The 65,736-nt window shown below is 43.4% G+C and overlaps 1 protein-coding gene across 7 annotated transcripts; it reads right to left on the bottom strand.

The window, feature by feature from the left end:
- Positions 1-5,651: 5,651 nt before the first annotated feature.
- On the bottom strand, positions 5,652-35,350 carry FBXO25 (F-box protein 25). Of its 7 annotated transcripts, XR_014786572.1 has the most exons (12): positions 35,256-35,350; positions 31,609-31,751; positions 25,201-25,295; positions 23,109-23,158; positions 22,330-22,422; positions 20,603-20,696; positions 18,504-18,688; positions 14,456-14,638; positions 13,745-13,888; positions 11,642-12,338; positions 11,253-11,279; positions 6,587-6,622 (listed from the first exon to the last, which is right to left on the bottom strand). XR_014786572.1 is itself a non-coding variant. In XM_084826750.1 (11 exons), exons 2-11 carry the CDS (start codon positions 31,743-31,745, stop codon positions 6,533-6,535), a joined length of 1,098 nt encoding a protein of 365 aa, XP_084682876.1. In that variant the 5' UTR covers positions 31,746-31,751; positions 35,256-35,350; the 3' UTR covers positions 5,652-6,532. The 7 variants fall into 7 exon arrangements, 5 of the variants coding, with proteins under 5 accessions (XP_084682876.1, XP_084682878.1, XP_084682877.1 ...); XM_084826750.1 differs by lacking the exon at positions 11,642-12,338 and having other exon boundaries at positions 5,652-6,622; XM_084826752.1 differs by lacking the exon at positions 11,642-12,338 and having other exon boundaries at positions 5,652-6,622; positions 35,310-35,328.
- Between the last annotated feature and the right edge of the window lie 30,386 nt (positions 35,351-65,736).

Genomic DNA, 65,736 nt, shown 5'->3' with positions numbered 1-65,736 from the left:
GTGGGAGAAGTAAGAGGTAGGTCTAGGATTTAAAGTCTGTTAGGTGCTGAATCCTTTTCAAGTCCCCTCCTACTCTCCAAACTGTGATTTTAAAAGTAATTTTTCTCTTAGACAGAATTAACCTCTGTGGGGAGAAAAGGGGCTTTTAAAGAAAATAAGTTTCAGGTGGCGGAGCTCAAGGCAGGGGAAAGTTTGAGCATCCCTCTTATGCCCACTGAAGGCAGATGCCTCTGAAAATTATGGGATACCAACCTGAAAGGTTCGTGGCCTGAGCAAACACAACAGTTCAAACTCAGTTTGTAGGTGTTCATCGTTAGCACATGCATCCCACCATCACTAGTTATTAAAAGACAGTTCTAAGAACTGTTTTTGTTTTGCTCTTTCCAAAACTCATGGTAGGTAAGTGCTCACATTGCAAGCACTTTGGCACATTTGCTGGAAGTCATGTATCCACAAGTCCTCTGACCCTATTTATTCATCTCTGCATTCCTCCAGCTCCAGGGGGCATCCCTCAGCTACCTTAACTGCAGAAAGGCTTTCTTTGTTACAGTATTATTTTTTAACCCACCACCTTCCCTTTCCTATAGGGATGGAGCTTTCAGTGGCTAGCTTCGCGGGCTGGATAAACTGACACCAGCCCCAGCACTATTGGAAGGCCCATCACTCAGTAGGAGAAAGCCTTACGTTCAGTCCCCACCTTCTCCAGTTAAAAGAACTCAAAGGAGGGCTTGGAAAGGCTTATGTATGAGATGTTTGTCTTTATGGTTTTAAAGATTAACTGTACAGAGAACATCAGTTATTGGGCAGTATACACACAGGCCCGTTTCCAATATCACAACCACCTTATGGTTTTTTAAACCCTAGGCTGTTGTGAGACAAGCAGGAGTGAGCAAGTGTGCTACTTTTGCAGTCCAATCACTCCACCTGGCTGCAGCGGGAGCCCTGTCCCAGCGTTACTTAGCATGAACTTTGGGTTGCTGGACGAGAGACAACCCAGAGTTGTAACCCAAGAACAAAATATGGGTTACAACTTGGGGTTGTCTTCCCCAACAACCCAGAGTTCCGTGTTCCTTGACTTGGGTTGTTTAGTTCAGCAGAAGTGATTGGGTGGCCAGGAACAGTACACTCACTTGCTCCTGCTTGTTCATGACTACTAGGGTTTATAAAAACCCTGGGTAGTCGTGACATCCAAACCAGGTCATAGTGTTAATATTCTGACTTGGCACAAGGTAGGTCTGTATAGGTTCAGAAGACACCTCAAATCAAAGAAAAGGTGCAATGCAGAAGTCATTATGCAAGCTCCCATTCCCACACCTTAGATGTCCCACAAAGAGATGGGAATGAGTCCAAATGAGCCAAAAATAAACAAGTATGGGGCGGGGGGGGGGGGCGTTTGCAAATAGTCAAGGAAGCATTGTGCAGGGCTGCACCAAGACATGAAAACAAGCCAAAACTTTGTCCCAGTGTCTTTACAAGAGAGTAGCCCTTTCTAGGCTATTAATGCAGTTTCTCCAGTGTCAGTACCAAAAGCCTTAGAAACCATTGGTCCCTAGAGCCATGATTATACACAACCTTTTAACTTGGTTTATTGAAAATCCATTGCCCAGCATGATGCCAAACCCACACACAGAACTTTGATGTATTTAAGATGATAAAAGCTTGCTTCTTCACTTGAATACTCCCTAAAACTGATCTCGCTGCTTTACTCCTCCCTTTGCTGCCCTTCCATTGTGTCTAGGCTTCCTTATTTGTCTTTTACTTGATGTAAAAAAACCCCTAGTTTCTATAGGCAATTAAGCACAGGAGGCATTGTGCAAATGGAAAAACGTCTACATTTCCGATTAGGCTCCAACATATGCACTTCCTGTAAGGGAAAGCCAATTCCATGCAGGGAGGAATTGGGCAGGCAATTTCTGTCATAATTTGTGTGTCACATCAGGAACTGACGCTATGCTCTGTTCCTTTTTTATTTCCTCTGCTTCAACAGTGCATCACACTTTCTGGATGTTGACTGTTATGCGCATGCACCCGAGCAGCGAAAAATTTCAGGGGTTCCAGGACTTACTCAAGGTTCAGTTTCCTCAGAAGGTCGCTGGAGACTTGCGGCATTTCTGTGATACAAGATTTATTTACACATATATACAGACTGAGTGTAAGATGGGTGTTCACAGCATTAACACTCTTAAGAGATTCCTGTTCCCCATCAGCCTTCTAAGGGAACCCATGGTGTCAAAGGATTTCCTGCAGAGAGCAAACTTCCCCCCGCCCCGCCTCCCTTTCAGATCCAATTCTAGCACAGATTGACCAAAGTACAAACAGAGCTTGCTTCACAGTCCTCTGAATTAGCACATTCTTTTGGGAGTGGAGAAAGGTAACCCCCACCCTTCCAGAACAGGCTATCTTAATCTCCAAGAATAGCCACCACCCAGCTAATTTCCATAAAATAAGGGAACTTCTGGCTAAACTTGCCTAACTGGTTTGACCCATTCTAACACTCTTTCTCACAAAGACTCACAGGGTGGGGTGGGGGATTCTTGAGAGGTCATTTAGTCTAACCCCCCAGCTTACAACAGTACAGTAGATGTGACCATAATACAATTCTGCTACCAAAGAGGACCGCCAGGGATGAGAAAGCCACTACTACAGAGAATATGACTTCCAGAGAGATGAGCCATAACACTTTTTAGGCACGATGGAAGGTTGTGATTTGTACTTTCAGCTGCTCCCCAGCTTTGTTATTCCTTCCCTTCCAAGGGCAAAAAGAGTTTGAATCCAGCTAACTTGCAGAAGCAATAAAAGACCTTTTAAATCAGGTAAGCACTGATAGTTGGGGATAAGCAACTGACTCAGTAGATGATGCAGTTCCTCTTTTTCCCTCCTGCTCTTTAAGCATTACTTGGTTATGTAACTTAACCCATACCTTTAGGCAAGATGTGTTGGATCCAGACTTGCACTGGTGCAGGAAGGGGTTGGAGTAGCAATTTTCTCCAATTTCCTCTCCCCTTGAAGTCTTCAGTGCCATCTCCCATGCTGTTCCAGAAGATTCGGGGATCATCCAGAATAGCGTGGGAGGTGACATTGGGCACTACTGGAGACATCTAAGAAAGTCATCACCCCATCTCCTTTTCCAACAGGAAGCCTTCTCTGGATCCCAGTTCCCTCTGTGAATGGAAGAAGCCCTTCCACTTGGGGAGGAACAAGTCTGGCTCTAGCCCATATTATTCACATATGTTTCCCCATCTTATCTCACACCTGTGCAGCCTGGTTCCCAAATATGATAGCTACCAGAAAGCTGGAATGAACAAGGTAGAGGGAAGCAATGGGCATTCACCCTCCACCTTTATCCTTTGGGTTGTATTGACAGTTCATCACATCAGGAACCATAATTACATATTATCATTAGTGTGGAACATCAATTAGGCTCTGGTATAGCAGGCAATTTCAGTTAAGGTCACTACTGTTGCTTTAAATTTAGATAGATCTCTCAAATCCAGATACCAAAGGAGTTTGGAGGCAGTCTGACTTTGCCAGGAAGGCTTACAATTGGATTTATTTATGGCATTTTTATTAGGGCTGTGCACAGATTCCTCGATTTGCTTTGGATGCCAATTCAGACCTTCTGGATCAGCCCCGCTTCAGTCCGATTTGGACCTGAGCCTATTCACTTCAGAGTTGAGGTGAGATTCAGATATTCAAATTATTCGGATTCTATGTTTTCCCATTGACTTGCATTGGAAAACAGAAATGACCATAATGTTTTCAGTTTTTATGATAAATACATGAACTTTGGGACCCTGGCACTCCCCATGGAGGTGATTCCACCAACCAAATTTCAGACAGTTTGGCCTAGTCGTTTTTGTGCTAGGTGCGGTAAAATTTGCTGTTTTCAACAAAAACTCTCAAAGCAAAGAGCTATATGTTTTCACTGGTTCCACAGAAGTGCATGAAATGTGGGCAACTGGCAGCCCTAATGCAGGTTATTTATTTATTTATTTTTTAAATGAAGAATCTAGTAGAAAAGAAAGGGAGGACTAATAGGAATAGTTGAATTGAGAAGGGCTGGGTGGGAAGGAAGAAGAACGACAAGTGAAGCCGCAGTAAAACACACGTTTATTAATGTTTATTATCTACTCCAGCCTTCCCCAACCTGGTACTCTCTAGGTGTGTTGAACTACAACTCCCACCATGCCTAACCGCCTTTGTCTGTCAAGAGCCACATTCCTTGGGGATCATTTGTTAATCTACGTATGCCAGCAATGGGTGAGACCCAAGCCAAAAGCAGATGGGTTTTGCACAACTGCAGAATTATGTAACTCTGTGCACCACTCCATCTCTGGCTGCAGGAAACTAGTCAGAGGACCATATATAGCTGCAGGTTTCTCCCCACTGCATTTAAGGGAAGGATGTTTTGGATCCAGTCCTATCAGTTTCCATGATATAATGTCCCTTGTCATACAAGACTGTTGCTTAAGCAACAGTTTCATGAGCCATGATCATGTGTCACTCTGTAAATGAGGGTGGGACACCGCTGGATTTAGTCTTGTCATTCTCCCCTGGCAAAGCAGTTAATGTCTTGTTAAACTTGAGGTATTCATGCTATTATAGTATGATTAGTTAGAAAAGTATTACTTTTAATTTTGTAATTGCCCTCACGAGAAAATGTGTTTTATTTAGGTTCTTAGACAAGCCACTTTTGCTCAACCTCAGTATATGAAGATAATAATGGTCTATCTCATAAGGCTGTTGTGATAAGTTAGTGTGAAGTGCTATGAACACTCTAAAGAACTCTATCAATGCGAAGTATTACAGGTCTGCAAAGTCAACTCAGTGGCCTTCCTGTACAACCAATAGTCACAATTACAGAGCAATCCTATGCTCTCAAACAGAGCACTCTGCTCTATCCTAAGAAGAAAGCAAGGAACATGCTCCAGAGCTGGTCTACATATTCCCTTGTTTCTGTTGAGTGGTTGAGAGTTGGGTGGGCTGTGGATCCACAGCCACTCCATCGCTGCCCGCCAGCACATCCCAACACGCTCTCTTCTCCCTGCCAAGGTTTGAGATCCAAGTTCAGGAAGGAAGCCATTGCAGAGGTGTCTTCAGTGGTTGAGAAGAGTATCCATAATCGGGTTTTACTGTCTGAGGGTGGATCTCCTATCATGCTTGGAGAAAATATGCCATATCCTATGTCCCCCTGAGACTCCCTCCATGGGACCACAGGATTGCTCTGTAAGCCAATGTAACTGGAGATCCAGTCCTAAGCATGCATGCTTTAAGCATGCAACATTGAAACCAATAGGATTTCCTTCAAATATCAGGTACATAAGGTGCCAATACGAAAAAAAACCTTCAGCAATTAAAAGGCAAGAACATGATTTATTTGTGTACAAAACTAGATTCAAAACACAACATGGTATATAATGTAAGGCCTGTATTCATCTGTACACTACATTATATTGAAATGGTTGTTTAAGACTTCCAGAACACACTGCAAGTCATTTTAAGTTTGCCCCTACATTGATTCCCCACCCCCATCCTCTTTCATATCTGCAGAGCAAGAGAGTAGCTTCCAACATAATTCTAGCCACTTCCGCCTATCTTAATTTTCTCCAGAGTAGTGGACTTTCCACTTCAGAACCTCAACTGGTACCATGTAGTACTGTTGTAGCAGTACTAGAAGCATACTTTTGTTTCTCTGTAAGATCTTTTTTTTTTTTAGATGCCAGATGGCAGTTGAGACTAACAACAGATCAAATAAAGGATTAAAACCACACACCCCACACAAGCCAATGTGACCAACTGCCCCCAAACTCCATCTTGTTTCAGAAACCAGCAGCTCACATTATCTAGGACACAGTTGGATAGGTTTGATGTTAATTAATAAAATATATTTTAAGAAAATAAATATTCTGCATAATGTATTTACAAAATGGAGTTGGCTTCTTTCATAAGAGGATGCACAACAGGTATGCACAACTACATTTTACTGACGTGCAACACTCAGTCAGCATGATATGTACAAAGAAGCTCAAAGAGTCTCCTCTTTGAATATTTATAGGATATAAATATTCATATATTTATAGGATATAAATATTCATATATTTATAGGATGTGCCAACTGCGTACATTTGGAATAGGAAGTGAAAAAGTAAGGATTAAATAAGCAAATTGTTTTTGGTCACCTCACCTCCATAAAACTGCCTGCTTGTTCCCACTCAGAATCTATCATAACCCTAACAAAATGTTAAATTACTGATGGATAAAAATTCCCAAACTTGATAAACGCCAATGATAGCTTTTGTAGAAACCACCCTCTTCATGGTATATTTTCCCTTGCAAAGTGACTTCCCTTCAGTTTTCTTTCTATAAACATAACATTTTATGAGATGCTCTGGTCAATATTCTCTCCTTTTGACTCTACTACATCCCTTTTTAATGCAACCCACATTCAGAGAAATATTGCACAAAAAGCATTACATATATAACTGCATGACTATGCTAAAAAAGTGAAGAAAAGGCAAAAAATGGATTGCACTTAAAATTTGAAGAGGTCTATGAAGTGCTGAGGAGACACTGGCATGAAGCAGCTGTTGGGATCATTGGCTGTGCAAGGATGTCCTGTATCCTAAAGAGGAAAAAAGAAGGAAGGACACCATTATTCTCCTTATGTACAGAAAAGCTGATAACTGGTCACAGTACCTAAAGCCAGAGGTTTATATATAGTAACAGTATTGAGATGAAAGTGCATCTTGTTCAAGGTCTCCTGCTTCTATTTTTAAATCAAGTCCGAGGCAGGGCCAAAAGCTTCTTGGAGCATTAATAGGTATCCAGCAACCAACACTATAGTTGCTTATAAACAACATTTTAAGCCAGCCTTCCCCAACCTGGTGCCATCTAGATGTTCTGGACTCCAATCAGCCCCAGTCAGCACAGCGAATGGTCAGTAATCATGAGAGTTGCCGTTCAAAACATCTGGAGGTTGGGGAAGGCTGCTCTAGTTTGTAGGAGCACTGGAAGCTGCCTTATTGTCTTCACCGTCTGGCAGCAGTTCTCCAGGTTTTACACAGCAGTCTATCCCAACCCTACCTGGAGATGCTAGGATTGAACACAGGACCTTCTACACGCAAAGCATGTTCTCTACTGCAGAGCTACAGCCCTTCCCCAAAATGTACTTGCACATTTTAGGGCCCATATTTTCCTTCAAATAGGTGGAGTAAAGAGTTATGCATCCTTGCCTACAGATACTCTATGACCTACTGGCCACTGTAGTTACTGCTTACTACTGCTGCTGTAGTCTGAAAATCTTCAAAATCGGGCTTAAAACCCTCCATGTGGCACATCCCCATAAACATATCCACAAAGTAGCAACATCTGTCCAGCAGAACCTGGCTAACAGGTGCTGCTTTGAAAACAGGTCTGTTTCTATGAAACAGCTGAGACTGGGATTGTTAGCTGCTTAAGGATCACTTTTTCCTCCTGCAATCAGCATTTCACTCACTAAGAACATCACATAAGGAGAGCTGGTCTGTATCAGATGAAAGGCCTATCAAGTCCAGCATTCTGTTCCCATAATGGCCAATCAAATGCCTATGGGTAATGCACAAGCAACGCATGAAAGCAACAGCACCCTCCCGCTCATGTTCCCTAGCAACTGGTATTTAGAAGCACACTGCCTCTGATACTGGAGGTAATATACAGCCATTGTGACTCTAGCCATTGATAGCCCTATTCTCTTTCACAACCATGTCCACAATCATGTCACCCTGCCAGAAGAATGCTAAATTCTAACACATTATGCAGCTTGGCAGGTAGAGTGAAACAAACAGAGGAAATATGCACAGTATTCTGGTTACAGAATGAAGGTTTTGTTTTTTGACATTTTGGGTCTAGAATTTAAAGGGCCATGCCTATATAACATTAAAGCAAGGTGCTCTTTTTTCAGCAGTCACAGTGACAGAACTGTCTTCTCAATTTCCAGCCAAGTAGCACCTCTCCCCTATCTGTGTTAACAGACTTCGCTCCTCACTGTAAGAATGATGGTTCCACAATCCAGGTGACATTCACACAAAACACATTAACTTGCTTTGTTTTCCTGTGGCTCTTTCTTAAAGCAGAGATTGAGGTTTTGTACCCCTCCCCTCTTCCATTTCATTATGGCACCTCTAGCCTTGGTCAGCTCTCTATTTTATTTTTTGTAAACTCATGTCTACAGCTCTCTTTAGCTAAGCAGTTTGGAGAAACACAACAAAATCCCTTAGCCAAGTTAAAAAAAAACACCTCTTTTCCTAGCCAAGATGACAATAGTGACACATAGCTGAAAGGCTATGTATGCACCTTGGTATCACAGTAGAGAACAATGTATCTGTTCTTCTATTTGGCCTTTTTAAAAAATACCAGTCCCTGCCTCACATGAGTAATTTAGCACATTTTTAAAAAACCTGTTTAAATACACATACAAGCTGACAGAAAGCTTGCACTACCTACACTATGCGCTGTCATGTAACAAGTGCAGTCATTTTCTTGCTCAACCTCAATATAATTCTGAAATATACTATTCCCATGACAACTGATCACCTAACACATGTCAACAGGAGGTATTTCATGGAGAAGCATTACAGCCTTCATCTTTTCCCTCCCCTCCCCATGCTTCTTCATGAACCACTGCTGTGAAGCATGATTTGACAGCCTAGCAAAGTAAAGTATTCCTTGCTCAGTTAGCTCCCAATACAGCAAGCCTCTGCTTTGCATTACACACGACTGCAACCACACAGAACTCCCCTGGCAAACGGCTTCCTGAACAATGAAGTAATGGCTGCATCTCTCCCCTGACCCTCTCAAGTGGTCTTCCACACACTTGGTTTTCCACACTGCTTGTAGTCTGTCCTACATTCTAATGCCATCCAGACCTCCACACTTGGCTTCCAGCTCACTTTGGGAATCCTGGCTACTTTGTCAGGGCTCCAGTCCTCTTAGGAGTTTACTACAGTTCTGAACACTCCACGGAACAAGGAGCTAAATGCATGCTGTACAGTATGCACTACAGCAGCACTCATTCTTGCACACTCGTTAGGTATATCTCAAACGTTTTAGCCACCTTTTCATACCTCAAGGGAGCTTATTATATAAAAACAAAGATACAATTAAAAATAGAATAGCAATCCAGAAAGGGAGGGAACACACCCAAACTAGCTAGCCAAATTTAAAGCAAAGTGAAACAGATGTCTTTTACCACCCCTCTTAAAAGCTAGTAACGGGGAGGAGATTGTTGCACTGCGTGGGAGCCTAATTCTACTGCTTTGATTGTGTTTTTGCCATTTTCAATATCTCATTGGTTTTTATTATGTGTTCTATTGCTAGAACGCTGTCTTGGGACAGCTCCTGCCCTGAAAGGTGGCTGAGAAATATTTTACATAAGAGAAAAATAAATACTGCAACAGGTCTTACTTCACATGACACAGGAATGCAAAGCAGCACTTTAGAGGAGTACAGCTGGCATGGAGGATGGGACAAGAAGAGATAGTATCTGAGACATGGAGGGCAGAGACTGAAGGGCTTGTCACCACTGATCTAACTGATCCTTGTATTTGGGCTGGGAATGTGCTTCCCTCCCAGATTAGATTCGGGTGATCTCCCATTCTGTTTGCAATGGTATTCTGCTCTCTTGCATGAATTCTCTGAAGCAAGAGCATTAGAGTGGTGAGTGTCAGATTAGAACTGGGGAGACCCAAGTTCATATCCTCTCCTGGCCATTTAGTTCACTAGGTATCTTTGGACCAGTCACTATCTCTCAGCCTAACCTCCCTAATATTATTATTATTACATTTCTATACCACCCCATAGCTGAAGCTCTCTGGGCAGTTTACAAAGGTTAAAACATTAAAATACGATATACAAAGTTTAAAAACCATTCACATAAAAACATGCGGACGATATATACAAACATATAGCTAAAAACAACTTTAAACTAAAAACATTTTTCTAAAAAATCCAACAATAAAACACAGCTTAAAACAACATTGCTTAAGGCAGTATACAAAGGTCAGCAAACGGAACGAGAGTTCTAAAAAGGGAAGGCCTGCTGGAATAAGAGTCTTTTAAATTCCCGCTTAAAAACCTTCAACGAGGTCAGCAGGCGCGTTTCAACCAGCAGGTCATTCCACAACTGAGGGGCGGCAAAGGAAAAGGTTTTCTTGCGTGTGGCTGCCAATCTCACATTAGGCAGCCGCAGCAGAGAGCCCTCAGAGGATCTTCGGTGGCGGACTGGGACGTAGGGGAGAAGGCGCTCCCTAAGGTACCTTGGACCTGGACCATGTAAGGCCTTAAAGGTAAGAACCAGCACTTTATATTTTGCTTGGAAGAAAATTCGCAGCCAGTGTAAAGATTTCAAAACCGGTGTAATATGGTTCCCACGGGATGTCCCAGATGCCAACCTGGCTGCCGTATTTTGTACCAGCTGAAGTTTCCAAACTAAATATAAAGTCAGCCCCAAGTACAGCGCATTGCAGAAATCAAGCCTAGAGGTTACCAGTGTGCGCACTACCGTTACCAGGTTCATTACCTAATAGGGCTGTTGCAAAAAAAAAAGTGAGGGGGGGAGAGAGCCACCCTGAGATCCTTGGAGGAAGAATGGGATAGAAACAGAGTGAATGCAGGTACTCTGCAGGTGGTTGTCTGTGGCACTTCCTCTTCCCCATTAGTTACACGCTGTGGCTGAAACGGTATAGACTGGGATAAGGGAGACCTGGAGTGGTGGTAGTCACCATTAGCCCTGCTGTGCCGCACAGTGTTAGCCTTTTCTTGCCGTGCCTCCAATTCTATAAACTATTCATTAAGAGATAACTAGAGAGCAACAAATAATTAAAGGCATTCCTGCTCATTAACATCTAGGCAGAAGCAACCTCACAAAACCAGTCTTTAAGATAAAAATACTACTTCTCAGGAGATTAAGCTTTCTTACAAGAGGTACTCTATTGCAGCTTTATTCCTACTGAACAGCTTTTCCCTATGTTTAAAATAGAAGTTAGCTGGAAGCTGCCTTTGTTTACACCAAAAAGTGAAGAGGATCCTTTTTTGTTTTGTTTAAAAGACTTGAAAAGCAGCACCCTAGAGTCAAGAGACAAATTCTATAATGTCACCAGCTGTGAGCACAACATGTTCAGTGCTGTGACATTCCATTTACAAGGAAACATCTCATTTACTTTAGCTACACAGCATGGTCACAGAAGAAAGTCGGGATGAAAAGCACATGAAAATACCTTGAGTAACAAAGCAAGGTGGTAGTCCTTTTGAGGTCATGAAGGAAGAAACAGGAAGGAGGGCAGTGAAGCAAAAGAGAGGAAGATTTTTTTTATTGGACAGAGTGACAACAAGTAGCTAAGTTCAATACACAGTTACAGTAGCTTTCTACAGAGCATTCCTATCTGCACAGTTTTATTGGCTGGGAAATTATCCCCCTTTAAAGCAATTAAAAGTAAAAAAGATTAGCAATTAGTATCCCAGCTATGAAAGTGAGTTTGTTGCACTGAACTCCTGCGATGTAGTGTAAGTCCTCAATTTTGAAATGTATGAAGTAACATTACTTGCTTTGCCTCTCTGAATCCAACAAATTATATTATTTAGTTATAGAACTTAGTCATCTTCATACCTCATAAACATGATGCATCTCATGAGACATTGGTAGGGAGACACAGGCCTTGTTCACACACAGCAGCAAATCATGGTTTAATTAATTTGCCAGGTTGCCTGCTGCATGTGAACCCCTTCGGCTTTGCAAATCATCCTCCTATCAGCCCAGTCGTAGGTTGGTGCATGATGTACAAGTCCGAACACTATGACCTGGTTCACACATAACAGTAGCAAATTGTAGGTTAAACAACCCAAAGCTAGCCTACAATTAGTAGTTAGGTTAACTGTGGGTTGTTTAAGCTATGATTAACCTATAGTGTCAGGGGTCTGGACATCACATAACAATCTCTGATCAGAGGTTGGATATTCAAAAATGCTCCAGAATGCACACGGTACACACTGTGGTAAACCGTGGATTAATTAACCCACAATTTGCTGTCATTATTTTGCGAACAGGCTCATAGGGTTGTTTGTGGTTTAAACAACCCACCGTTAGCCTAAGAACTAATAATAGGTTTACTTTGGATTGCTTACCCCACAAGCACCCCATAGTGTCCAGGTTCGCATGTCTCACAAACTATGACCAGGCTGATCAGAGGTTGTTTATGCAAAGCAGAAGTGGCTCACACGTGGCACACAACCCAGCAAATTGTAGGTTAATTAATCCATGATTTGCCACCATTATGTGCAAACTGGATCACCATATTCTCAAAGCCCTGCATGGAAACAAACTCTGCTGGTATCAGTGGAGCTTACTCTGAAGCAAACAAGCATAGGATCTCATGGTAAATAAATCAACATATTAATGGTGAAACATTATGGGTAGGAGGCTCTTAACATGATTACTGGTCAATGTCAATGACTGATATTAGGTATTTCTGCCCTCTCATCTTGTCATCTCTCTCCCCCCCCCCCCCGTGTTTCTATCTTAGTGCATTTTCACATGTGATCCTTCTATCCCCTCTGAGCTATTCTTGTGCTATTTATGTTAAACTGTGCTGGCTGTACATGCAGATGCAGGCTCCTGTAATGCAATGAGCATTGTAGTCGGTGTTCTCATTACAAACCTGATTGAAACAAGAGCTGATGTGTGAAAACATCCCCAGGAGTAACTCTGAATGTTACTACATGTGCCAACAAGTGGGATACTGGAGTGCCTAGATACTGTGCCTAGGATCAGAGGCAGCAGGACACCAAATACTAGTTACTGGGGAGGAGCAGCAGCAGAAGATGGCTATTGCCCTCCTGTTCTGCTTGTAGGCTTCAGAGGCATCAGGTTGGCCACTGTGGGAAATACAATGATGGTTTTTGGTGTGATCCAGCAGGTCTCTTCTTATGAACAATCTTTAATAAATCCACTCACCATGGAAAGTGTGGGCTCACCTGCTAGCAAGTGGGATGAGCAGCTAGCCTTCCTGCCAACTTGGAAGCTGGGGAAGTGGGAAGTAATTATCTGGGCAGCTACGTGGGAATTCCTGCCATCTGCCCAGTTCCAATTCCCCATGAAGGCCGGGGACTTTTTGGGGCCTGTGTGTCCACAGCTAAGGACCTTGGTCATGCAGGACCAACCTGGTTGGTCACCACTGCCTAAAGAACCCTGGGGTGCCTTTAGGCAGTAAAGCCCAACAGTGCACACTTCTCCCCACGTTTGAAACATTTCACCTTTTAGGTTCCATACCTCTAACGTGGGGGCAAGCAGACTAGGAAGACTTCATGGGTTAGTAACTTTTGTAGACCCATTTGCAAAACTGATCTTGCCCATGGAAATCCCCGATTTGGATATCAAGAGGAAGCTCAAAAAGAAAGTGGAAGCATCCATTTGCTGGCACATCTGGTAACATCAACGCTGCTTTGAGTGCTGCCATTTAAGTTCCCAATGGAAATTAACATTTGTGCTCTCAAAATAGTTCCCTGAAATATTTTACTACTAAACATAGCACAAAGCTGAACTTTTAAACCACCGGTTTGTTTTGGAAAGCTATATATACTTTGGACCAGCGACCATTCTAGTAGGTCTGTGAAAAGATTCTACTGTGTACAACACCATTCCTCCATCTAAGCAAGATTTCTCTCAACTGCTAAATAGTTCCTAACCTCAAATTTTAGGCATTTTATTTCTTACCTTCCAGAAGAGAATACTGCAGTGACGACAAAAATGCAAGGTGTCTCCATATTGTTCCTTTATGGGATAACATTTCTGAAGTGCAAAATACATCAGCTTCCAGTCAATATGACCTTTTTCTGACAGAATAAGATGCCTACAGAACTGAACAAAAATGTAACATTTGAAAGCTATCAGGTTATTTCAATCAGCATTCATCTCTGATAAACAACCTAATGGAACAGATACCAAATCCTGAAAATAGCTATGGAAAACCATTTCTGAAGTATTTTAGGAGATCATGGATCTGTTAAACATACTGGATTAATCTTCATTGATTGCTATAGTCTTTTTACTTGAGCTGATGAAAGCTACTTGTAATACTATGCATGCATATTATGGAGTAAATCCAACTGAATTCAGAATTACCTGTAAACATGCTTCAGATTACACTACATATCAATCATATTCACACTTAACTAGAAGCACATTCCACTGAAATCAGTGGGATATATTTCCAAACAAATACGCTTGTGAGAGCAATGAGCATGTGAAAAAGAGCAAAGGAACAATCCCCTATTTTTGTTCTTCGTCTTTTGCTGGTGTACACATCATTAAAGCAAATCCAGGGAATTATTCCCTCTTTTCTTGCTGTACTTTTGCCTTGCTTATAAGATCAAAGTTTCAGAACCTCATTATGTAGAAGCAGAGGCATAAGAAAGTTCCTCTTACCTGTTTTTCAGCAAAATGGTACTGGCAGAGTTTTTTCCATAACTGTCTGTCTTCACTGAGCATATATAATGTGGGAGTCACTTGGCCCAAAGTAATGATGTCCCAGCCATCTGAGAATCTATATAAGATGTTGTTCAACATATGTAAAGGAAGATCGCTGAGTGTAAGTCCATCGTTGATTTGCTGAAAAGCAATTAACAATTGTTAGCTGTTTATTCGTTTAACCCTCAGTTGACAGCTGGGGTCAAACGCATCCCAATAACATTGAAAAAGATTCATTTAAAAATGGTCTGTCTTCCACAATTCCACATTCCAGGTAGTCTTCAACCATAATGAAGTGTGAAATGCCATGTGGTGTTTCAAGGCCCCACCTCCTTAATTTAATTGAAAATAAGTATTTTTACTCTTACAGCTTTTGGGATCAATGTGACCCCTCTTGGAATGACCAGGATAACTGGAAAACCATGGACATAAAAGGTGCTAGGTGGTCAAAGTAACTCAACCTGTTAGTTGGTGGTTCTCCTGGCCAGATGGAGGGTGCTCAACCTGTTCTAGATGGGGTTGCACTCCCCTGAACGAGCAGGTTCGTAGCTTGGGGGTCCTCCTGGAACCATCTTTGTCACTTGAGGCTCAGGTGGCCTCAGTGGCACGGAGTGCCTTCTACCAACTTCAGCTGGTGGCCCAGCTACGCCCCTATTTGGACAGAGATAACCTGGCTTCAGTTGTCTATGCTCTGGTAACCTCCAAGTTAGATTACTGCAATGCACTCTACGTGGGGCTTCCTTGGAAGATGGGTCAGAAGCAGCAGCTTGTGCAAAATGAGGCAACCAGGCTGATAACAGGGACCAGAAGGTCTGAACAAATAGGACCGATTCTGGCCTAATTGCACTTGCTGCCTATATGCTTCTGAGCCCAATTCGAAGTGCTGCTTTTGACCTATAAAGTCCTATACAGCTCGGGACCAGTACCTGACAGAATGCCTCTCCTGGCATGAAACAACCCACACACTACACTCTACATCTAAGGCCCTCCTCCAGGAGCCTCCCCAGAAGGAGGATTGGAGTGTGGCAACAAGGGAGAGGGCCTTCTTGCTGGTGGGTCCCCGTTTATGGAATATACTCCCTGATGAGGCCTGCCTGGCACCAACATTGTCATCTTTTTGGCACCAGGTTAAAACTGCCCTCTTCTCTCAGGCAGTGTATAATGAGTCCCTTGATGGTCTCTGGCTGATCGTTTTTATTTTAAATACATGTTGTTGCTCTTGTGTGTGTTATTTGTTCTATGTTATTATGAGAATGGTTTTGTATTTTATATAATGTATTTTGATGTCTTTTAATTTTTGTGAAACACCTAGAGAGCTTCGGCTATGGGGTGGTATAAAAATATAATGAATCAATGAATCAATCAAATGTTGTTTGAAGTTATTAGTTACTCACTTTTACTCATTAAGTTATTAGTTACAGACACTTAGCCCAGAACCTGCTCTATATACTTCACATGAGAAAACAGCACAGAGCATGTTGGGTCAGGTGCTGTTTTTATTCTGTTACTGCTGTGTTTTTATTGTATTTTAATGATTTTTATTATTGTTTTAATAAAGTTTTATTTATTATTGTAAGCCCCCTTGAGTACCATTTTTCTTGGTAGAAAGATGGGGTACATTTTCCAAACATGCAAAATACAATTCCGGCTGTGTTGTGATTCTAGATCATCATATTCTGGCATACATAAGGGTGCTCCAGCAGCTCAAAATCTAGAACAGGCAGTAGTTGATAAGCTAACAAATTTACAGGGTTCCTGATGAGCTAAAACAAGTAATAGCTTTCCCATCAGTGTGCCACTTGCCAGGGAATTCAGACTCTGGTTGGTACATTGAAAAACAAACAAACAAACCAGAAATTCTATCAGCACTCCTTGCCAACAAATCCAGATGTGTGAACAACAGCATTTGTGGTTTTCAAAAAGATCTGACACTTTGACAGTGATCCTTCTTTTTTCAATGCATACAGATATAGCAGTCTCACACTAATCCAAGCCTAAGATCATTCATCTTAAGAAGAATGAAGGCAGTGTGGACACTTATGATCAAAAGGTCTCCACATGCAATATATTATTTATTAACATTTGTATGCCACCCTATAATAAAGTTCTGAGCAGCTTGCAGGAAATATGAAAATAAATGGTGGCCAATTCTGTCCACCCTCATCCAATATATGAACATTGCCTATTTAAATGCCTATATTGTTTGGAAGCTTCACAACCCATAAAAGGTGAACATCCCAAAAGATCTCTCTTCCTCGTAGACCTGTCTCTAGAGTTTATCAAACCCTAGGTGGAGTCTGGGGACATGCCAGCTTGCCTGGAACATCAAGAGAGGTAGTCTCAAGACTGGTAGGGCCTGCCACTTCCAACACCAAGAGAAACAGAGATGATTATCTGTCATCTCTATGGTAGTAAATCACAGCAAGTCTATGCTTAATGTAACTGTTGTCTGTCCTACTCTGCTGTTGTGCAATTAACGGTGATTGTGCATAGGTTGCTCAGGTAGGACGTAAGGTGGATGCTAGGCCTGTGAGATTTGTTGTGACCTGTAATTCACAATTTAGGATTATTTCATTGTTATACTTTTACAACTGTGTTAATATGATACGTATGCTGATAGCACAATTTCTTTTCACAACTGAAAAACTGTGGGGTCCTTTGTGTAGGTTTTATACTTCACATTGTGGAGTATAATTGACACCAATGAGTTATATGCACCTGTATTGCTTTACTGAAAAGAAGGCTTCAATAAAGGCACTTTAAAAAAATTGCAAATGGCATTATGCTTAACTTCTGCCAGGTACTTCATTTGTATAGTTCTCTAGGGGTGAATTGGATTCCAATACCAGATTGGCACAATCAATTTTGTGTGTTTTTTAATCGATTGAGAGTTACAAATAAAATCAGCAGCTTAATTCATACATCTTTTTAGGTTTCCCCCACAAACAAGCATGAAAAACTAAATTAATCTAATTAATTTATTATCAAAAAGCCAAATGTTCTGCCATTCACACAAATTTTTGTTGACCAGTATATGCTTTCCTATTGGGAAAAAGGTCAAGTTATTAAAAACTGCCCCTGCTTATTTGAGAAATATTTTTAAGTTCAATGTTTTTCTAAGTAGCTCATGAGGAGATTACAGTTCTGACACACACTAAGTCGATATTTATAGTTTGTTATGCTCTATTAAGTCGAGCCGATTAAAGCTATTTGTGACACTATGGCTGCAATAATTACAGGGTAGTAAGTAGTATTTAATTAGAACTGTGTGCAAATGGCCTCTTGAAATTCTCTACCCTTCTTGTGGGCAAAGAAATTGGAGGACCATTTCCCTGAATTCCCAATTTCAGCTTAGCCCTAATTTAAAATATTTAAACAGTGGCTGTGTTCCAAAGTTGTGCATGGAGAGCATCGCATGGAAGGATGAAGTGTCTTAAGGCCCTCCGCTTTCCAAAAGCAGCTCACCCTTTCTGTAGTGTCTGCTAATCCAATCCTTAAATTTGGATGGCAGCCCCCAATCCTGTTTTGAGGAGGTGGCCAGGAAAAAAAACAGGAGCAAAAGCATGGAAGCATACCTAGATGTTCTTACTTCAAATGTAATGCTTCTGACCAATCAGTAAATTAGTACTAAAGCAAATGTATATTTCTACAGCCATAGTATATTTTCAAATGCTTAAATATCTGGTGCTCACTCCTCTTGGGAACAACGTAATACAGAATGATGATTTGAAAATCAAACACTGAAAACAAACATTGACCATTCACCATCGTATTTTAGCTCTTTTGCCATCTCAGTTACTTCAGAACGATTGTTAATTTCTTTTTATAGAGGTTTTGTTTTATGCTTTCATGTAATTGCTCTTCGAGTCTGGAGGGGGGAGGAAAAGCGGGAGACCCCAGTGAAAGCCTTAGAGAAAAGGATTTCACTCTATAACTCCACATTTCTTTGAATACCATTTTCCAACAATCCTTTTGCATTTAACACTGACATAAATGCTGCATATACCTTGGTCATCTGAAGGTTATTGAGCTGCTGCTGCCACAAGAGGATAGTTTCCAATCGGCAAATCCAAATATTGATGTTTCCTACCAGCACTGACTTCCCTACGCTCCGTATTAATATGCAGAGTGTAGAGCTCAGATCCTGAAGAAGGTCTTTGATTAGACGTGGGTTGTACTGGTCTTCCAAAACTTTGAAGTGGGAATTTAAAAACACAAATATGAGAACTCCTGATTTCAACTACACTTTATAGCCTTTTCATTCTCTTAAATAAAAGTGAATCTGCCATTTCATAGGCTTAAATGAACACCTAAGATCTCCTACCCAGCAAGTAAATATTAATGGTGGAACCCAGGGGCTGGGATACCAATACAGGGTTAAATCCAATGCTAGTCCTACTTAGAGTAGACCCACTAAATGTATGGGACTTAAGTCGCATTCATTTCAATGGGTCTACTCTAAACAGGACTAGCATTGGATTTTACCCATTCGGGCTGTTCACACAACACACTAACCCACACTCAATGGTCGAGTGTGGGCTGTTTTGAACCGTGGGTTGTTTGTTGAACTGTCTGTTATCCTGTTGTCTGAACGCAGCCAGGGTGACTTGTTAACCATGCAGTGTGGTTTGTTAACCACCCTGAACAACCCAACAACCATGGGTTCTCAAGGTGGCTTGTTCGAGAAAACAAGCTGCACTGCATGGTTAACAAGCCACCCTGGCTGTGTTCAGCAAAACACCCCAGAGACACTTTCCTTATTCCTGAAATCACACAAAGCTTGGCAAAAGCAGATGCGCTGCCTCTGACCACGTCAGCCCTGTGTCAAGGGAGAGCTATGGTGGTGGTACTGGCTCTCCACAAGTGGGCCCTTGATTTGTCTATGTCTCAGTAGGTGCCTACCTTTAACAACCAGCTAGGCAACTATCACTCAAAGCCTGCAGCCAATATTTTGGCTGGTTAATGCAAACATGTGTATATTAGCTTCCCCTTTAAAAGCAAAAGCAGCCTTAAAGTCATCTCACAAAGCTGCACTCAAACTTTTTTGCAGTAATAAATTCTACTTCCTCAATGGTGTGAACATCTGAGGACAACCATATCAGCATAACCAACTGCACAGGGAAATTTGATGACAAGCCACAAGAGACAGACAATTTATATACAACATCCACTTTCAAGGAGTGTAAAGCAAAAAAAAAAAAAGTTGAGAAATTTGGTCAATTGACCAGTCAAATAATAATAAGTCTTTTTAAAGCATCAGTGTTATGAGGACAAAGCTGATCATCAACGGGTTTGATACTTATACTAATTACAAAGCACAAATTAAATAGCTGTGATTGTGAAACAATGACATTAGCTTTAAAAACACAATAAAATAATTTGATCCCTTTTCCCACACCTACACACAGCATCAGCTCAGGGCAGTTACCCTCACCCAATGTTATCTTCTACCAAGCCTGTGAGGAAGATTAGGCCAAATGTGCAACTCATTTAGTGTTACCTAGAGCTTCATGGCAGGGTGAGGATGGGAGCCTTGGTCTCTCAGGTCCTAAACTGACCCTAACTGCTCAGCAGTAGCCATTGCCATGTACAACTGCTTGGATTCTTGTCTGGAGATGCCTGCAGTTATAGCAGGTTGCCCACAGAAGCTTTCCTATGATCTGACTGATGCAAGGAAGCAGACCTGACTCCAGCCCTTGCTAACAAATGACCTCATAATAAAAAAAGGGTAAGCTACTATCTACATGGTGGCATTTCTGGAATATTTGACCAGTCAGTTAATTGGTGTACCAACCCTATAAAAAAAATTAAATACTTTCTTTCAGCCTTGTCAATAAGCCCACAAATTATAGCCTACCAGGGGCTGGTAGAGGAGGGTCCAGGAACTCCATGTTTCCTCCAACAGACCACTGCATTTCTATGCTGGGGCCAGAGGAGCAACGAGAGTCCCATTCCTCCTTCATCCGCCTGCTCACTCACCTGTGTGGAATTCCTTGCTGCCTGTGGCTACAGGCAAGTGCTTAAATGCAAGGCAGTTTCTCAAACCTAAATAGCAACAACTTATTTGCAGATATTTTCAGTAGATAAGGACAGCTGCGGCCTTACCTTTTCGAACGATTTTATCCAAGATGTTGAAATAGTTCTTCTGAGCAGCACCACTCAATGATGTCAACTGAGACTTTGCTATTAACTGCAAGAGCTAAAAAGAAAATAGCCTGTATTAGAAGATGTATAAAACCAAGTGAGACCTGAGTTAGGTTCTTTAGAGCCACAGAAAATACAACATGCAGGGTGGGGTGGAAGAAACTGCCCTCTACTTTGCCTGTTTCTCCTGTGCCATTGTAAGCTTGAGGCAGGGACATGTGGTCTTGTACTCTGTAAAGCACCGTGCACACTGATGGCGCTCAGTGCTGACTGTAGCATTTGAGGGGGCTCTCAAGCATGGCAATCTCAGTGCCCCCATCTGGAAGAGGCAGGACATGGAATCTGAGAATTCTTAGGCTGCATCTGAACTTCTTGGATATTCTGCGCAAAGTGGAAATTCTAGCACTACTAGGATGGTGGGCCCTCTGCTTGCCTCGGGGACCTGAAAAATGCCCAACCTTGTCCCCCCTCTGGTGCTGTACTATTTACATGTATTATTTTTATTAATTTTTAAAATAGCAGGGGCAGCTAAGGAAAGATACTAACAAAACCCTATAAGTAACTCTAGACAAACATATGCACAAGTGAACGACCCTTTTGATGTTGCCAAAAGGGGATTTCTTAGTGGGGAGAGGCATAAATTGTATCTGAATCTTGGGCTTATTCATCTCACCAATGCATGCAAATTCCCCTTTGAGGAGCACAGCAGAAGTGCAAGTCACTTGAGCATCCACTTGTCAGTACTTGCTGTTAACATCAGAAGTTGCTGATGTTACACACAATTCCCCTTCAAATCTAACTCTGTTAACTTCACACCAAAAAGCTTTTATCAAACAGTCTTGAGGTTGGTGATTTTTTTAAAAAATGTACCACAAAAAATACATTATAGCTTTTTTAGTTACTGAATGGCAGATTGGAAATAAAGTCCTCCAAAAATATTCTTTTCAGAACGTTAAACTCTAGAACATGCTTTTGCTATACTTCACAGAACACCCATCAAGGAGATGAAAACATTAATGCTGGCCCACCTACTTTTCTTGAACACTTTAGGCACAATCCAACCACAATTAGGCACTGTTATGTCCCATTGATTTCAGTGGTAAGGTTAAGAGAGATAGAAGGTAATTGCACATAAGAGAACTTTGGTCAGGAAGGAGAAAAACAGTGGGAGAAATGCATACTCAGCATATTTATATCTGCATGTTTAAAAAAATGATATCCAAAGTGTCTGAACATTAAACTTAAATATACCCTAAGCGAGTTGGAGAACAATCCTAAGCACATTTACTCAGAAATAAGTGAATGCAATTGAATGAGTCCCACTATGTTCAATGGAGCTTAGCCCCAGATAAATGTGCATAAGTCCTCATAGAGGACACAGAACTAGCTGTGTGGTTCTTTGCTACTGGACCATAACAGTTCAAAACCATAAGAGAATCAAGTTAGCATCAGTATCTCTAGGTACTGAGTAAGGAAACTTTATGCTCAGAAAAAAAAATTCCCGACTGCTCGAACATTTGTCACAAGAAAATCCACTATTAATTTTTAATTTGAGAAATGGAGGCAATTGCTTTTCCCCACTTTGAAATGAACTCTCTCAAAAAAGGTCAGCAGCATACAGCAAGTTGATTATTTTTATTGTTAAGTTAAATCCAATCTTGGAACTACATAGTACAAGAACATCTTACTTTGACCACGTAATTGAATCGTCTGATGTCCTGAATTGCGCTTGAAAAATCTAAGCGATTAAAAGCTTCTCCCAAAGTGCAATAGCCATGCCTCTTGAAAAGAAAAATGGAAACACGTTAGAAAGCTTCCTAAAGGGGAAAGAGCCTGGCGTGTACCACCCACACACATCGTCACCACCATTACACAACCACCTTGCTGCTTAACGCCACTACACTCTTCACAACTAGGAGCAGTGCGGAAGGAAGGAAAATTAAATTGCTGATTACAGAGCAGAAAAGGTCTTGGCTCCCTCTGCTCCTACAGACTGGATAACATGGGGATTTCTCTACCCTGCTAGGGGGCAGGGCCTAGAAAGGGGGCAGGGCTTTGGGAAGGGTCCACTGAGGGTTCCCAAGCCTCCGTGGGCCAGAGGTTCCCTACCCCTGGCTTACATCTATCAGTGGCCAATCTCACATGCTCAGAATGTCTTCCCTCAGTCTGTCTGTATAGGTAATGCATGTACACAATGTTGTACTTTAGTATAATCAAGCTAGCATACAGAAGTTATGGGGAAAAAATCCAGATGGCTGAAGTCTGATACTGAACCCCTGAAATCTGAATGATTCTTTCCAGTCAACGTGAAGAGATGGATCACAACAATTTGATGCTGACCCTTCACCCCCTCTGCAAAACTAGCTAGCTAAATAAATGGTTCCTCTCACTGGTAATAAGGGTAGCTTAATGAAATAGATGATTCCCAGGACCACACAAAAATATGCTCACTGTATGTAACACTTACTTCTCGGGTACTTTCTTTATGAACATATATCCATTTCTCACGATAGAAACCTGAAAACAAATCCAAATACAAGACCATTTTTAACGTTCTGCTACACAACATTCTTATTTAGAGGAGAGGAAGACAGACTCATCATCAAGAACTGGAAGAAGGCAATTCTCATATACATATGAAGAGACATATTCTCTTTCACAAAAGAATTTCAACAGCCTTTAATAACATGATCATAGAAGATGTCTGCTTCCACAGAGTAAAAATACACCTCAAAATACTCAAGGGGGCGGCGAAAAGAGGCCTTACATGAACTGTAAAAACACACAAATTCTATCACCCTGATTCAGCTAGGGCACTATGAACGTGAAAGGAGACGGTGTATGTATCCCTGGCTGGATGGGAAGCTATGCATGCAAACGCATTCTGCATAGGGTTTCCATCAGATAGCTGCAAGCAGAGTCCTTTCAAAAGGATTAAAAACTGAAATCCTGGATATTCAGAAGCTGGGGAGAGGGCTTGATTTCACCCCACCACCAGCCAGGCTGTTAGCCCTTTTGAAATGGCTACCTGCGTATTTCTTTGGATCAGAGTGTATACTTATACAAAATTCAGGTAAGGTAGAATATCGGTCAGTCAAGAATGGAGGGCCTCCCACAATCAGTTTTGAGCTAAGCCTAGTCCAGTGATGCGCTTCATTCATTCACAGAATGACTCTAGGAATTATTCCTATAGATTCTTACACCTGACAATGTGTTTGTCATCATCTGTCAACTAGCTTGCTCAAAGATTATTCCCATGAGGTGGACTAACAGGACCAAAGGATAGATTTTCAACACTCACCTCTTCCATGCCACATGAGTGGCGTGAACAACTGGACCAAAGCACAGAGAGTAAATTATTTAAATGTCCTCATGCCCAGTATAATGCAGTTTGGCTAGTGCACAGGTTACAGAATTCTAGAGTCCAAGTAAAACAGGCTTTATGTTGACACACCAATGCTCACAAAAGGAAGAAACCAGAGAAAGAAAATGGAAATACTTAATGATTTGGTTTAGGGCTAAATTTAAAACCTGCAGAGCACAGAAAGTAACTAAAATGGCTATTCAGCTGTCATACCTAGTGGGTAGAGAGTCATGATGTTGAGCCCTTGGATTAGAGTTCCACCCCTTGTGTTTCTGTTGAGCTTGAATAGTATAGTCCTCACCGGCTTTTCATTTAAAAAAAAAAAAATCCCAGTCTGTTACCTTTTGCAGAGCTGGCATGTAAACTGAAAGCCTTACTTAAAGATGAGCAAGAACTGCTTCTCACTGGTCACAACAAACATGTAATTCAGCTACCAAAGCCTGTTTCATCTTTCTCCCTGCCCTCCCCATAATCCCTCTATAGTTACTCATTGTATCAAACAGGAAAAAGATTCCATACAGCTTAAAACCTTGTGCACCGCCTTTTAAAAACAAAGAAACAGATTAGCCCAGGAAAAGGTTTCAACTGAGAAATTCTGTTCTTTTTGGTGAGATAAGCATAACTGACAACATACTGATTTACATGTGATCAGACACCATGCATAACAATTCCCTGGAATAATGCTGAAAGCCATTCTGTGATGCAAAGTATTATGTAGGAAATGAGCTGAAGTCTAATTGATTTCAGGGAGACACACATCCAAGTAAATACGCCTTGAATATTATTTAGAAGTGCCGGAAATGAGATTTTAATTCTACCTCATACACCTACAGGCTATGTACCTCCTCCAAATGAAATTTCATACAAGTTATTTTATCAAAGTAAGCCACTGGTTAAAAAAAAGCCTCCATGTGAAGATGGTGAAAGCAAAAGCTTCAAATAAACGACCATTATTCTTTCTATAAATTTTGTCTTGCCATTTTTGCCTGAACTGCTTCTGTGTAAAACTTAACCGTATTACACATGTGGCTTAAAAAAATACTCACCAAAGAATCCTTACCTAGCCTTGCGCTTCTCATATTCACAAGCATTTTGTTCACTTTACATTTCTGTACAAGTTCCGCTGAAACACGGAGTTACATTTGCATTGCCAAATTTCAGATATTACCAGAATTAAAAAGCAATTCAGTCTTACACTGAGATTTTGCATTGATCCTAAAATGATCCTTTTTCCTTTTCTTGCTTGCAAATTCACAATCAGCAGTGTATATTTCATCATTATTGAAGATGCTGAAACAAAGAACACACACAAATTTCACTTAAGGTACTAGTGCCTGAGAGCCTTCTGAATCCACACATATTGACATTCTCAAATTTAAAGCAACCTTGCAAATGAGTCTGTAAATGTTGTAAGCCTGTGTTCATCATTTGCAGCACACTGATGCCCTGAAAGAAAAATGCCAAGTCAACTGTTCCACTTCATTAAAAGCTTTCATTCCTGTGTGCGTGTTTGCTCCTGTGTGCGGGTGTGCACGCGCGGGTGGGGGGCGTATGTGCGGGGGTGGTGGTGAGAGAGTTCATTCTTTACATGTAGAATGTCCCAAATTCAATCCCTGCCATCTCCATTTAAATGAGCTCAGATGAGCAAAGTTGGAAAGAAACCTAGAAAGGTCTGAGAGCGCCATGGAAAGAAACCTAGAAAGGTCTGAGAGCGCCACTGTAAGTGCTAGCAGCAAGAGTATATGTATCAGTGCTTTGACTCAGCAGAAGGCAATCATATTATAGTTACCAGAGGCAAGAAAGCAAGTATCTATTTAGAAGCTGGACTTAGGGCCAAAACAGGCATCACTGTTCATTTTAATCTAGACTAGGTGCAGGAGGATTGGGATGTTAGCATGGTGAGTGACGTGGGGAGGTTTAACCCTTTCCTCTGGGGGCTCACACTTGAAATTTCAATTGCAAAACAGGGATCCATTATGCAAATCGATGGAGTACAGGCATGGCCCTCTCCCAATCCAGATGAAGTCCATAGCGGGGGGGGGGGGGAGGAGTTAAAGCCCCTACGTTCTACACTAGGGTCAAATCCAGGTTGGCCCACTACACCTACTCTAGAGGAAAATGGGGGCGAGATATAGCTGCTAGCGATGTCTTTCAAGTAATGTCTATTTTGGCCCTTCGAGAACACAAAATACAGAGTATTAACAGGAACTGCCAAATTATGAGGCCTGCCTTGCTTCCATTCTGGAGCGTTTCTGTTGGCAAATATTTCATAAAGCCTTCCAAAAGAAGGTGATGGACATCAATAAGACAACAGATGTTTATAAACTTTTACTGGACTGTTACGCTGCTTTTGTTATTTTCAATTTAGTCATTTGTAGTATACTGTTTAGTGTCGTTTTGGCTGTTGGTTTCCCTAGTCTATGTCTACTCAGAAGTAAGTCCCACTAATTTCACCTAAGGTTACTCCAAAATGGGTTTAGGCTGCAATGCCAAAGCTATAATCCTATCCATACTCACCTGGGAGTAAGCACCACTGAACACAATGGGGCTTACAAATAAACACATTTAGGATAAGAGTAAATTGGCGTGAATTAATTTTTAAAAACTGGAAGATGGCAACTGCATCATTACATTAAAAGACAGCTTCTAGATGGATTCATTAATCAGACCATTAGGAAAGCAACTCCATTTACTTTTCTCACATGTGAAGCACAGAAATATGTTGTGGGAAATGTTAAAATAGTTGCATATTCCTCTACCTCCTACAGCCTTCAAGACTGATCTAGTCCCTGTGATCACAACTTTTAAGTCATCCCAAGCCACTATTGCAATGTGTTAGTTATTTCGCACAGAAAGCGAAGAAGATCTAAAGAGCCTCTTGTTGAGGGTGAAAGTGAACAGTGCAAAAGCTGGTTTGAAACTCAACCTTAAAAAAACGAAGATCATGGCATCTGGCCCCATCACTTCCTGGCATATAGAAGGGGAAGAAATGGAAGCAGTGACAGATTTTATTTTCTTGGGCTCCAAGATCACCGCAGATGGTGACTGTAGCCATGAAATTAAAAGATGCTTGCTCCTTGGGAGGAAAGCTATGGCAAATTTAGATAGCATAGTAAGAAGCAGAGACATCACCTTGCCGACAAAGGTTTGTATAATCAAAGCTATGGTTTTCCCAGTAGTAATGTATGGCTGTGAGAGCTGGACTATAAGGAAGGCTGAGCGCCGAAGAATCGATGCTTTCGAACTGTGGAGAAGACTCTTATGAGTCCCCTGGACTGCAAGGAGGTCAAATCAGTCAATCCTAAAGGAAATCAACCCTGAGTGCTCATTGGAAGGACAGATAATGAAGCTGAAGCTCCAATATTTTGGCCACCTTATGCGAAGAGAAAAGTCACTGGAAAAGACCCTGATGCTGGGAAAGATTGAAGGCAAAAGGAGAAGGGGAAAGCAGAGGATGAGATGGCTAGATAGCATCACCGATGCAATGAATATGAACTTGAGCACACTCCGGGAGAGAGCGGAGGACAGGAAGGCCTGGCGTGCCATGGTCCATGGGGTCACGAAGAGTCGGACACGACTTAACGACTGAACAACAGTTAGTTCGCAAGCAAAGCAACTGAGTAAGTTAACTGTAGTACATTCAGTTCTTTGGAAGAGATGGTAATCCAGTAACAATTTATACCACTGACTCACATTAGTATTTTATGACCTTTTTTGCTACTTTATTTCCTACTATCTCAGATTCTTTTTGTTCCTTTAAAAGATGAGTTTGACGTGAAAAAGCTACCACAAGTTTTACAACAATTCCCAAATTAAACTTTCAGTTCTCACACAGAAATCTAGAAGAAGCAGTAGCTCCATTAAGGCAAGAGAAAGCAATCACTTTTCAAAAACACTGATGATACAAGATGCTCTCCTTTGCAAACCAATTTTGCCTCACACAGATAAGCAGAACTGCTGAAGCTTTACAGCACAAAGTGTACAACACTAAGCAAGTAAAATTAATTTATCTTCGCATCTTCATTCTCTAACAGGAAAATTGTATACAGGCATTTTTGCCATTCACCTGTATTCACTTTTAATAAAACAGCGGAGTTTGTCAAATAAAGGTATTTATCAGTGTCAGTTCAGGTATAAAAAGCACCCACAATATAGCCCAGATGTTGTAAATCACCAAGACAAGAAATATGGGGGGGGGGGGCGGAGAATTCACATACACCTTCTAGGGATTAAACAGCAAGTATTAAAACTGCATCTCAAACATTAAAAGAAAATCCACCATGCTACTGAAAGGCTTCTGAAGTCTTCCAAAAAATCCAAATATTTAAAGCCACATGTAGGAAGGAAGTGCTCTTCCCTTTAAAAATCTGAACTAGAGCATCAAAAATAGATTCTGCCAATACTGATTTTTTATGGAGCCTATGTAAAGAGGGAAAGTGGATGCCCGTCCTCAGCCCTATGAAGTACATGGCCAAAGCCCTGGAGTTATAAAGGATTTATTCCTAAGAAGTGCCTACAGCCTGACATTTCTTAACTCGGGCTGAGCAAGGAGGAGGTACTTCTTTTCAAGCTCACTTTTATATACACAAATAAGGGTCTGGCAAATCTCCACTGCAAATAGCGGAAATTAATGGCTAGAAGGAAAACTGAATCTCCCATAATGCAATTATGAAACAGGTTTGTATATTATAAAGAAGAAACATGCTTGGCTTAAGTAACAAAATGTATTCTCCTAGAGCCAAGATGGAAGATAATAAAACATAAATAACCCGCATGTCAGTTACTATGCAATGCACAGGAATGGGTTTAGGAGTCCCAGTGCCAGTGATCCATCCATCCAGCTTTTGGACTTGACTCGTGTAATTTTGGGGCCGCGGTGGCTTAGTGGTTAAGATGCTGAACTGCAGACTGGAAGGTCGGCAGGTCAGCAGTTCGAGACCCGAGTGCTGCGAGACGGAGTGAGCTCCTGTCTTCAGTCCCAGCTCCTGCCAACCTAGCAGTTCGAAAGCAAGCAATTGCAAGTAGATAAATAGGTCCCGCCTCGGCGGGAAAGGGAACAGCGTTCCGTGCACCTCGGTGTTTAGTCATGCCGGCCACGTGACCACGGAAGCGTCTTCAGACAGCGCTGGCTCTTCGGCTTAGAAACAGGGATGAGCACCGCACCCTAGAGTCGGACATGACTGGTTGGGGACACCTTTACCTTTACCTTCTTTACCGTGTAATGTTAATGGCTGTGTTTGAACTTTATTCTTTCATGTTACCTGATAATTAAGTTTTATCGTGATGTCTGTTGAGTGGATCAATACATTGATTGATCTACCCTTGTTCCACCACTTAAGAGCTTTTAGGGCAGTGTTTCCCAACCTGGGGGATGCTGGGAGTTGTAGTTCAAGACATCCAGAGAGTACCAGGGTGGGGATGGCTGTTTTAGGGGCAGGGGAAGACCCACCAACCAGCTGCTTGTACCCCATGCTAAGGCTCACAGAGGAGCCCAACAACTCATATCCAGCATACCCTTGAACCTGCAAAGAGCTATAGAGCAAAGGGATTGCCCCCCGCACCTGATTTCTTTTTAAGACAACTTAAGAGCTATCCAGTTCCGCCCTGCTTGCCTTGCAGTTGTGGTTATTCAAAATTTGTTCTAAGGCATTGCCTTCATAAAGGTAATACAAGCTGCCTAATAAAGGAAAAATAGGCCACTGAAGCAAACAGGCTGTATGGCACTGTAATTCACCAACAGACCATGCAAAACCATTTGAGGCCTTGACCCCTACAGTAAGCAAGTAGTTTTACTGGAAGAGCACTTTGAGGAAGGGGTGGTAGCAGGACCTGACTACTCCATGCACACCACACATGTAGTCACTGCTCACTTCACACACTCCTCTTGCCTCTAAGTTGGCAACTAGAGGAATACATGCTGCTGCTCAGGGATGGCAGGGAGAAGGACTAAGATAAAATCAAGGATGCACAAAAATCTAGATTTATTAGCCAAGCCAATAACACTCCTGAAGATTCAGAAGGACTAAGGCAGTGTGTCTCCAAAAATTAATACACATCATTTGCATGCGTGAAGTCCTAGGATAGATTCCTCATTAACAGATTTTCAGATTACAGGGCTGGAAAACACATGAAACTTTGGAAAGAGGTTTACAACGTAGCTGATATTGGGCTAGATAAATCAATAATCAGATTCAGTGCAAAGCAGTTTCACGTGAAATTGCAGTGGTGGTGGGGTATCCCGGAACCATCTTTCAGACAGACCCTGCCAATCTGGGGGTATCACCGTACTAAATTAGAGGCAAGACAGAAGAGCAGCCCATGATTAGAACTGCCATTTTATTACTGACACCACACCATCACTAGAAATGGTTGTGAACTACAAAAACCTGCATCCTATAAAATATAAAAGTCTTCCCAATAAAGAAAGTTAGATTTTTTTTCCCTGCAAGAATGCTCGACTGGCTTCTTCTCCGCCACTGGAAAAATAGGTACTTTGGGTTTCAAACCTCTGCATCTTTCATGCCTTTGTGGTGAAGATCACATACTGAATCCCTGCAAGCCTGCAATTTCCAGCTTTTCACAGCAAAAACCTACTTTTAGTGACATGGGTCTAATGGCCCACCTTATATTTAGAACAGTTAAGTCCCCATGGCAACACTGTATCAGATAATTAGATTGTCACATTAGTCCTGAATACCATATTATTTTAAATAACCAAAAGTAGCTTTCAGCTGCCCTGATCTTACATAAAACTAATATCTCTTCTCTACAAAATATGCACTACCTGCACCATCACATACAACAGCTACGTGGACACAAGAGCATTTTTGGTGGAAAAGCAGAATATAATTAAAATAAGTAAAATAAGAGCAGGAGTTTTTTGCAACATTTACAGCATTGTTATTAGTGCAATCCCACCAATCCAAAGATGCAAAATGTGGAGAATTCGTTTTAAAGCAGTGACAATAAGACATTCTGCATTATTTGTAGCTACTTACACAGTCTAGAGTAATATACTGAAGCCTGTACATCTTTTATTTAAGAATATTTACCTTACTTACAGTCTTAAGATTTAAAGTCCACAAAGCAACAGCTTTTGTTGACTAGTTTCACCCTAAATTCATCCAGCTATGTTTAATTTTTAAATCCACAATCTTATTGATTTAACATTCATCTATCTGGGCTCAAAGTAAGAATGAATAATAATTTGTCGCTAGGCTCCTGTTTTACATTCCCCCTCCTTGAATGAAAGTTTTCAAAGCTAATTTGTTTTGTATCCTGGTGACAATTATTGGTCATGTTCTTGTTAATCTGTTACATGACACCTAGCACGCAGAGGCCATCAGAAATTGCCTCTGCACGGCTAAAGATTTCCACTGGATTTGTAACATCAGCAACTATTCACCACGTGGATTCAGAGGATGGTTCTAGCCATGATAGCAGCTAGCAGATAAACAATAATGCTTTCTTCTATGTGCTAAATAGTGTACATGACACAGCCCTAAAACATACACATATAGAAAAAAAGGCATTACTGTTACGCTAACATTCAGCTTTTGAGCAAGCCCACCATCCTTTTCCACTCCTCCCCCAAAAAACTTACACAGAATGGCTGATGCCATTAAGCCCATTGTCCTCGTCCTCAAGTTCTGAGCTGCAAGGCTCACATCGCTTCCAACCATCTTCTGTTTTAATCCACCTCCACCCTGGAGACCGCCAGTCCTGGCCCAAAAAAGGCATGGTTTCCTTAAGGTGACAAACGAGCAATGCAATTTTAACACTTTCACCATTATGTAAGCAAGATGATCTTTACAACTTATTGCCATAAGAACCTTTGAGGCAATGAATGAGTGAGAATAAGAGACACAGTCATGGAAGATGAGAATATCTATAGCCATTAGCTGAGGTGATAAAGACTAGTCATGATAGCTCTATGCTACCTCCAGGATGAGAGGCAGTATGCCTCTGATGCCAGTTGCTGGGGAACAGGAGTGGGAGGTGCTATTGCACTCCTGTCCTACTTGTGGGTTTCCCACAGGCAGCTAGTTGGCCACTGAGTGAAGAGAATGCTAGACTAGATGGACCCTTGGTCTGATCCAGCATGGCTCTTCTTATGTTCTTATGACTTACCTCCTTGTGTTTCTTATGTTGGCCACCTACCAAGAGATATGCCAAAATGTTTTGGACACCAAAACACACCTCCATAATTCTAGCAATTATTTATTCATTTCTTTGTTACATTTCTATCCCGGCTTTTTTCCTCTTACAAGGAACCCAAGGCAGCTTACAGGTCCTCCTCCTCCCCATTTTATCCTCATTGATACGCAGAACTGTTATTCTAGCAATGTAACAACAATGGCACCCTTGATACTCGCAGTAATATCACATCTATGTGTTTGTGTGATCAGACTACATGTACTCTCTCGAACTTTTTACTGGGTAAGAAACAGGCTATAAGGGCAAAAAAGTAATTTCATCCACCTACCATAAGTCACCAGGGGATAACGTCATTAAAATTTGAAGTGTCCAAAGTAAAATCATCTGCAAAAAGTCAACTGCATAAGTAATACGAATAGGAACATAAGAGCAGCCCTTCTGGATCAGACCAAAGGCCTCTCTAGTCCAGCATCCTCTTGTTCACCGAGGCAACCCAGATGCCTTTGGGAAGCCAACAAACAGGATACGAGGGCAATAGCCCTCTCCCACTGTTGCTCTCCAGTAACTGCTATTCAGAGACATACTGCCTCTGATATTGGACATAATACACACTGCCATGGGTACTAGCCATTGATGGCCTTATCCCCCATGAATTTGTCTAATCCCCCTTTGACGCCATTCAAATTGGTGGCCATTGCTACATCTTGTGATAGCAAATGCCTTAGTTAAACTATATGCCCTATAAAGAAGTATTTCATTATCTGTCTTGACTCTCCTGCCATTCAGCTTCACTGAATTGCTGTTATCATCTTATTGAATTACTGAGCATGTTAAAGAAAGAGAATTTTATATGTGTGTGTGTGTGTGTACACACACACACATAAATATTAATTATCAGAAAAAATGACTTGTAATGCTTATTTATTTTGAGGTGAGGATTAATTGCACATCTTTACTTTACACAGGCAATGCCCCCCGCTCTTAATTTTGTTGTTTTTTCCACACTTAGAAATAACATGGTCAATTTGGAACTGTTGTGGATATTAGAATACAGTTTTACAGAACACAATTTATTACACCATCTCATTCTCTCTCTCTATCTGCTTTCTTCTCCTTTACATCAGGCAAACATGCTTTTTGTCCACACTCCTACCACCTGCTCTATCACATATCTCACCACAATTCTGACCAATAAATCTTCAAGGATGTCACTCTTTGTGGTCCAGTTCCTCACACCTTTGTGATACTAATTTCCACAGTATATCTCTTTGCATTTTCAGAAGAACAACTCACATGCCTGTGAGGATGTAGGGTCTAACATGACAATAACAGTAACATGCTTTGGTGGGCTTTTATTTGCCATTTTAAAATGAACTTAAGTAAACTGAAACAGCACCTCAGTTAGGGAAAGGAATTCCCTACTTGTTGTCATCAATATTTGTGACTAGCCTTTACTCTCTTCACCCTCCCAACTCTGGAACTTGGTTTCACTCCTTCTTAGCTTCACGTAAGTACTTGTCTCTTAATTCCTGCACCAGGCTTTTATGTACATGCTATTTAAATGAATCGTACTCATATCCTAGTTCAGATATTTATGTAATGACCTAGTTATGCGTACATACAGGTCCATCACCATACATGGCACTTTACAGGTAGGTAGGTATACTTAAGTGTCATGTGTGCTATGGTGAGGCTTAGCTGCTGCTGCGTCGTGATCTTCATACAGAGTTCTGTAAGTGAAAGCCCACTCCCAAGGAGCTTACAATCTAAGCTGGGGTGGGCAACTTGTAGTCCTCCAGATGTTTTGGCCTACAATTCCCATCAGCCCTAGCCAGCATGGCTAATGGTGATGGATCATGGAAGTTGTAAGCCAAAACACCTAGAAAGCCACAAGCTGCCTACCCTTGACCTAAGTTATATTAGTGGGGAAAACACAGAGGAACGGACCCTCATCGCTGGCCACGCATTATTGCGAAGCATTTTATACTTCCTGATTGCCACATCCACACTGTCCTCAGCTTACAAAAGACTATTACATCTTCAGTGTTAGCACGCAATGCAATGAACCAGTACAGGTAATTATTAGGTTGCTTGCCTACAACTGGAAAGACTTAGATTCAAACACCTGCTCAACCACAAAATTTACAGTAGGCCAATTATTTCACTAGCCTACCTCATAAGCTGGTTGAAAGTAGAAAAACAGAGGAAAGACCCTGTGCTCTTCCCTTACGTCCTTCTAGACACAGCAAGACAGAAGTACAGTAACAGAACTGAGGGGCTGGGGGTGGGGGGAGAAGGCCATGGACACCACTTGAGCTCTTTGGAAGGAGGATGGAAAAGTGTAATAAGTAAGGTAAGAGATACCATTCAGAATAGAAGGAAGAAGGTATATTGCTGCGCATAATATTCTAGCTAGCATGCAGCAATATATACAAGCAAACACAATCCAAGGCAAGTCCCACTGAACTCAGTGGGACTTGCTTCTGAGTAGCCATGCGCAGAACTGGGCTGAGTAAAAGAACACTCTTGGGCCCTTACAGGCCATATGCTCTTTCCCAGAAGAGTGAGGAAGCTTTGCAGGACACCATCAACCCAGTGGGGGCTGTCCTATAAATCAGGGTCTTCCTGGCCGCTCATGGCAATGCTTTGCCAGAACAAATACCTGCCTTGCAGAAATCTCTGAGATGACTCACCTTTACTGGTGGAAGACAGCCCTGACCTAGTGCCCTCCATATGTTTTGGACAACTCCCAGCACTGGGGCCGTGCTAGCTGAGGCTGATGGGAGTTGAAGTTCAAAGTACCTGGAGGGCTCCAGGTTGGGGAAGGCTGGTGTAAATAATGGGGGTGGGGAAGAAGAAAGGAATACAGCCCCGAATGGGCCTTGATGATTTCCTGCCTCACTGCAGGACTCTTACCCAAAATAACGAGAAGAAACTTGCCCAGCCCCAGCCCACTGCAGCCTTATCCTCCCACCCACCCGAACGGCTCCTGCCCCGAGGCAGCCCCTTCTCCGCGGGAGGCTGCTTCCAGCCCCGAGCCCTGCGCCCGTTCTTCTTCCGCCTCCCCGCTCTGCGCCCTCCCGGCGCTCTCACCAACGCCGACGCGGCCCCGCACGGACGCTCCCGAGGGTTATGTTTGCTACTGACCGACGGAACAAGGAACTTCCATTTTCCCCACCCCTTTGCTTTTCGCCGATTGGCCAGCCTGCGCCGCGCTTGTTGCCACCCGGCATCCCGCTCCGCGATTGGCTGTTCTGGGCATTGTGACGGTCAAGGGCGCCTGCGTCACGTGAGGAGAAGCCACCGAAGCACGTGTCAAATGTTTTGGTGAGGAGGAGCGCCGCGCGGATTGGGGCGTGGTCAAACGCTCTCAGGGGCGGGGCTACAGAGGCCGCTGTATATCTCCGCTGGGTGAACGTTCTGACCCGCCGTGGAGCGATTGATAAAATGGTTGCATGGAGCGCAAAGCGTGTTTGCTCGGAAGTAAGCGCCACTCAGTTCAATGAGACTGAGGCACACGTAAGTGCGCAAGGGATCACGGCTTCGCTGGGGTTTAGAAAGCGCCTTTTAACTCAGGGTTGGACTGCCAGGCCGAAATCCTCTCTTGTAACTGGGAATAAATCCCGCTGGACTGCATGGGATTTACTTCGAATAACAGTCAGTGCATAGGATTTGTTGTTGTTCAGTCGTTCAGTCGTGTCCGACTCTTCGTGACCCCATGGACCATAGCACGCCAGGCCTTCCTGTCCTGCGCTCTCTCCCGGAGCGTGCTCAAGTTCATATTCATTGCATCCATGATGCTATCTAGCCATCTCATCCTCTGCCGTCCCCTTCTCCTTTTGCCTTCAGTCTTTCCCAGCATCAGGGTCTTTTCCAGGGAGTTTTCTCTTCGCATTAGGTGGCCAAAATATTGGAGCTTCAGCTTCATTATCTGTCCTTCCAATGAGCACTCAGGGTTGATTTCCTTTAGGATGGACTGATTTGACCTCCTTGCAGTGATCCATGAAGGGGAGCATAGGATTGGGCTGCACAAAACATTGAGAGTGCAATCCTATACGTGTCTACTCAGAAGTAAGAGCAGATTGGGCTTTCTCTCAGGAAAGGTGTGTATGGGACTGCAGCCTTAAATTTCAGGCAGATACTAGGCGCTTCGCTGTAACCTCCATAGCTTTCAGTTCGCATGTAGGAATGGATCACTGCCTTGTTGTGGCGAAGGGGCTTGCGTAACTCAGTGAAGCCATAAGCTATGCCGTGCAGGGCCACCCAAGACGGACAGGTCATGGCAGAGAGTTCTGACAAAATGTGGTCCACTGGAGAAGGAAATGGCAACCCACTCCAGTATTCTTGCCAAGAAAACCCCATGGAACGTATCACAAGGCTAAAAGAGATGATGCCGGAAGATGAGCCCCTCAGGTCGGAAGGTGTCCAATATGCTACTGGGGAAGAGCAGAGGGTATTTCCAAGTAGCGCCAGAAAGAGTGAAGCGGCTGGGCCAAAGCCGAAAGGACACTCAGCTGTGGATGTGTCTGGTGGTGAAAAGAAAATCCGATGCTGTAAAGAACAATATTGTTTAGGAACCTGGAATGTCAGATCAATGAATCAAGGTAAGCTGGAGGTGGTCAAACAGGAGATGGCAAGATTGAACATCAACATCTTGGGAATCAGCGAACTAAAATGGACAGGCATGGGCGAATTTAATTCAGGTGACCATCATATCTACTATTGTGGGCAAGAATCCCTTAGAAGAAATGGAGTAGCACTCATAGTCAACAAAAGGGTGGGAAAAGCAGTACTGGGGTACAATCTTTAAAATGATAGAATGATCTCAGTACGAATCCAAGGCAAACCATTCAACATCACAGTAATTCAAGTCTATGCCCCAACCACTGAGGCCGAAGAAGCTGAGGTTGATCGGTTCTATGAAGACCTACAACACCTTCTAGAACTAACACCAAAAAAAGATGTCCTCTTCATCATAGGGGATTGGAATGCTAAAGTAGGAAGTCAAGAAATCACCGGGATAACAGGCAGGCATGGCCTTGGTGTACAAAATGAAGCAGGACAAAAGCTAATAGAGTTTTGCCAAGAGAACATGCTGATCATAGCAAACACTCTTTTCCAACAGCACAAGAGGCGACTCTACACATGGACGTCACCAGATGGTCAATATCGAAATCAGATTGATTATGTCCTTTGCAACCAAAGATGGAGAAGCTCCATACAGTCAGTAAAAACAAGACCTGGAGCTGACTGTGGCTCAGATCATGAGCTGCTTCTTGCAAAATTTCAGCTTAAATTGAAGAACGTCGGGAAAACCACTAAACCGTTCAGGTATGACCTAAATCATATCCCTGATGAATATACAGTGGAGGTGAGGAATAGATTTCAGGGATTAGACCTGATAGACAGAGTGCCTGAGGAACTATGGACGGAGGTCCTTAACATTGTTCAGGATGCAGCAACGAAATCCATCCCAAAGAAAAAGAAATGCAAGAAAGCAAAGTGGCTGTCTGATGAGGCTTTACAAGTAGCTCACGAAAGAAGGGAAGCGAAAAGCAAGGGAGAAAGGGGAAGATATACCCAACTGAATGCAGAGTTCCAGAGAATAGCAAGGAGAGACAAGAATTGTTCATTCCTTCTTAAATGAACAATGCAAAGAAATCGAGGAAAACAACAGAATGGGAAAGACTAGAGATCTCTTCAAGAAAATTGGAGATCTCAAGGGAACGTTTTGTGCAAAGATGGGCATGATAAAGGACAAAGAAGGCAGGGACCTAACAGAAGCAGATGAGATTAAGAAGAGGTGGCAAGAATACACAGAAGAACTATACAGGAAAGATCTGAATGTCCCTGATAGCCATGATAGTGCGGTCACTGAACTTGAGCCGGACATCCTCGAGAGTGAAGTCAAGTGGGCCTTAGGAAGCATTAGTAACAATAAAGCTAGCGGAGATGACAGTATTCCAGCCGAGCTATTTAAAATCCTAAAAGATGATGCTGTTAAAGTGCTGCATTCAATATGCCAACAAATCTGGAACACTCAACAGTGGCCACAAGACTGGAAAAGGTATGTTTACATTCCAATTCCAAAGAAGGGCAACGCCAAAGAGTGTTCAAACTACCGCACAATTGCGCTCATTTCACATGCCAGCAAGGTGATGCTCAAAATCCTACAAGCTAGGCTTCAGCAGTATGCGAACCGTGAACTACCGGAAGTACAAGCTGGGTTTAGAAGAGGCAGAGGAACTAGAGATCAAATCGCCAACATTCGCTGCATCATGGAGAAAGCAAGAGAATTCCAGAAAAACGTCTATTTCTGCTTCATTGACTACGCTAAAGCCTTTGATTGTGTGGATCACAACAAACTGTGGCAAATTCTTAAAGTGATGGGAGTACCAGACCACCTTACCTGTCTCCTGAGAAACCTGTACGAGGGTCAAGAAGCAACAGTAAGAACCAGACATGGCACAACCGAGTGGTTCAAAATTGGGAAAGGAGTACGACAAGGCTGCATATTGTCACCCTGCTTATTTAACTTATATGCAGAGTACATCATGAGAAATGCCGGGTTGGATGAATCAGAGGTCGGAATTAAGATTGCTGGGAGAATTATCAGCAACCTCCGATATGCAGACGATACCACCCTAATGGCAGAAAGCGAAGAGGATCTCAAGAGCCTCTTGTTGAGGGTGAAAGAGGAGAGTGCAAAAGCTGGTTTGAAACTCAACCTTAAAAAAAACTAAGATCATGGCATCTGGCCCCATCATTTCCTGGCATATAGAAGGGGAAGAAATGGAAGCAGTGACAGATTTTACTTTCTTGGGCTCCAAGATCACCGCAGACGGTGACTGTAGCCATGAAATTAAAAGACGCTTGCTCCTTGGGAGGAAAGCTATGGCCAACCTAGACAGCATAGTAAGAAGCAGAGACATCACCTTGCCGACAAAGGTCCGTCTAATCAAAGCTATGGTTTTCCCAGTAGTAATGTATGGCTGTGAGAGCTGGACTATAAGGAAGGCTGAGCGCCGAAGAATTGATGCTTTCGAACTGTGGTGCTGGAGAAGACTCTTACGAGTCCCCTGGACTGCAAGGAGGTCAAATCAGTCCATCCTAAAGGAAATCAACCCTGAGTGCTCATTGGAAGGACAGATAATGAAGCTGAAGCTCCAATATTTTGGCCACCTATTGCGAAGAGAAAACTCCCTGGAAAAGACCCTGATGCTGGGAAAGACTGAAGGCAAAAGGAGAAGGGGACGGCAGAGGATGAGATGGCTAGATAGCATCACAGATGCAATGAATATGAACTTGAGCACGCTCCGGGAGAGAGCGCAGGACAGGAAGGCCTGGCGTGCTATGGTCCATGGGGTCACGAAGAGTCGGACACGACTGAACGACTGAACAACAAGGAATGAACATATTCTTTTTAAATTGCATAGAAATGCGTCGTCCACCACAATGATCACCAGACCCGTTGGGATCCTGCCTTATGCTATCTATTGGTACTTCTGCACAAAGCGTGTTTTGTTGCTTATATACCCTTACTTTGTTCCACTGTCCCTACAAAATAACCTCCCCACGAAGAGTCGGACACGACTGAACAACAATAACAACGGTAAAAGTGCTGTGGTAACTGGAATTCAGTATCCCAATGTATCCGTTTTGCTATTAGGGGAATAGAGTTGCCATCCTTTTCCGTAACAAAAGCTATAGGCATGAATACAAGAGGTGTAGAATCATAGAATAGTAGGGTTGGAAGGGGCCTACAAGGCTATCGAGTCCAACCCCCTGCTCAATGCAGGAATCCAAGTCAGAGCATCCCTGATGGATGGCTGTCCAGCCTCATCTTGAACACCTCCAGTGTGGGAGAGCCCACCACCTCTCTAGGTCATTGGTTCCATTGTCGTATTGCTGTAACAGTCAGAAAGCTTTTCCTGATGTTCAGCCGGAATTTGGCTTCCTGTAACTTGAGCCCAGTATTCTGTGTCCTGCACTCTGGGATGATCAAGAGAACCCGGCCTTCCTCTCTGTGATAACCTTTCAAGTACTTGAAGAGTGCTATCATATCTCCCCTCAGTCTTCTCTTCTCAAGGCTAAACATGCCCAGTTCTTTCAGTCTCTCTTCATAGGGCTTTGTTTCCTGCCCCCTCATCATCTTTGTTGCCCTCCTCTGAACCACCTCCAGTTTGTCTGCATCCTTCTTAAAACATGCCCAGAACTGGACACAGTACTCCAGATGAGGCCTAACCAGTGCTGATTAGAGGGGAACCAGTACTTCATGGGATTTGGAAGCTATGCTTCTATTAATGCAGCCCAAAATAGCATTTGCCTTTTTTGCAGCCACATCCCATTGTTGGCTCATATTCAGCTTGTGATCTACAACAGTTCCTAGATCCTTCTCGTGTACACACTGAATTTCCCACACTGAATTTCTGCAGCTGTTAATAACTCCACCATTCAGGCAGGGTGACAAACTTACTCCATGTGTACTTTACATTGAAGACTATACACTGAAGTAGACCTACAACAGAGCCCTCCCATGATGTTGTTGGGTACTGTCACCTACATAATGTCCCCAGATTTCAGACTCTTGCCACTTACCATTTTATTTCTGGAAACTAAAACATACCTGGGGCATAAAGTATCCCAAGAGTCTATTGATTTTTCGTTTTGGGATGTCGTAATGCCCCAAACACAAGCAATGTATGGGGGTGTAAAAATGGCCCCAGGCTTTTTCCAAAGAAAACTGGTCTAGAGAAGCCATACCCTCAGTGTCAGTAGGTTGGCATAAGCCATGGGATTTCATCAGGGGAACATTCACCTCACCAGACACCAATTTCTTATGGGGTTAGAAAAACACCCTACACAACCAACAAACATTAGTTTTGAGTAATACTGACAATTTATGACACTTTTCTAATATTTCTAATATTCTCAGTTTAAAACACTCTTATGCCACCACAGACATATTTAGACTGTAAGGCATTTTACGTTGGAAAATGACTTGGGATAGTAAAATGACCCCCAAACTAATTTGTGTATATTTTTTAAGGTTGTTGGATGTGGGTTGGGGACAGAGCCTCTATTTGGAAAAGAAGCTTGGCAGGAACCCTAATTACTTAAATTGCCTGTCGTGCAGTTGTTAAGGGGACATGGCTTCTATTAGGAATTTTGGGGGGCAACCTTAATTTCCTATTGAAGCGCAGCTAGATCTTTCTTTGTTACATTTATATCCCTCTTCCTTCAAGGAGCCCAAGGCGGCGTACCTAATCCTCCTCCTCTCCATTTTATCCTCACAACAACCCTGTGAGGTAGGTGAGGCTGAGAGTCAGTGCCTGGCCCAAAGTCACCCACTGAGCTTCACGGCTAAGTGGAGTCTTGAGCCCTGGTCTCCCCAATCCCAGTCCAACGCTCTAACCACTACAGCACACTGGTTTCCCAACCCTTGCTGGCTGGGGAATGCTGGGAATTGTAGGCCCTTCCTCTGTCTAAACATGCATAGGATTGCACCCTTAGTTATTTACTACATTTCTATACCGCCCAATAGCTGAAGCTCTCTGGGTGGTTCACAACAATCATTCTGCAGTAAGTGCACATCAGGTGTAACCTCAGTTATACAAAAGGTCTCCTTTCTATGTTACACAGATGGCAGTCATGCTATCTATGTAACATAGAAAGAAGACCCTTTCTATGTAATATAAAAGGTGGACAGTACACTGCTTCCAGTAAACTCAGATATATTTGGATTAGATTTCAAGTTGCAATCAATGTTTAATGAAATATCAAGGAGTGGCTTGAACATTGACTCTATTATTTACAGTGAAATCTCTTCTCATGGCACATGGAGATAGAAGGGGAAACTGTTCCAAATAAACAAGCACCTTCCTCATCAGTGGGTCTTTGTAGTAAGTGACAGTGACTTTCCTTTCATTAATCCTTTTTTCAAACAAGTAATGGACATGCCATTTTAATATAGCAATTTAGATAATGGTGATTTGCTAAGTTCTATAGTAGAACTGAGAAGCAGCATCAAATAATCAAAGTGCCCTTCAAGTGGGAAAAATATGCCAACAACGAATGCTATCAGCATGTGATTGTGAATAAACTTCCAGACAGTATCAAGCAGGCTATTTAGACAGACACTTCACATACGGTTTCTTCCACAGTCAGGCATCAGTGAAATGCATCATAAAAGCTTCCGTCTTCATGAAACTCCTCGTGGGCTGTAGTGGCCAACCTGTGGCAATGAGTTCCATAGGCTGCATGAACAAGCATGTTGGCTTTTTCTTAAACCACCTGTTTATCCATTTTGCCTGAGAAATGTTTTTTTTATGTATTTTGAAAGCACAAAACATTTCCCCTATCCACACCGGTAGTGAAAAAGGCCACTTCCTATCAATCTCCTAAGCCCCATCCACAAGATGGTGGCTCATTTATGATCTTTTAGCCCCACCCCTGCCAGCAGCCCCACCCAGCCCAGAAGTCCCATCTGAAGTCCTGTCATGTGACCCCTCTATGAACTCGTCACACTCTGCGGACCAATAGGAAGAGGTTGTAAACCCCTGCCATGCACCATGGCCGTGGGGAGAAAGGACCCCTCAGGGGTCATGTGACCCCTCTACAAACTCACCCCATCACAGTGGACCAATAGGATGAGATTTTAGAGCACTAAATACATGTGAGCAGTTATGATCTTAAAGCCCTGCTTCTAAAGGTGAAGAGTGCAAAGTCTCCTGATGCTCTGCAGCCTGTTGAAGACATGGATGGCGGTGTACTTATGGATCTAGCTAAGCAGTCTGCAGAGAAATGGGAGTTGGGGGATCCTGACACAGCCAGGGGGTGGGGAAATCTCCACGACAGTGGGAGGAGAAGCAAATGGAAATGCTTCACAGGAACATACTTCTGGGTGGGGTGGGGGGTTTGGAGTGAACGTCATCAGACTGGCAGGGGCTGCTCAACTAATGCAAGAGGCTCCCCCCCCCATCCTTCCTTACAGCTGACAAAGCAAGCATCAAAGAAACACAGCTGCAGCCTTCTCCCTCCCCTGAAACTTCGGATGCTGTGAAGGATCAAAGCTGCAAATTAATTACTTCTGAAAAGCAAGGAAACAAACATCAAAGACATGCAGCTTTGACATAGCTTTAATGCTTCTAAACGTTCTGTTTCGATACGTGGGAATCTCAGTAACTTTGGGAGTGCACATTTCGGGAAAAAGCTTCATTGACCACAATGGGAGTTACTTCTGAGTAGACCCACATATGTTTGTGCTGGGAAAGGCAGGGACAGGAAACGCCTCTTGACCAGGGTCACGGTGAAAGGCACACCCCTGGGCAGGGCTAGCATACCCACACTAAAAGTGGGGATTGGGGCACACAACAGCTGTAACATGGAGAACCCAACCTAAGGAAAAGAATGGGAGTTTAAGTAGTCTCAGGAAATCCAGTTTTTCTGCAAAAAGCTCTGGGGTGGCTGCAGGATGGCCACAACATAATGTGCCCCAAGCGACCTCCAAATGCAGCCAGCTCACAGCAAATTACCTGTAGAGACATCCCCCTGGTCTACTTACCAGTCAACCCTCCATGATCTGGAAGAAGAGATGACAAAGGATTTAAAGGAAAACTTGGAAGTCATGGCAGAGAAAGGAAGATCAGCAGTAAGAGGTTTATTTCTGAGATTTGTTCTTAACAGTCTATAGGGAATGGTGGCTGTATGGTACAAACGGATTACTGAAGTGTTCCTTTGTTGTATATTTTTTTACATAGGAATATAGGCTGTGTGGTGATTTTGAGAACTTGAACATTGAGAGTTCATGGGCTATAAACAGTTCCTGCGCTTTGTGTATTTTCCCAGACCTAAGCATTGAAAGATAATGTTTTTGGGGGGTTTTGCACCAATAAAAATGGTTTGTTGTAACCCATCCATGGCTGTTTTAACCAACAAAATGGCAAAGCATGAAGAAATCCTAAAGAAGATAACTTATACGCCCGGGGAGATGGGGAGGTTTGGTGGAGTGAACATCTTATTTCAAGAGGCCAAAAAACAGAGCAAAACACTGGTCAGAGGAGAGGTTACCAAATGGCTGTCAGATCAGGATGCTCACACACTGCATAAACCAGCCAGGGTCCATTTAAAAAGAAATAACACTATTGTGTCTGGAGCGGATGTTCAACGGCAGGCTGATTTAGGGCACAATCCTATCAAGGCAAAAGGAGAAGGGGACGGCAGAGGATGAGATGGCTAGATAGCATCACGGATGCAATGAATATGAACTTGAGCACGCTCCGGGAGAGAGCGCAGGACAGGAAGGCCTGGCTTGCTATGGTCCATGGGGTCACGAAGAGTCGGACACGACTGAACAACAACGAACAACCTATCAAGATAGGCGGCCGCCTCTGAACTCGGAGGCGACCACCTATCGAAAGCAAATCAGGAGAGGTACGGGGGGGATCGTTCCCTCCACACCTCTCCCACCCTGCTATTTTCTGCACGCAGCTCTGCTCTCCCCACCCCGGAACGCCCCCCGCCCCACTCCTTTTCAGTTGCTCTGTGCTCCTCTTCTGAGCGCGGAGGATGGGGCTTCTCTGCATTGCCCCCAAGGCAGCATGGATGTGGGGGGAGGTTGGTTTTCCAGGAACCGACCTCAGAGCATGGGCTGCAAGGTTGGTTCCCAGAAAACAGCATATTTTATGGTCCTCTAGACAGTGTCTACTGGCCATAAGATTGTTCCCTCCATTGACATGCAACAATTTTCTAGGGATGGACGAAAGTCACTTACCTGATCCCGAAGCTTGCTTCGCGGTGGGGGGGAGGCGCTCCGTCCCTCCCCCCGAAATTCTGGTGGGGGGGAGGCGCCCCGTCCCTCCCTGCCGAAATTCTGGCCGGGGGGGAGGCGCCCCTTCCCTTCCCACCGAAATTCTGGCTGGGGGGGAGGCGCCCCATCCCTCCGGCCACGAAACGTCATCCCCTGCCAGGACGCAAATGGCAGCGGCCGTAGCTGTTGCTGTTTGCGTCCCTGCAGTCAGCCGTGATAGGCTACGTAAATGTTTACGTAGCCTATCACAGCTGACTTAAAAAAAAAAAAAAAAAGCGCATATGCAAATGGTGGCGCCCATGGGCAGAAGAATGGGGGATAGGGGATTTTATGTTACCCTGCCTAGCAATGCCTGTGCAGAGGTTTTTCCACAGAACACCAGTTCAGCTGTTATTATTCAATTAGCAAGGCCCCTGGATCTTCCAGGAGCATGGGAAGTGGGGCTGGTTGAGATACAGTACACGCACAGCTGGAACACTGTAATTGCTGATACACGATCTGCTGCCATGTAACCCATGGCTTGTTCTAGGGTTACAGGGTGGTGTATAATCCACCCCAAGCCACCTATCCTCACCAGGTTTGGGCATCATGACAAGCCACACCAAGCGAGGGTAATTATGCTAATTGGGCGGCTCACAACTGGCACAAGTAGGGAGGGAAAATAAGCCACAGTGGCTTATTTTCCCACCGTGATCATGTGAACCCAGTCACTGTTGTGATCACCTTAAGTCATAATGGATGTTCCACTACAATGAAGACATAGCTAGGAATCTGGTTGGAACAAAGATGGTTTTAGGCCTACCCTATTGTTAAAACTTCCTACCTGTTTTAGCTATCTATCTGTATGGGAGGGGAAGGTTAATGCAGGCAGCAGGGGAGTGACTTTTAGAAAGAGAATCTGCATGGTCCTCCAAGCCCTTTCTTTTCATTCTGCATGGATTCTCCAGATCCCTTTCTTGAGGCCCAAGATAATTGTTAAAAAGAACAATTGTGATTAATAAATACATTTTAAATTGCAGATATCACTATATTAGGTATTTAAAACCTTCCTCCCCATCACCATTAAATATTTGCAGGAAAATCATGGATATATATATCCTGCTCTTCAATCCTGTTGATTATGGCAGTAAGTTAACTCAAAATCTGAAACACAGTATGTGGTTTCCATGGAAAATTCAGGGATGTTAGTTCCAAATAGGTGTTTTTAGGACTTGCATAGGTCCTAATCTTAGCCCAAGTGATTTTGGATGTCATGAAAGGGCAACAAATTGTTAGTTGTCTGATTTATTATTGTTGTATTATTACTCCACAGGGAGGAACACTTGTGAGATTTTCTGTTTCAGGTGCCAAAATAACATGGCCAGCCTTGAGTACTATACAACTTGTATCATACTATACAACTTGGAAAAAGAGCACCATTTGCTATTCCACCTCAGGCAGCAAAATATGTGAGGCAGGCCCTGCACTGTTGTGTGCAAATCCTACACATTCCATTCAACTACAGGGATGGAGAAATTTGCCCAAAGAATATTAAAAGTGGACTTAAAATGAACCTAAATGTCTTCTTTCTGCCCTATATTAGGGATGTCAGAGAATTCCACCACGGATTCCGCCACGCTCCCCCCCACGGAATCCCCCCGGGACGGAACTTACCTGGGGCAGATGCGGCGGCATCCCGGCCAGCTGCGGCCAGTCTGCTGCGGCCGCCATTTGCGTTCTTGCAGCCGTGATAGGCTACGTAAATATTTACGTAGCCTATCACAGTAAAGGCAGCCACGCAAATGGAGTAGCGGCCCCCGTTTGCGTCCCTGCTCTTTGCCATGATAGGCTACGTAAATACTTGCGTAGCCTATCACGGCTGCTTGCAAGGACGCAAATGGCGGCTGCTACGATGGCTGCCATTTGCGGCCGCAGCAGCCTGGCCACGGCCAGAACTCCAGCTGCGGTCGGCCCCGGCCAGTGGCTCCACAGAGCTGCCGCAGAGTGGAGCCGGCCAGGGAGGATTCTGGGGGGAGGGACGGAGTGCCTAACCCCCACTGCGGATGCCCCGGTGCGGAGCCAGGTAAGGGATTCGTACATCCCTAATTTAAATCCCACATTTTACAGAATGTATTCATTGATGCTAAGCATTAATTATCACAATTAACCTCTCCCATCAGATTCATTCTTTGGCTTCAGAAGGATGCTCCAATTACATATTGATCAATAGATTCATCACATCTTTTTGATTTGCACCTTGGAAAGATGTCGTGTGTTTGAGCTGAAATGTGCCTGAATAGCTAATGCCAAATTAGAAACCAAGGCCTGCTTTCTTGAATTAATTTGAATTAAAGAGATCATTTCCCCTTTCCTGAGATTTCTTGAACATCAATGAAATATGCACCAGGCATATTTCGTATCGGGTGTGTGTATGTTTAAATAGTCAATCTTTGTGGGTAACTATGGCCAGAACTGAGCTCACAGTTGAAAAAAATCCTTCCTGATTGTTGTTGTTGTTGCCGTTATTAACAAATTGGGAGTGAGAAACCTTTGGGAATGTACTGCAAATTACCCAGAAATGTACCAGAAGATCCTGATCCACCTTCTGCTCACCCCTGATCTAATCTAACTCCCCCCGAAAGCAGGGGATCCATGGCTACAGCATCCCTGCTAGGTGGCCATTCGGCCTCTGATTAAAAACCTCTCAGGAGAGATGGTTGTGCCCGGCCAACAACGGGCGCTCTGTAACCCACAATAGTAGGAAGTGCTGCTCTAATCAGGTACTTTTGTTCCTGTTGAGCTTAGGGTGGCCTCTTACGCACCGCTAAAAAGGAGGACAAAAGAGAATGCCGATTTCCATGCAATTTACCTGTGCTCATTTTCGTATAGACGAAAATTTAGAGATAATTACTATATAATTTAAATCAAAATGCAATAAATCTCACCGTAGTGGGGAAGACTTTGAACAGGGGCCTGCCTTCATGGGTATTTGCTACAGATTGGGACCTTTTAGAGGTCCTTTGCAGCACATCATGTCATGCCCAGTCTGCAGCCACCCCAGAGTTTACCTGTGGGCAAGCCACATTTTTGCAGAGTACTTGTACTCCATATTTTCCCCCTTTAATTCGGCTCCCCTGTGTTTCAGCTGCTGTGTGCCAATCCCTCTGCTTTACATTTGGTATGATCAGGCATTCCTAGGGGTGTGTGTTTCACCTGGCCGTAACCTCAGTAACCTAGGTAACTAGAGTAACTAGCCCGCCTTTCCAACTCATCAATGCACTAACACGCTCTTCTGTGTGTACTTCCTTTTCACCAGTGTACTTCTTGTACATCCTTTTCGCCAGTGGGAGTAACTACCCTCTGTTTTCCCAGCCCTTCCAGCTGAGAACCATGATTGTGCACTTCTCTGTTGCTTGTGTTACTTCCCCACTTCTCTCCACAGAAGAAAAGGCCTGGCTGAAGTTGCCTCCCTCTGCTAGCGCTACTGCTGCCTCTGTGGGCACCTCCTCTCTTCCCTCTCTTGCATTCTTTAATTTTCACTGTATTGCTGTATTGCCACAGCAAAATACCAGGGCTGCAGGCTCCCGCAGCCTCCTCTGGCCGCTTCTTCTCACTAGCTAGCTAGTACTTGAAACAGCGCAGCTCCAATTTCCTCAATGGGAAAAAGATGCTACAGATTCTCAATGGGGGGAAAGCAGGCACCAGAGGCTGCTGACTGAGAATGGGTGAAGCAGCTAGATGGCTGTATTGACTCCCTGAAAGTGCGTAACTGGGGTTTTATGACTGGGCAACACAGGCTGCAACCTGTCAATGGGTGAAGAGGCTAGATCCCTGTATTTACTTCCTGGAAAAGCAGAAAGGGGGTAGGAGCTCTAACTCCCTGTTGGCTGAAATGGGGCAAAATTGTGCTGGTGGGGTGCTCTCCCATGGGGAGCCTTCAGATGCTGCTGGGGATAATAACATGGTAGCCAGGGGGAGATTGGACAGGAGAAGGAACAAGCCCCGCTCATTGGTTGAGCAGCACCTGTCGGGTTGATGTCACTCAGTTCGATTCCCCCCACTCCACGCGGGGGTATGCTGCTTTCAAGTGCTGTGTGACCCGTGAATTAAAAAAAAAAGATCTTTAAGGTGCGATACACTTGACTTTTCTTGCTTTGTGTGTTCTGACGGACCAAAGCCAATTCCATGAAAATCCATATACTATTCCAACACGCTTCCCATTCCGTTGTTGTGAAGATCCCTCCAGGTGATTTGTGTGCCTGCTCAGTCTGGTGTCCAGGTGCTAACCGTCAGTGGGGAGCTTCAAAGTTCCTGCTCTCTCTTCTTATGATTTTTCACATCGATTTGAACTTGACAGTCTTTAAAACAGAGGACACTTTCAGAGGACTGTCCTCTGAGAGCCCTTCAAATAGAGGATTGTCCTCTGTAAAGTAGGACACATGGCAGCCTAGAACCAACCTTCCTCTGCCCTGGCTAAGGGTGGCTTACAGAAATTTTGGAACACAATAGAATAAATTGAAAACATACAAAAAGTTGCCCATCAACAGCACCTGGAGAGCAGACTAAGCAGGCACACAAGGTTGTTACGTGGTCAAAGTCTTCCACACCATGGCGAAATGTCCTGTATTTCTATTTATAGTAATTATTTCTAAATTAGCAGCTATACATGTAAATTAGCATATGCAAATTGTATGCAATTCTTTTGTCCTCTTTTTTGTTGTTGTTGTTGTTGAGGCATTTCTTCTTCTTGGGTATCTTTCAGGTACTCTTATTCCAATCCCATTTTGGTAATTGAGTCCAGAAACATTCTGGGATCCAGTGCAATTGTGGAGGCACCAGTGTGGGCTCTAATTCCTGACAGTGTACAATAGAGCCCCTAGTTTCACAAAGATATGATGAGAACTAGCATGTTTGTTACAGCTGCAATGATAAAGACATTATCTTTCTCTAACAGCAAACCCTGTTCATCCAAAATACTTAATAAAGAAAAGTGTTTGGAAGTTTCTGAGAGATTACTGCAGACAGTGAAGTATTATAAACCAGGCCAAGATTACATATAATTACATAAACCATCACTGAAAAAAAAAAAACAGTATAAAGTGTTGCGGTTTTCTTTAGTTTATTTAATGATGTGAAATTTCAGCCAAAGAAGTGTTCCACCAAGTTATTTACATTAATGCAGCATTCAGAAACATGCTGTTAAGGAAAATACACCACAGAATCGTAATGTACAGCAATGGGAGACACTTGCGAATTCTTTTGGCAGGAATGGGCAAGCAGAGGTGGCCGCAATTTTGTGGTTATAAATCTCTGAGACGGGAGGATGGCTGAAAAGCATTACAAAAGTAGAACATTTAGTCATTCATTCATACATCAATGGAGAATTTGGCATGGGACTTCTGTTCCTTTGATGAAATCACTTTACGAAAACATCCGCATGAGCGCTCACGAAAGAGAGATTGAGGCAAACATATGGACAGTGATGTCCCATTTACAAAATGCATTAGTGGGAGGAGGTAGACCTTCTCATTTGCTTCCTCAGCCAACTGAGTTTTTCATTAGTGTTTAATCCTAACGGCTAAGTACCACTGTTTTGCCATATGGAAGAAATGCTGCCTTAAAGAAATTAAAGCACATGTGGGAAAATCATAAAGAACTCAATTATGGGAGCCAACGAAGCATTCCATCAAGAATACATAGCTAAGAAAAGTTTGGATAAGGTACATAATGATGAGTGTTCCAAGAGATGTAACACAAAGGGTGCACGCCAGTTTTTAGGACAAAACTACTGGGTCATTAGAAACCATATCAGGTTTATATTTTACACACACACACACACACACACACACACATTAATAGCAGGTGCAGAGCCCCCTCCCCTGCCCTGATTTCATCAGAATGTGAGGAGGGGAGACTTACCAAAAGGAGGTGTTTTTTTCTCTAAGGCAAATAGCCACACAGGGGCGGGGGAGATTTTATCAGGGTTACAGCTGGGGAGGGAAGGGTTAAATCTCCTCTCTCTGTGTACTGCAGTCCCAATGAAAATCCTCGCCACTGAATGCATGTCTGTGATTCAAGTAATAAAAAACTGATGTGGTTTCTAATGACATGGTTAATGACAACATACGTATCTAGTTTGACCCTTAATCATGCTTAATTGTGCACTGAAAGAGTTACACTCACTATTACTGCTGCTTGATTCTTATTTATATGAAAGAATTTTGTTTGGGCTGTGGCCCAGAGTATACACCTCTCCCTGGATTTTTCAACCATTTACACTATGATCCTATCCCCTGACTAACACCCACTGGACAGGACAAAACTGATCTGAAATCCCCATGTGCCAGTGGAACAGAACACTACACTGATGGTTAAAAATGTTACACTGCCATAGTAACATGGTTGACTCTACCAGCGCAAGGGGAGAAAATGGCGGAGTTGGGCACATGGTGGGGAAAGAACTGGAATCAGATACGACCTTAGGGAGGTGACCACCCCACAGATAATGATGCAATGCTACACCTGCAAAGAGTTGGAGATAGTGTTTTAACTATCAGCTGACAGCTGCTCCCTCTCCTTTCCCTCCTTAATCCCACAGCTTCAATGTAGCATAGGATCCCAATTAGTTCAGGGGCCAATTATGGAACACCATCAGGAGTATACAAGACTCAGCCAGGGAGCATAGAGCTCACATCCATTAAGATGCACAGAATGAGGCAGTGCCATGTCTCTGTGTCGCATCATCCCATGCCTCAAGAACTAGGAATACACAAATAGGAACTTTGGTGATGGGGCACTTTGCACAAACTACGTAGGCACATAGGAAGATTGTTTGTCCATTGACCCTAGTACTGCCTACTCTGACTGACAGCAATTCTCCCTGTGTCTCAGGCAGAGGTCTCACATATCACCTGCTACCTGATCCTTGTAACTGGAGGTACCAGCAACTAAACCTGGGGGCCTTCTGCGTGCAAAGCATGTGCTCAACTATTGAATTGCACCCTCTCCCCAAACATCCAGCATGAGGTCAATAGAAATAAAAAGCAGATTTATTATACTTACATTTTTATTATAATTACCTTTTCTCTAAGGAGCCCAAGGTGGAGTACATGGTTCTGCCCCTCCCCATTTCATCGGCACAACAACCCTGTGAGGTTGGCTAGGCTGATAGCGAGGGAACTAAGGATGGCCAGTAACTTCATTCAGTGAGCTGAGTGGCAGTTTGAACCTGGATCTCTCTGGTCCTGGTCCAACACTCTTACCCTAGCACCACACTGGCTCACTAGTCCTGACAGGGACCCTGCATCAAGACTCCAAATACAAACACCCACCAGGAATCTCAGTTCTGCTACCTTTAACTGGTGCTGCAAAGACAAACCACGCTACACAGATGAGCAACAGAGGACCACAAGCAAAACATGTAGCAGTCATAGGGACCAAGAGAAACCACTTGTTCCACCAGGTTGTTGCTACTTTTTTTTTTTTTAGTGGGGCTCTCTGTGCCTTTCGAGGGAGCGTGGGAGACACCAACGTAATAGGTACAGTTATGCCCAGCCTGGAGGTGCAGTGATCTGTCGTCCCTCCCTCGGCCATGCAACTTATAAAGGCCCAGAGGCCCTGCAGGAACAAAGGGGTTTACTACTGCTCCCCTTGGTGCTGCTATCAGAACACAACTTACGCTGGTCAATACAATCCCTGTCTGTATAGTAATCTGGCCCTCCATCCCACCCCTCCGCCCCCCAGGAGGCCATGCCCCTTTTTCCACGACTCGCCCCTTTCCCCCCAACCACCGATCTCCTGGCTTTTGTGCAGCATTTTCTTCCTCCTAAAAGGTTGAAATGCCTGGCAGTAAGAGCTTTAGGGAACAATATGCAGGTATTTTTGTGTTTTCCCCACCCACTTTGCCTTTAGCCCTGCCCTGGCACTGGAACGTGGCCCCCATGAGCTTCTCCAAAATGGAATATTTGGCCCTCAGGCCTATTGTATAGGTAGAAGGAATGAGTGTAGAATCAGCAGGCCTCAAACACCACTGATCTTTAATTCAGCACACACAGAAGTGGCAACTCAGCAGAAGCTCCACCCGCTGTAGCTACTCCCAGCGCTACAAGGAGCTGCCAAGGTTCAAAACAATAAGCCACGGTAACATCCCTCCACCCCCCAGATACATAACAGGCCTTGGCAGCCCTGCTATATAGCAACACTTCATTATTTACAAAGCACCTAATATGTGCTGAGCATTGTATAGAAGGCAAACAAATAAATAAAAGACCTGCCAGCAAGCTCACAGTCTAATGAATGAAATGAAGAAAGAGGGGAATCAGAAGGAAAGGGGTTAGGTTTTTTTTTATATCTCTTAATAATAAAAAAATATGGTTTGGTAATAATCACATATAGTCTGAAACAGTGTGAGTGCGTATGCATATGTGTGTGCATATATTACAGGAGGGGGTGTGACTTCCTTCCCTGCCCTTCCTAAACGGCACGGCTGTGTATTGGGATTAGGCAATTTTCCATTTTGTTCTGCTATCTATGTCTCTGTATAAGTAATAATGCTCTTTTCATCATCTGCGCAAAATCGTTTGGTGAAAACAATAGACTGACCGACAACAACTGCTGGAGCAATTTTGTGTTACAAATACAAACGTGTTCTTTTGAGCACTGATGCGCTGGCAGAGCCAAAAGTGAGATCAGATTGCCGGTTGCACAGTCTGAATTTGAGCGCATCAGAGCAATTGCTTTAAAAGGAGAAGTCTGTACGTACAAGCTGGCAGGGTTAACTGAAGACATGGTTAGCGTTAGCGAAGGTTTACAACCTCATAGAATCATAGAATAGTAGGGTTGGAAGGGGCCTACAAGGACATCGAGTTCAACCCCCTGCTCAGTGCAGGAATCCAAGTCAGAGCATCCCTGACAGATGGCTGTCCAGCCTCCTCTTGAATGCCTCCAGTGTGGGAGAGCCCACCACCTCCATAGGTCATTGGTTCCATTGTCGTATTGCTCTAACAGTCAGGAAGTTTTTCCTGATGTTCAGCCGGAATCTGGCTTCCTGTCACTTGAGCCCTTTATTCCATGTCCTGCACTGTGGGATGATCGAGGAGAGATCCTGGCCTTCCGCTCTGGGATGACCTTTCAAGTACTTGAAGAGCGCTATCATATCTCCCCCCAGTCTTCTCTTCTCGAGGCTAAACATGCCCAGTTCTTGCAGTCTCTCCTCATAGGTCTTTGTTTCCAGTCCCCTGATCATCCTTGTTGCCCTCTTCTGAACCCTCTCCAGCTTGTCTGTATCCTTAAAATGTGGTGCTCCTTATTGTAAGGAGAGGAATGTAACCTCTGCTTTCAATAAGCAAGAAAGAGCTGTTTCCACAGACTTGCAAACCATTCCACAGGTTTTTCAACAAGGTGAAAATTGTACACGGGCTTCAGCAGACAGGGAATGCTGGGCCTTGAAAGAATAATTATATTGAAAGTCCTTTCATGTCCTCTCAGTTGCTTATCACACAGGTAGACTGACCTGCATCTTCAGTCGCAATATAAATACTAGACAGGCTCCTTGAAATATTGGAAGGCTTCAGTCCTGTACACATACAGGGCTTGTTCAGATGATACATATTTCCCAGAACCTCTAAACCAGGGATGGGTAACATGCGGTCCACAGGGAGCATGCAGCCCCCGCCACCCCACAAATTATGGGTGGCGGGTGTGGAGCCTCTGCCACACCCCAAATTATTTTTTAATGGCACTCTGTAGCAGCTGTAGAGCAATAAATAGGTCATATTTAGCTTGCATAACTACTGAGCACTATGGTTTAACCCCCAAACTGCCTTTTGTTTTCCTTCTCAGTGCAGCCTGCCAGGGGATGGAAGGTCTGGGAGGCAAAAATAGCCCCTGGATCTCCCATAGTTGTCCACCCAGGCTGGACACACTGTGAATTCAGGTGTGTGTTTTCAAACTTGTTCACTTCTAGGTCATCATAGTCTCAGGGCTAAACAGCAGACTACATTAAATACATACAATATAGCTGATCCTAACTGTTTAAAAATGTTAATGTATGCACACGGGGCCCTGATCTGGATTGGGACCACCACGCACAGATAGTGGGTTTAAAACCTCCCACCCAGCTCCTTTCTCGCCCAAATTTACACAGGGCACACACATGGGCGCGCACACACATTGGGGTTAAAGAAAGAAAGAAAAACCTCCTCTGACGCCAACGGAGTGCCTCCGCTTTCTTTAGCCCCTGCATTGGGGGGTGGGTGGGTTTGAATTTAGAGAGGAAAGTGAGTGGGTGAGTGGGAAGGTTTAAGCACTCCCCCCCCACCGTACCCATGCGTAGCAGTCCCAATCTGGGTTGGGGCCCACACACTTAGGGTGTTTGTACATTAAGCAAAAAACCTGCAAAATACCACATCCTTTCTGGAGCTTCCTGCTTTCGGTTTCTTTGTGGGATTAGGAAGGGCTTCTTAGCACAGCAGCCACCTGGTTTGAACTGAGGGAGTGCCTTCCTCCGTCCCTGGCATGTGTGTAAAGAAGCGGGGACTCTTGTTTTCATAGCTTAACTTTTGCTATACTCTTTTCTCACAGCCCGCAGGAAACCTCTGACTTACTTCTGAATAGACATAAAATGCAAGATTGTGCTGTAAGTCTGCAACCCTTGGCACACTTATGTGGGAGTAAGCTGCACTGAACTCAATTAGACTTACTTCTGAGTAGACATAAGATCACCCTGTAAGTCTGCAACCCTCAGCACACTTATTTGGGAGTAAGCCCCACTGAACTTAATAGGGTGCTCTGAAGCAACAGAGGATGTTGCTTCTGAGCCTTTTGGGGTGGGGGATCAGATGTGTCTCCCTTCATTGCAGGGAGGCATTTTACCCTCTTCTCCCTCCAACTGAGAAATGCAGAGGCAGCGGATGCAATCGATTCTTGCCCTCACTCCTGTCAAATCTCATCCTGACTGTGCCCCCAACAACTGAAAACAAACGCCCACAGCACTTAGAAAGAGCGGTTTCTTCCACTATTGGAGCATTTCAAGGGGAGGTCATTGCGCTCCTGTTCCGTGGGCTGGAAAAAATACCACCTTTTTTGTGTTTGGGGAAAAAATGAAATAGGCTGGAGGAAATGGTGGGAGACACCCTGGCGAGTAACAGCATCATCTAAAGAGCCTGCAAACTTCCGAGAGAGAGCCATTTCAATAGCAGGATAAAAGCTCTGTGTGATGAACCCCTGACACTGAAGTAAAAAATGTTACTATCAGCAACACGTGATGCATTTAAAGTAGCATGTAGTTTAGCCCTCATAGGCCTGGATCCAGATTTGCTTTTCTGCCAATGGGATCTTTCTGTTTGTGTAAGTGCCTTTAATCCAGTGGAGGCTCTTGCTGGAGTGGAGAAGTGATTTATTATTATTATTATTCCCCCTTCCCCTTACTACTCCCCTGACACCTCCCACATATTTCTGCAGAGTCCCCAACATTCTGGAATGGATTTTTTTTTGGGGGGGGACTGGGAATAGCAGCAAGAATCAACAAAAATCACCTCCCCCCCTCAGTCTTCCAGTGGAAGCATCCTGTGAGTAGCTCCTCTCATGGGACCTCTGGATCCAGGCTGGTATCTCCTGGTCCAGATGTTAACATTCTTCAAGCAGTGAGGGAAGAGGGGGCAGATATACAAATCCAAATTCCTGATCTCATTGCAGATACAGATTTGGGGGGCTCGTTGTTGTCTGAACAGGTCCCAAGTTGGGAGTAAGGATTTTTCAATTATTATTTGGGATTTAGATGAAAATTATTTAAGTAGTTATTATTATAGCACAGTCACATCAAAACAATCTAATTAACATCAGTAGGATATGTCTAGAATATGCAGCCAAGGTAATATAAATATATTAAAAATGAAGCAAGTTTGCACATAGAAGCTATATCTATACTGTTACCCTATATCAGCTTGATTTTTCAGGCTTTCCTGAAAAAATCTGGGAATAGTAGTTTGGTGTGGCTGCTGAGAATTGTCTGAGAAGTTTTAACCCTGCTCATTTTTCTCTTGGAAGAGGTAATAACTGTTAAATCCTTTACAATCTGAAATGTAGGTTTGGCTAGAGAGAGATTATTTTTACAGTGCGCAGAAAATATAACTTTAAGCAAATTGCGTGTGCTTGACACTAGATGGCAACAGCATACATTGGAAATAAGAGTTTTTATTTCCCAGGTTGTTGTTTGTAAGTATGCAAACCACAAGCAATAATTTCAGATGTTGTGGTGCAATTTTGCTAGAATATAGAATCAAATTAAATTAAGGTCAAAGTAGCCTATGTTTCTGCATTCATTTTGCTGGGTTTTCTAGTCCAACTAGTTAGTCATTTTTGAGCTATTTATATTTCCTTGCGGATCAAATTTGCTTTCAATTACACTTATGAAATGCTGTGGACTGGATTTTAATAATATTAACTGATGGCAAAATGTACCTTTAAAAACAAGTTTCAGCTACAGAGGAGAAAGGCTACCACCTTGCCAGTATGGTTGGGAACAAATTTGGAACTTTCTAGTAATGCAGGAATGTGGAATCTTTTTTGACCCAAGGGTGGGGCATGGGCAAGCGTGCCACCGGGGGGGGGGGGCTATAGTGGTGGGTTGCCTGTTGGCATGTGGCCCCCAAAGTGATTGCTCAGACCCCATTCATACACACACTGATTCTCATTCTCATTCTCTCTCTCTCTCTCTCTCTCTCTCTCTCACACACACACACACACACACACACTTAAAATACACTCCTCCCCCATCCTGAAAATGTCACCCTGTGCTGCAATCAGGCTTTTAAAAAGCCCCCATTGGCTCCAATGAAGGCTTTTTAAAAGCCTAATTACACTGGAGCAGTGGCAATTTGGGGGGGTGTCACAGCACTGAATGGGGGAGTTAGCCCTTCCCTCACCAGCAGAAACACACCAAAAATGGCCCCTATGCTGCACATTAGACTTTTTAAAAGCCTCCAGTGACAACAATGGAGGCTTTTAAAAAGCCTTATTGCAGTAGGGGCCAATGTTTTGAAGGGGAATAACATTGTTGGAGAGGGGAGGATTAGTCCTTCCCTTCTGAGCAGCAAACCCCCGCGCCCGTACACAAATGGCCCCTGTATTGCAATTAGAAGTTTTCGAAGCCTCCATTGGCACCAGTGGGTCTTTTAAAAAGCCTGATTGCAGTGAAAGGAGGGGCAATGTTTTGAGGGGTAGTCACAGTAACGGAGATGGTAACTTTGGCCATTCCCTCTCCAGCAGTCCTCTCCACATTGCTGCAGTTTTAAAAGCCTCCATTAGCACCAACTGACTGTCTCTGAATAACAACCTGAGGAAATAATCTCTGAATCTTGATTGTGTAAACAAGCCCTGGATGAGCGCCTCACAAACCTTAGATATTGCAGTTCTTTTATTGTTTAGTTACAAGAGCCTTATAAGGGTAAGCATGGTAGTGCACGTGCTGGGAAGAAAGAGAACAGGAAAGTAACCATGTTTAGTAGTCATGTGGTAACCTTCCACGTCCTGAGCCCTTGAAAACCAAATCTGATTAAACCTCTGCATTTGCAGCCTCTGTTCTCTTCCGAGGGCTGCTGCTGAGCTGGTACAACTGAAAAATACTGTCTGACTGTTACTGAACAAAATAATAGATTTGTAGGATTAAAAAAATGCTCTTGTAGGCCTGTCAGCCTCCCGTCTCCCACACAAAATAAAAAACGTATTAGCAACATTCTGTTTATGCTTCTTAGTATCAGGCCTGTGGAGTTGCTACCTCCAAATTGCTTATGCTGATTTTTTTTCCTTCCCCAGTTCACATTTTCTTCTCATTCTGTCTGAGAGATAATAGCAGCTTTGCTCTGATGCTCCCCAGATGTGCACAACGTGATACTCCCTGGATGGTGAAAAATTGAAATGTACATACTGCTCCCTGCTCACTTTCTTCATGATTAAGAAGCGTAGCCCAAAGCCCTGAATGCATTATAGAGAGGCTGTACATTTTATTTACTGGGGGAGGCAAAGAATTACCAGATGAGGTATAGAGAACTCTGTGATTACATAGAGCTCTGCACAGCAAACTCCCCTTCTGTGCAACTCTCAAATACAATTTGGGGTGGGGGCGAGGAGAAGGAAAGCCTGAGACTCGGCCCGTCATGACAGGGATCAGCAGCTGTTTTCTTTTCACCACCAGACACATCCACAACTTATGATGTAAACTCAACTGAACATCCAGGATGCACTTGGGAAACATTTGGGGAAATGTGTTAAATGTGCAGCTTCTTGGTTTAGCCACACAATTTTCTGCTCCTGTGCTTGGCTGTCATGCATCTAATTGCACTGAAGGCCACTTGATAATCACTTGCAAATAGGTAAGCTATATGGCTGACTAAACATGAATCTTTAACTTTTTAATCTTTTTTAATGAACAGGACAGAATTCAAACCGTTATTTGTAAGTCTCTGTTGAACCTGAACCGGTACAGAACCCTTAAAAATACAGGTTAGTGGTTCAGAATAAGGGCTCAACTTTAAAAATACATAAATAAATAATGTTTTGCTATACTTCTTGACACTAACCAGAATCACAAGGAAGATTTTTTTTCTTTCCATGTTTTGGGTTGTTCTTGGCTTTCTATCCTCTTAAAGGGCCAGGAAGCAGCAGGTAGGCTGAAGGACAGCTGCTGGAGAGATTACAAGTGCAATCCCCTATAATTAAAATAGTAACAGATTAAAAACATATCACAGAAGTAATATTAAATGTTCTAGTGTTTTATTTTATCTACAGTTCATAATACTGTGGGCTATGGATGACTCTCTAGTATGAATTGTCTTCTAAGATTCCCTATGTCAAGGATGATGAACCTTAGGCCTATAGGCAAAATCCGGCCCGCTTGGGGTCCCAATCCAGCCCCCTGGGGTTCCCCAGCGAGCTCCATGCCTTCCACTGGCCTCACCCCTTTCTCTGACCACTGATTGTTTGGTGTTTTCCTGGCTTTTGTGCAGGTTTTTCCCCATCCTAAAAGGTTGAGATGCCTCTCCTGAGGCTTAGTTACCGGTAGGAAGAGCTTTGAGCTCAAATACGTTGGTATTTTGACCCTGCCCCCTTTGCCTTTGGCCATGCCCGCCCACCACTGGAATGTGGACCCCAAGAGGTTATCCAAAATTGTGTTCTGTCCTCGGGCTGTATGAGATTTGACACCCCTGCCCTATGTGAACTGGAACTTGAACGAAATCGTGCACTCAGAAAGGCAGCCACCAGCGCTTGACTTAGTAGGGCCCTTGAGGAAGGTAGCTAGTCAATAAAAATGTACATGGGAAACTAAGTAACAGTAAGACAATGATCAGACATATTCTGGCCTTTGGCTCTGTATTCTCCCTGCTCTTTGCCTGAGTGACTGCCTGGCAATGCAATCGAATGCATTATTTATTCAGAAGTAAGTCCCAGTATAATAGGGTTTACTCCTAGGTGTGTATAGGATTTCAACCTGGGATAGTGATATGGGAAAGTGAGTGACAGATCACCTGACCTTTGGCTTGCTGACAGAAAAGCAGTTCAGCCTATGAGAGAGGAGAAGAGGAAAGGGGAGTTAATAAAAACATTGTCAAGGCTCCACATTATATGTGTCAGGCCAGATTTGTTGGTGTCTGGTGGTTACCTTGCATTGTTCTAGTGAAGCAAAGCAGGAGTGACACCTCAATGTCCCCTTGACACACAGCTTCTATCTATTTTGCATATCTAGTATTGTGGAAAGCATCCAGAGCATAAAGACGACAGCCTGTTATGCTAAATATTTTAATATGCCTGGAGATTTTGTGAGTTACTATTTTAAAAATTACTTTTAAGCATGCAGTTTAGTTCATACCACATTCATAGAACTGTCATAGCAGATCGGATGGTTTGCTTGGATAATCATTATCTGTAATCGTCAATTCTGGATAGATATAAGGAATGTATATGAGAAAGAGGAGCTACTGCGATCCAAGAGACTGATTTTGGTGGGTTTAAGTGTAAGTGCCTAACTCGTTCTTGGATTTTGGTTTCTGACTGTATTTTGGCTGAGATGTAACTTGCCTTTTAGACATGAGCTAATGCAAACATGTAACCAGAAAATCTGTATGAATGTGTTTGTATGAAACAAGCATTAGGACTGCTTAGATTGCATTATTAATGCAGCCATTTTAAACAAAAATGCTAGCTCTGTTTTTAATGAGTTTTTCTGAAGGTAGTATTCCTTCTCAGTAACTTGGGTAAATATAATTTATGCATTTTTAGGCCACAATCCTATATGCACTTAGGTGGGAGTAGGCTTCATTGAACACAGTGGGACTTTCCTATGAGTAAACATGTAGAAGATTGAGCTGTTAAGTTCCAAATTGTTACTTATCTTTTTTTAGTTCGTAGCAATTATGAACCACTTCTGTACCATTGGATTAATCCGGCTCTGGAAAGGTGGCGCTGGGTAAAATTGGCAGAGTCTTTTACACATGAAAATATTTTCTGCTACAGTTTCTACCTATATACCTATAGCAGCCTCAACTCTGTGTGAAAATAGAAGAGATGGCTATTTGGGAAGCCAAGCAGGAGCAGGACAGCCTGGAGGTCTCCACTGTGAGAAATTTTGACACCCCTCCCCTTCTGCAAGTCTACCCCAAAGTACTTAAGCTGTAGTCCTTGTGCATTAGCATTAGCCATGAGACTTTCCCAGCAACTGAGGCCAGCCTATATGTACTAGAAATGAGTACTTGGTGGAGTCAAACAACCAAGCTTCCAAAGAGAAAATCAGGGAGTCATAGCAGAATACTGATATTATCACAGGGAAGGGTATTTATTCAGTGCTTGAAGTAGGGTGGGATGCATTCCCATTCCTTTTTAGGCAGACCTTCATTTTTTTATCCTCACTTCGAAACCATCCCACTTCCCTTTATCTTTCACTTCAAGCACTGTGTATATTACTAATAAGACACTGATAATGATAAACACAGACAATTATTTGAATAAATGCAGAAAGGAGTCTTTGTTTTTCAGTAGTTCCAAAGCCAGGAGCATGCATAGCCTTGGTGAATTCAGTGAGAGAGAGATTTACTTCCCTTCCATCTAATTTCCTTGGCAGGGCAGAGAGCAAGCCTAAGTGGGGCCAAGGAGGAAAAGAGCAGCTGGTCTCCAGCCACATTCCCAGCTCTGCTGGCTGGCACTGGCCAAACATAACCTCTCCCCACACATTGACAGCAATGTGGGGAGTGGGGCTATGCCAGCTCCAGGACTGGCATAGCTGATGGACCAGATCAGGTCCATCTGGAGGAAGAAATGTCCCATTTTCAAGCTTTCTGCCAGTGGCAACGTTCTTTCTGCCCATGCTCAGTGGCAGCCTGCACTGGAAGCAGAGCCCCTACACTGGTGCTGGCCCTCTCTGCCAACAGAAGCTGATGGAAAGCCACCAATTCACCTTCCAGTCCCCCTACAGCCATCAACATTGGTGGGAAGAATTAGGTTAGCATTCTGTTTTTGCATTTGGCCTATTTTATATGGATCAAAGGCTAGATGGCAGTTTTTTGGACATATGCAACACATTTCTCCACACATTTGCACCTGGTGTGGGGTAAAATTCTCCTTATTACATGGCAGGATGATATGGGCAACATGTTTACTAAGTAGTAATGTCACTTGTGCTTTATGGTAAGTTGCCAATTGCCATTGGTATCATTTCTGTGAGAACAGGTGTGCTACTGGCTACATATCAGTTTCTTCAGGTAAACAAAAGTTGTGTCTGGGCCCCACTTGATATATCAGTATTCTAAGAATGTAACTTTGGCTAATCTCTCTCTCTCTCTCTCTCTCCTAAGTTTCCAGTTATTGCCCTAGTAGAAAATGAAATGCTCTAAAAAGTGTTTGCACTGCTTATTGTCAAGCAGTATGTCCCAGATGCAGCCACTAAGGGATTTTTGCAACCACAGAACATCTGCTGGCATGCAAACGCAACCTGTTATAATACTATAAGAGAGCCAATGGGGCCTAAGGTGTGGTTCTGCCATCTTTCCCAGAAGGAAGAAAAGATGAGCCATTGCTTATTTGTTTAAGTTAATTAATTGAAATATATGCATATTGTAAATTGTCCACTGGCTAGCATTGAAACTGTTCTTTCTTTCTTTCTTTCTTTCTTTCTTTCTTTCTTTCCATGATGCAAATTCCATTCACCCCAGTCTGCCAGTATAAAACTGATTGGATGGCAACCCTTGGAGAAAGAGCATAGAATCTGTTCAGGCTGCTATGGAGAGCAGAAAAACTGCTAGAAATGTCAAGGCATTTCTGAGCAGATTGTGGGAAACACAGGGGGAAAGCCTACGGCTATGCTGAAATGGTGAATAAAGGAGAGATGAGGAAGAGGACGATATTAAAAACAGCAAGGACACAATGCATGTAGGGTGGCTAGACATTGTGGAAAAAGAGGACAAAAGGGGACATAAGGTTGCACAGGAATGGTATATGCTAATTTATACATATAAATGGAGGCATATCAATAATTACTATAATTTAAATAGGAACAGAATACATCTCACTGCGACCATGGGCATGTCTCCACAACAATGGAAGGGGAAGCGAACCATGGCTTACCCGGCTTTTTCAAGGAACCAGCTTTGGTCTGCACAGGGCTCCATGAACATTCTAAATCGCTTCACAGGAACATACTTCCAGGTGCGGTGGGGGGATTGGAGTGAACGTCATCAGACCGGCAGGGGCTGCTCAACCAATAAGAGAGGCACCTCCCCCCTCCCATCCAGGCTCTACCCCCCTTTCTCCTTCCCCTGAAGCTCCCATAATGCGAAGGAGTGAAACTTTGCATTAATTACTTCCTTACAGCAACAAAACACACAGTAAAGAAATGAAGCATGGATATTTAGGGAACAAGGCTCATTGACCACAATGGTAGTTACTTCTGAGAAGACACCTGCTTCCCCAACCTATGCCTGATTCCACCATGTCTTGTTTTAATTTCTTTCTCTTTAAAACTGCATTAGCAAGCACTACCCTCTATCTCAATATCTCACTATTGTGAGATAGGGCATATAGGAATTGCTGGCAAATGTGAGATGGTAGATAGTGAGATGGGGTGTAGGTACTGCTGACAAAACCGCTATTTTGCTTTAATGCTTTACTTTTTAAAAAAAGTTAGAGGCTGCCTGGAGCACACCTATACTTTGCAGGGATGGCCACCAGAGTTTAGTGGTAAGCAAGGTGAAATAAATGCTATGAAGCAGCTCAGAACTCTGATGGCCAGCCCTGAAATTGCGGAAACATCGGAGAAACACAGGCAGGGAAAACATTGGGGAAACACCCCTTGACTGGGTCAGTGAAGTCACAACCAGGTGAAAGTCACACCCCATGGCAGGGAAATCAGTCATGCCAGAGTAAATGCAGAGGATGGTGCACACCACAGCAGAAGCACAGACAAGCCAAATTAAGGAAAACATTTGGAGTAAAAGTAGTCTCAGAAGAACTGGTTTTTCGGTGCCACACTCCAGGGTGGCTGCAAGATGGCCACGACGTCATGTGCCCTCCGAACTCAGCAGGAAAGGAAAGGAAAGGTTCCTCCCGTGCAAGCACCGAGTCGTTACTGACTCCTAGAGGGACGCCGCTTGCACTGGCGTTTTCATGGCAGACTATAGCGGGGTGGTTTGCCATTGCCTTCCCCAGTCATGACTACCTTTCCCCCAGCAAGCTGGGTACTCATTTTACCGACCTCGGAGGGCTGGAAGGCTGAGCCGACCTGAGCCGGCTACCTGGGACCCAGCTTCTGCTGGGATCGAACTCAGCAACTTCACAGTAAATTGCTCGTGGATTTACGAGGCGTCCTGTGTGTCAGCTTAATCTGCTGATGAAGTGCTAACTGTTGATGGGCAACTTCAAGAGCCCTCCCTGCTCTCCCTTCTTATAGTTCTTTATGTTTAAACCTGACTTGGACTGGACAGTCCTTCAAATAGAGGACTCCTTCGAACAGAAGACTGTCCTTTGACAGTCCTTCAAATAGAGTATTGTCCTCTGTAAAGTAGGACACATGGCCATCCTAAATTCTTGTCAATATGAGTTGCATGCACATTTGGATACAGAAGCCTGGGCTCACTATGGAGGAACGATGGAAGCTGAAGGTGCCTTCTAGAGCAGGGAAATAGCTGGACATTTGCTGGGGTATTTCATGACATGTGATAATGTTTGGAAAGTTTACACTATCTTGTGCATTATATTGATATTATATGACACCCGACAGCTCCTTAAATAATGACACAGGCTCAGATTCTCTATGAAAAATGAGCAATAAGAAGAAAAAAAATCAGTTGCATAATGTTTGAGCACTGTAATCTGTAATGTAATTGACCATGGAGAAAATAAACTTCTCAGAGAGGGTGATTGATCTTGATACCATCTGAGCATTAGAACTTGTAGTGGTAGGAGTGGGTGAGGAGGATGTAATGTTTAAAATCAAGCCATTTCAGAAATGGGCTGCCAGATATGGCTCCTGTATATGCATATGCATATGTGTATTTATGCAGCACTGGCCCAAGTTATTTTACTGCCTGAGGCAACGCTGGTGCCCTCCTCAACCCCCAACCCCATTCCATGTACAGAAGCAACCTGGAGTGACAGTTGAACCTTACTTTAACACTGGTGACGGGACAGTGACCTCCATGACACATGAGGTCAGCAGGCTAATTTAGGGGGTGCAGGACAGCCTGTTTGGTGCACACACAGCTGTGTCCTCCAAGAGAGAGGAATGGCTGGGAGGCGTAGGAGGAA

The sequence above is a fragment of the Heloderma suspectum genome, chromosome 1, assembly GCF_057233095.1.
Source record: "Heloderma suspectum isolate Gila_16-S chromosome 1, 16-S_ref, whole genome shotgun sequence".
NCBI lineage: Eukaryota > Metazoa > Chordata > Lepidosauria > Squamata > Helodermatidae > Heloderma > Heloderma suspectum.
This window is presented reverse-complemented; position numbering and strand designations above follow the sequence as displayed.

Bases quoted from the DNA above. Each gene is read 5' to 3' on its own strand.
- FBXO25 (XM_084826750.1), bottom strand. From the start codon at position 31,745: ATGCCTTTTTTGGGCCAGGACTGGCGGTCTCCAGGGTGGAGGTGGATT. The intron at 25,296-31,608 runs GTAAGTTTTTTG...TCTTTGTTTCAG, and splicing joins AATGGCATCAGCCATTCTGT to CATCTTCAATAATGATGAAA. The intron at 23,159-25,200 runs GTAAGACTGAAT...ATTTGTTTTCAG, and splicing joins GATCAATGCAAAATCTCAGT to GTTTCTATCGTGAGAAATGG.